Raw genomic sequence first — 60,948 nt, 5'->3', positions numbered from 1 at the left:
TGTCTAGAGGTGTGAATAAGTGTGGGGAGGTGTGTAGAGGTGTGTAGATATGTGTAGAGGTGTGTTAGGGGAAGTGCATACACCTCCCGAATTTACCTGTATCTTGACCTTGATCTTGCCTCACATTTTGGAATTGTTTACCTGTTTTAGAAATAAAACTCTTAACCTGCAAATGTCACCATCTCTGCCACCTGACAGTATAAAAACAGTAACGTGTTAGAACCAGCGCATTAATATTAACCCATCATTTATGTTACAGTTGGAACTACCTGTGCTGTTGCACAAAAATAATGCACAGCTTCTGACCAATCAGATTCGAGCATTCAACCACAGTGTAGTATAAAAAATTAATTGTTGGCAAATTGTGATATAAGAGTAAGACCAACACTCATTTATAGAGTGATATTAGCTAGCTATGAAGCTAGCTAGCTATTTAATTTTAGATATTTTTGTTTAGCTACACCAGTAATTGCTCCAATTGCTCCTAGGTATAATGCTAGCCAGCTAAATATGTGGCATGCTAATTTGACAGCTGTTTGATACCAATGTTATAACCCGGTGTTTCCAAGTTGAAATCCACTACAAGCTTTTTTACGACAGAATGGTTAGCAATCATAACAGAATGCGAACTCGAAGTAGCAAAGTAAAAAGTTAAATATATACATTAACCTAGAAAGCAACAAGCTCCTTTCCACCATTGCTGTTTAAACCAGGAGTGTTTCTACTTTCAGCTCGTCATCCAAAGCAAATCCATGTCCTTGAGTTTGTTGTGAAGATGAACTCAGTTGAGTGAGGCTTCACATCTATTACTCTGTATGCCCTTGCTTATGTGTGAATTTTACACTCTTCATTTCATTCAGCACAATTTTATTGCCACTAAATTTATGCACAAGTGCACAGTGTAATTAGCTTCTCGCTACAGTTTTGCAGCAGTAAATGAAGTAAGAAGTGATCATCAGATATCTAGCTAATGAGCTACGTGTGTGATGGTATAGCAGTGTATGAAAAATAATTGATGTTGCAAGGAATTGAAGCATTAAACTTAATATACAAGTAGGTAATGTCATGTGAAAACTTTTAGGATGTACTCTGTGGCGTACTCAGGTTTGGCAAAGAACGAAAATCGGCTAGCTACTAGCTAGCAACTTTAAAAGTTAGCTAGCTAGTTACACTACTAGCAGAGACGTAGCTGCAGAGACGTAGCTGCAGAGACATAGCTACAGGACAGGCAAGGCAGGCACTTGCTTGGGCTCTGAGTTTTTAATGTGGCTCCCTGAAGATCGACACTAAACCCAAGAAAGTGTCAAAATCTCAAAAAGCCAAACTCCTCCAAAACCTCTCATGCGTAATGTACAGCGATCAACCAGGAACCGCCCTAAAGGCTGCCTCATCTCTCTAACGTGTGGGACTTGCGCAAGTTTATTTTCAATTGTCTTTGTCTGGAAGCCAGAAAAGGAAGAGAACAAGAAGAAAAGGAGAAGAGAAAGCAGAGCGGAAGTAAGTGGTGGATTTTATCTAATAACGAAATCATTGAGAATGATAACATCACTGCAAAAAATGAACTAAAAATATCTTAAATATATGTATTTCTCTTTGTAAGATTATTTTTAAGCAAATATTCGATTATTAAGCCTAGATTTTTTTTTTCAAACTGATTTCAAGTGTGAAATGGTCTTCTATTCTTATTCTATTCTAATAAGCGTTTATTTCTAGAAAGAAGCAAAATGATCTGCCAATAGAATAAGACAATTTTAAGCTTGGCATTAGTGAATATGTTTAAAAATAGTTTTTTTTTTAAACATGGTTTTACATTTGTTATATAATAATCTCAAAATGACAAATATTACATACCCTTTCCTTTATTCAAGATATATTCACTTGCTAAGATATCAATATTTGTAGTGTGTAGGCTACGCCATAAAGCAACGTAACACTACAGCAGGAGTTAGTGCTCACTTTTTCGAAGCACGTTAATTATTTTGCTTACTTTTTTTGGTAGAATTTGCCATTTTGATCACATTTTCTTGACAGTTGGCCTTTTAAAGTATACAGTGTATATATACAGAGTCAACAAAGCGAACACTTTTAACTAGAGGTGTTCTGCTGTAGCCTAGGAGATATAACAACGGTCTGTCTAATACTTTCAGACAGTTACACTGATTCTTTATAAAGCTATCTGGGTAACATAATAGCAATAAAGAAAGGAGAAAATGCCAGGCAAAGTCCCCAGAATTGCCTCTGACTACAAGCTACATGGGATAAAAGCAGCATACATTATTCATGTCATGTCTTCTGATAATTACAAACAACAGAAAATGTTTCTCCTAAAGATTTTAATCTAATTAGCAGCCACCAACCTCGTCAAATATTTCATTAGCTACAGAACTTGGTGTGCTTAAAATATAACTTGTATGAGACATACTGTATATACATTTATCAGAACTACTATAGTCAATAGTTTAAAAAAACTATATGATTTAATGGAATTGTAGTGAAATAAATAATGCAGTTAATTAAATTAGTTAGATTCACTAGTTCTGCTTTAACCCACTAAGTTTACAGGTAGCTTGATTAAACACTGACACACAATCAGCTTTATTAGCTATTTTCATTTCACCTATATGACACAGTGATAAGGAATTTATAAAGATTTATACCTTATGTTATATACAGTATAAATATCCTTTACTAGCTTCTCAGATCTGATTGCTGGGTGTTATTAATTTTTGCTAAAACAGCAGCTCTGACAGGAGTTCCGGTTGCAAGCACATGCCAGGTAAATGCCTTGGACATGCCGTGCTGCAAATGTCTTCTATAAATATTTGGATTTTAAATGCATTTAGCTTTTTCCCCCCTAAACCTGAAAGAATCTGAGTTTACTGAGGTTGGGGTTATAGTTTAAATGTAGCATAGTGTTAATTATCTGCATTAAGAAATCAGTGGGAGGTCCTAACAAGGACAGTAAGACAAAGGTGTGTGTGTGTGTGTGTGTGTGTGTGTGCGTGCATGTAAACATCTACCTTATTCGATTATGTGATTATCTGTCAGAGTTGTGAGTGCATAAATGTTTACCCACTTCACTATGAAAATGTTTTACTGGGGTTACTAAATAATTCAGAGTCATTAATGAAAAGTTTGTTAATATTACTGTGTATTGTAAATAATCTGAATAACTGCACTGAGTATAACTGAATAAACTGAGTATTTGTTCATTTATATTCTTGCCAACCGGTCATTTTTGTACTTCACTTTTATCATTAGCAATATCTGTAAAGATACACAAGGTAAAAAAATCTCTCACTTCAGGCATTTTTAATAAACTAAGATTATCCTAAAGAGATAAACAATTCCAGTACACTGCAGGAAATGTTAATGAAACCTATGAGTCATTACACAGATAATAACACAATCCAATTTGGGAATAACTCTCTATATTATTGGAAAGTGAACTCACCATTTTTCCAGGATTTAAAAATTTATGACCTGAAGCAGATGCTTGGGTTTAAATACAGCAGAAAGTAGGTTGGAGTTACCGGCATCACACAGACTGCCAGTAAACACTCCATATCAATATGATTTGTGCCGATAATTTGTCTAACAGCAGAGTTTACTCAAGGCACAAAAATAAATATCCAATCACGCAAAGTCAAAAGTACAGTCCAAGAAATGGGGCCCAAAAAACAGAAAATCAAAAACACATCCCAAAAGGGTAGAGCAGATAATAAACCTGAGTGGACCCTTACAGAGTCACCCTTATGGAAAACCCACATAGATTTCACATGATCATATGTTTTTCCACATGTGATTAGGTGAGTAATATGTGATTACATGTGAAAAGCATGTGAAAGTGCATTGCAAACCTGTTATGCATCATTTGAATAATATGCGATCAATAAAACGTGGAAATTTAAAATGTAAAAATGAATGAATCAAGCATTGCAGCTCACAGCTCAGTTTTTGAAATCTTATAGCAAATCCAAACTATTACCTACTATTACACAAAAGCCACTGCCCGGTCTAAACTTAAAAAAAAACCTACATTCCTAACTCATAACTATACAACCATTACAGAACCTTGCATAAGTATTCACCCCCCTGAACTTTTACACATTTTGTTGTGTTACAATGTGGAAGTATAATGGATTACATGTCATGAATCTACAATAACAGCCCATAACAATGAAGTGGGTGGTAAAATAAATACATATTCCAAAATTTAAGTATACAATAGAAAACATAAAAATGCATAAATATTCATTCCTGTTGCAGTGAACAAGTTTCACTGGACTTACTAAATAATTCATAGTAGTTACTGATACATATTTTACATGATAATACTTCATAATAGTCATTGTATATTGTAAATAATAGGATTAACTGATCTCAACAAATGTTTAAAAATATTTGTCATCTATATTCTTGCCAATGGGCAGTTTTCATATTTTTAAATGATGTCTAAATAATAACTATTGGAGCAACCATTAAAAAATGTGTGCACAAAAACTGACATTCTGTATAAACCAAGATTAACAATTCTAGTTCATTTCAGGAAATGTTAATGAAACCTACAAGTCATTACACAGATAATAATACAATCCACTTTGGGAATAACTCCCTATGATACTGTTAGGTCAACTCACCATTTTTCCAAGTTCCAAGGGACACTCTAACGTTTGGAATCTATGATAAAGTGGATGCATGGGTTTAAATACAGCAGAAAGAGGGCTGGGGTTATCGGCATCACACGCACTGACAGTAAACACTCCACATCAGTGTGATATGTGCAGTTCAATTGTGTAACAGTGGAGTTAATTAAAGGTGAGGAAAAGGGTAAAGCAGAGAACAACAATGAAAAAATCAAGACTTCACAACAAGTTTGATTCACTTGAACTCCCACTGCTGAGCCAAGAGGGAAGATAGGTATATGCGAAGATAGGTATATGTGAAAAATGTAATATGTAAAAATAAATTATTCAAGCTTTGCTTGCCTGCTGCATCATACCTCTAGAGTCCTCGGTTCGATCCTGACCTAGAGTTACTGCCTGTGCAGAGTTTCCCATGTTCTTCCCATGTCTGAGTAGGTTTCCTGCCAGTTTTCCAGTTTCCTCTCACTGTCCAAAAACATGCTGGTAGTTGGACTGGCTACACTAAATTACCCCTAGGTGTGAATGAGTGTGTGAATGTGCATGTACATGGTACCCTGCAATGGACTGATATCCCATGCAGTAAGCATTCTCACCTTCCTTCCAGTGTTCCCAGGATAGGATAAATAAAATTTTAGGTTTCTGTGTAAATTTTAGATATAACCCCCCCGTTCCTGTTCAGGGTCACCACAGCGGATCAAATGTCCGCATATTTTGACTTTTTTTTTTTTGATGCAACCTTCCCCATTTCTGGCCCGAAACTGAAAGTGCACTGGCTTGTGTAACCCTCCAGTGGCTGGGGTTGGTTCCCTGACCGGGAATTAAACCCAGACCACGGCCATGAGAGCGCCACATGCTAGCCACTAGTCCACCAGGGAACCTAAATATTAAATATAAATATTAAAAATAAATGTTAAATCTAAAAGTTTAATGTAGATGTCAAATGTAATTCTAAATGTTAAATCTAAATGGTAAATGTAAATGATAATTTTAAACACAGACAGCTGCATCAAGCATTACGACATCACAAGGAACAGGCATAATGACACAGAGGAGAAACTCCAAGTGGAGAGAGAGTCTGACTGTCCACCCTGGACCTCCTAGCCTCTTAGCCTCCTAGCCTCCTAACCAGAAGTTCAAAAGTCCAAAATATATTGATCCTTTCAAAATCATTATTAAAACTAAGCCTGAAACATACCGTGTACAATTACCCAGCCAATATAGAATTTCCATGTTTCCCTACTCAGACCGGTGGTTCCTTGGTGGACATGATACTAATTTCTTCTATTATTCAGAACAGTTCAGTTTATTGACAAATCAAATCACAAGTCTCACCAGCACTAATTCTTCAGTAATGCTTTATTGTAGGTTCAGATCAAAGTAATCAGGAGCATATTATTTTATGCCTCTGGTCTCTTACTTCTGCGATAAACTTTAATTCATTTCATCTTGACAATCACTTTCCAACAGAAGAGCATGTACCACCTGGAATCTTCGTATTAATCACTTTATATGTACAAGTTTTATAATAATATTTAATGATGCAGTCTCCATACACGCGCGATGGCCATCTGTAAAATAGATAAATAAAAAGATCAGTACATAATAAATAGGGGTGAGGTTATAGGAAAATACTGAATGATGGGGTATTGTGATGCAACCCAGCGCAAAGGGGAGTTATGGTTAGAGGTCGATTATTTTCCCATAACACCATTATCCATTTTTTTGGATATGCAAAACATGTATTAAGTATGCAAACATGATGAAATTATATATATATATTTCTACATATTACTGCCAGTCTTGGAATTTGAAAATATCCTTCCAGTCTCTAACAGTGAAATGATTTGTTGTATTAATACTCTCCATGTTTTACATCTAATAGCATTTTGCTGTGTTGTGTATCTACCTATTACAGCAAGAAAGGTAACTGGTGCTGCATGAGCACTTTGTACACTCGCTGTTTGTCCAGCTGGATCCGTGCCACACTGCCAAGTGTTAGCTTGAGCTCTACTGGCATGGAAGTAGTTATTCTGCATTTAAGAGTGTATTGTTATGTTATATATTTACCCATCACAGCAACTCATGGAATCGGCGTCGCAAGAGCATTTTGTACACTTGCGGTTTGTCCAGGTGGATCCGACCGGGTGCCATGTCTTATCCACGGAATCCTGACAATGAGTCGCACCTAAAATAGAGTCAATATCCAACTTCATAGTAAAATATAAATAGATAAAGGAATAATTGCACAGACATAGGACTAAACACACTAATCCCACAAGTACACAAGAAAGTTCAGCAAAGCTGTCCTATCATGGCTACTAGGTCATGTGCCTTATTGTAACAATATCTCGATACCTCATTTCCTAGCACAAGGGTGTTCAATGAGTCAATGTTTAGCTTCAAAATGCAATATAAATAGACACAATACTGTATTTCTGCTCTGTGACAACATGGTGGCAGCAGCAAATGTGAGATATTCAACTAAAATTTATAAAGGTTCAGCTATTAAAAATTTTAAATTGATTACAAAGGCCTGGATAAGCGTTGAAGCTGACTGAATGGAGACCACAGTGACCTTTCAATGCTGAATCATTAGTGAATAATTCCTGGCTATTTAAAGTGGTTATGCTTTGTTTCTTAGTGGCACTTCATGTTACCAGAGTAGGCAAATAAAAATGAAAAATCTAAGCTAGTACTTATTTACATTGTCTGAAAGTTAATTGCTAATTACTGTATTACTATACCATGTGCACATGCCTTGGACATGCCATGCTGCAAATGTCTTCTATAAATAATTGGATTTTAAATGCATTCAGTGTTCTCTAAAAAGTAAAAGAGCCAAAAGCTTTACTTTTGGTTACTGAGGTTAAGATTAGAGTTAGATTTGGCAGTATACATAGTGTGTGTATGTGTGTATGTGTGTGTAAAATCATCTACCTTTGGTTTCTTTGAACCAGCAGGCAGCATGGCTCACAGAGACGAGCGCAAGCAGAACAAAACCCACGAACACTGACTTCTTCAGGAGCATATACATATAAAAAAAATAGGCCAAGTCATCATATACCCAGGGCTTATTAAAACTATGATTAACTGGCAAATAAAATAAAATAAACAAGTGATAATAAAATAAAATTAAAACACATGAAACCCAAGAGTTAAAAAATGCATAGTCCCACCCTCTGAGGAAACAAACAGTTGTTTTAATCACTTAAAACTTTCATTATGGTGCGTCTTCGGTGCATCCCTAACAAAAATACATAGACAACCGATGTTAAGTTTATACTTGTCTAATGTGATCTACATTGATCCCACATTTATTTCACATTGTATTTCACATGAATGAACTGGGGTGGGAGAAGGGGGAGTCTGCCATTTTTGAACACAGTTCAACTACCTCTGCTTTAATGTGTGTTTTTATTGACAGAACTATTTAATTTTATTAAGAATATTGTACCCAATCATCCAGAAGCCATTGGCAGGTCCAAACTTACAAACTTACATTCCTCACTCTAATCTCTCCATAACTATTACCATGCCTTTAAACCTTTCCGCATTTTGTAATGGACAGCATTGTGTCATGAATCTACAGATCTACACATCTACCTTAATATTGAAGTTTGGGAGAAAAGCAGTATAGATTCAAAATTATTTACCAATAAAACTGTAAACGGTAAAGTATTTACCCCCAATGCTGTGAAGAATTTCACTGGAGTTACTAAGTAATTAATGGTAGTTACTGAAAAGTTTGCGAATACTATTGTATATTATAAACAATCTGAATAACTGATAGGATTCGAGAACTGTGTAAATGCAGAGTGTACAGTATGCAACAAATGTATTTAAAAATAATTTGTTCATCCATATTTATTATTAAGCTTTATCATTAGCAATATCTGTAAAGATACACAAGGTAAAAATCATTATCCTAAAGCAGAGGTGTCCAGTCCAGCCGATATGGGTGCAGGTTATCATTCCAACCAAGCAGAAGCCACACTTGAGTCTACTGAAAGCCAAGGTCAACTGATTAAAGAGGTGGAATCAGGTGTTGCTCCTGCTTGACTGGAACGAAAACCTGCACCCACTCTGGCCCTTTGTTGATAAGATTGGACACCCCTGTCCTAAAGAGATTAACAATTTAAATGCAGGAAATGTTAATGAAACCAATAAGTAAATACACTGATAAATATATAATTCAATTTGAGAATATTCAGGTCAACTCACCATTTTAACAAGTTGGGACACTCCAGTGCTTCAAAATCTACTATCTAAAGAGGATGCTTGGTTTTAAATACAGCAGAATGAGGGATGGAGTTACCAGTATCACGTGATCAGTACATATCAGTATGATTTATGCAAGTCATTTGTGTAACGACTGGGTTTACTCAAGACATGAACACAAATATCTGATATAGCCAAAAGTTACATCGCTAAAGTGTCAACATACATAGGGACCTGGCATGACACACATTCTACTAAGGTGGAATTTCCAGCATCTTCTTTCTCATACACTATAAAGCCAAAAGTTTGTAGATACCTGACCATCACATTCATTTGTGCTTGTTGAACATCCCATTGCAGAATTTGTCCCCCTTTTCTCTTATAATAACTTCTACTCTTCTGTATTTTGGAGCATGGCTGTGAGGATGTCAGGCACTGATGTTGGGTGAGGAGGCCTGGGCTGCAGTCAGTGTTCCAGTTCATCCCAAAGGTGTTCAGTGGGGTTGAGGTCAGGGCTCTGTGCAGGACACTTGAGTTCTTCCACCTTAATCAACCCTGGCAGGAAATGTCTTCATGGAGCTTGCTTTGGACACAGGGGCATTGTCATGCTGGAACAGGTTTGGGCCTCTTAGTTCCAGTGAAGGACTACACTGTCTTTGTGTGTAGCTAAACATGCAAATGCAGAGGTATAGTCCAAGAAATGGGGACCAGACAAACATGAATAATTGGGGATTCCAAAACACTTTCCAGAAAGGAAAAGCAGAGAACAAACCTCATGACCAAACCCCAAAAGTCAAACACCATGAGAGGCTCATGTAATGGTTTTGAACTAACACAGCCACAAAGCAGCACAAAAGGGAAGGATATGTATATTTTTTATCTTACTCATCTCCCCAGCTCAAGAACGAGAAATGACTTGCTCACTCGGAGGGTGTGGAGGAGGCATGACACAACATTACATAGCCAACGAACATAAAACGTTAGAGTCACAGATCATGAAAGGAACTGACTGTGAAAACACTTCATACTGATATATGTATATGTACTTAACTGGATATACAGTAAGTACTCCATACATTCTGACCAAATGTTTGTGGACACGTGACCATCACATCCAAATGTGGTTCTTCCCCAAACTGTTGCCACAAAGTTGGACTCATACAATTGTCTAGTATGTCTTTGTGAAGGGAAATTGTAATGCTACAGCATACAAAGACATTCTTGTGCATTCTTGTGCATCTGGGACTGAGCTGCTGCTATAGAAAATTAATCAACCCCCCAAAAACAGGAATAAGTTGATTGGCTACTTGAAATTAGGTGTAAATGAAACTGTGTGTGTGTGTGTTTGTGTGTGTGTGTGCGCATAGTGTCCTATGATAGACTGGCGTGAATAATGACTGTGCTGGTAGTTGGACTGGCTACACCAAATTACCCCTAGGTGTGAATGAGTGTGTGAATGTGCATGTTCATGGTACCCTGCAATGGACTGATATCCCATGCAGTATGCATTCTCACCTTCCTTCCAGTGTTCCCAGGATAGGATAAATAAAATGTTAGGTTTCTGTGTAAATTTTAGATATAACCCCCCCCCCGTTCCTGTTCAGGGTCACCACAGCGGATCAAATGTCCGCATATTTTGACTTTTTTTTTTTTGATGCAACCTTCCCCATTTCTGGCCCGAAACTGAAAGCGCACTGGCTTGTGTAACCCTCCAGTGGCTGGGGTTGGTTCCCTGACCGGGAATTAAACCCAGACCACGGCCATGAGAGCGCCACATGCTAGCCACTAGTCCACCAGGGAACCTAAATATTAAATATAAATATTAAAAATAAATGTTAAATCTAAAAGTTTAATGTAGATGTCAAATGTAATTCTAAATGTTAAATCTAGATGGTAAATGTAAATGATAATTTTAAACACAGACAGCTGCATCAAGCATTACGACATCACAAGGAACAGGCATAATGACACAGAGGAGAAACTCCAAGTGGAGAGAGAGTCTGACTGTCCACCCTGGACCTCCTAGCCTCTTAGCCTCCTAGCCTCCTAACCAGAAGTTCAAAAGTCCAAAATATATTGATCCTTTCAAAATCATTATTAAAACTAAGCCTGAAACATACCGTGTACAATTACCCAGCCAATATAGAATTTCCATGTTTCCCTACTCAGACCGGTGGTTCCTTGGTGGACATGATACTAATTTCTTCTATTATTCAGAAGAGTTCAGTTTATTGACAAATCAAATCACAAGTCTCACCAGCACTAATGCTTCAGTAATGCTTTATTGTAGGTTCAGATCAAAGTAATCAGGAGCATATTATTTTATGCCTCTGGTCTCTTACTTCTGCGATAAACTTTAATTCATTTCATCTTGACAGTCACTTTCCAACACCAGAGCACGGACCACCTGGAATCTTCGTATTAATCACTTTATATGTACAAGTTTTATAATAATATTTAATGATGCAGTCTTTAGACACGCGCGTTGGCCATCTGTAAAATAGATAAATAAAAAGATCAGTACATAATAAATAGGGGTGAGGTTATAGGAAAATACTGAATGATGGGGTAGTGTGATGCAACCCAGCGCAAAGGGGAGTTATGGTTAGAGGTCGATTATTTTCCCATAACACCATTATCCATTTTTTTGGATATGCAAAACATGTATTAAGTATGCAAACATGATGAAATTATGTATATATATATTTCTACATATTACTGCCAGTCTTGGAATTTGAAAATATCCTTCCAGTCTCTAACAGTGAAATGATTTGTTGTGTTAATAGTCTCCATGTTTTACATCTAATAGCATTTTGCTGTGTTGTGTATCTACCTATTACAGCAAGAAAGGTAACTGGTGCTGCATGAGCACTTTGTACACTCGCTGTTTGTCCAGCTGGATCCGTGCCACACTGCCAAGTGTTAGCTTGAGCACTACTGGCATGGAAGTAGTTATTCTGCATTTAAGAGTGTATTGTTATGTTATATATTTACCCATCACAGCAACCCATGGAATCGGCGTCGCAAGAGCATTTTGTACACTTGCGGTTTGTCCAGGTGGATCCGACCGGGTGCCATGTCTTATCCACGGAATCCTGACAATGAGTCGCACCTAAAATAGAGTCAATATCCAACTTCATAGTAAAACATAAATAGATAAAGGAATAATTGCACAGACATAGGACTAAACACACTAATCCCACAAGTACACAAGAAAGTTCAGCAAAGCTGTCCTATCATGGCTACTAGGTCATGTGCCTTATTGTAACAATATCTCGATACCTCATTTCCTAGCACAAGGGTGTTCAATGAGTCAATGTTTAGCTTCAAAATGCAATATAAATAGACACAATACTGTATTTCTGCTCTGTGACAACATGGTGGCAGCAGCAAATGTGAGATATTCAACTAAAATTTATAAAGGTTCAGCTATTAAAAATTTTAAATTGATTACAAAGGCCTGGATAAGCGTTGAAGCTGACTGAATGGAGACCACAGTGACCTTTCAATGCTGAATCATTAGTGAATAATTCCTGGCTATTTAAAGTGGTTATGCTTTGTTTCTTAGTGGCACTTCATGTTACCAGAGTAGGCAAATAAAAATGAAAAATCTAAGCTAGTACTTATTTACATTGTCTGAAAGTTAATTGCTAATTACTGTATTACTATACCATGTGCACATGCCTTGGACATGCCATGCTGCAAATGTCTTCTATAAATAATTGGATTTTAAATGCATTCAGTGTTCTCTAAAAAGTAAAAGAGCCAAAAGCTTTACTTTTGGTTACTGAGGTTAAGATTAGAGTTAGATTTGGCAGTATACATAGTGTGTGTATGTGTGTATGTGTGTGTAAAATCATCTACCTTTGGTTTCTTTGAACCAGCAGGCCGCATGGCTCACAGAGACGAGCGCAAGCAGAACAAAACCCACGAACACTGACTTCTTCAGGAGCATATACATATAAAAAAAATAGGCCAAGTCATCATATACCCAGGGCTTATTAAAACTATGATTAACTGGCAAATAAAATAAAATAAACAAGTGATAATAAAATAAAATTAAAACACATGAAACCCAAGAGTTAAAAAATGCATAGTCCCACCCTCTGAGGAAACAAACAGTTGTTTTAATCACTTAAAACTTTCATTATGGTGCGTCTTCGGTGCATCCCTAACAAAAATACATAGACAACCGATGTTAAGTTTATACTTGTCTAATGTGATCTACATTGATCCCACATTTATTTCACATTGTATTTCACATGAATGAACTGGGGTGGGAGAAGGGGGAGTCTGCCATTTTTGAACACAGTTCAACTACCTCTGCTTTAATGTGTGTTTTTATTGACAGAACTATTTAATTTTATTAAGAATATTGTACCCAATCATCCAGAAGCCATTGGCAGGTCCAAACTTACAAACTTACATTCCTCACTCTAATCTCTCCATAACTATTACCATGCCTTTAAACCTTTCCGCATTTTGTAATGGACAGCATTGTGTCATGAATCTACAGATCTACACATCTACCTTAATATTGAAGTTTGGGAGAAAAGCAGTATAGATTCAAAATTATTTACCAATAAAACTGTAAACGGTAAAGTATTTACCCCCAATGCTGTGAAGAATTTCACTGGAGTTACTAAGTAATTAATGGTAGTTACTGAAAAGTTTGCGAATACTATTGTATATTATAAACAATCTGAATAACTGATAGGATTCGAGAACTGTGTAAATGCAGAGTGTACAGTATGCAACAAATGTATTTAAAAATAATTTGTTCATCCATATTTATTATTAAGCTTTATCATTAGCAATATCTGTAAAGATACACAAGGTAAAAATCATTATCCTAAAGCAGAGGTGTCCAGTCCAGCCGATATGGGTGCAGGTTATCATTCCAACCAAGCAGAAGCCACACTTGAGTCTACTGAAAGCCAAGGTCAACTGATTAAAGAGGTGGAATCAGGTGTTGCTCCTGCTTGACTGGAACGAAAACCTGCACCCACTCTGGCCCTTTGTTGATAAGATTGGACACCCCTGTCCTAAAGAGATTAACAATTTAAATGCAGGAAATGTTAATGAAACCAATAAGTAAATACACTGATAAATATATAATTCAATTTGAGAATATTCAGGTCAACTCACCATTTTAACAAGTTGGGACACTCCAGTGCTTCAAAATCTACTATCTAAAGAGGATGCTTGGTTTTAAATACAGCAGAATGAGGGATGGAGTTACCAGTATCACGTGATCAGTACATATCAGTATGATTTATGCAAGTCATTTGTGTAACGACTGGGTTTACTCAAGACATGAACACAAATATCTGATATAGCCAAAAGTTACATCGCTAAAGTGTCAACATACATAGGGACCTGGCATGACACACATTCTACTAAGGTGGAATTTCCAGCATCTTCTTTCTCATACACTATAAAGCCAAAAGTTTGTAGATACCTGACCATCACATTCATTTGTGCTTGTTGAACATCCCATTGCAGAATTTGTCCCCCTTTTCTCTTATAATAACTTCTACTCTTCTGTATTTTGGAGCATGGCTGTGAGGATGTCAGGCACTGATGTTGGGTGAGGAGGCCTGGGCTGCAGTCAGTGTTCCAGTTCATCCCAAAGGTGTTCAGTGGGGTTGAGGTCAGGGCTCTGTGCAGGACACTTGAGTTCTTCCACCTTAATCAACCCTGGCAGGAAATGTCTTCATGGAGCTTGCTTTGGACACAGGGGCATTGTCATGCTGGAACAGGTTTGGGCCTCTTAGTTCCAGTGAAGGACTACACTGTCTTTGTGTGTAGCTAAACATGCAAATGCAGAGGTATAGTCCAAGAAATGGGGACCAGACAAACATGAATAATTGGGGATTCCAAAACACTTTCCAGAAAGGAAAAGCAGAGAACAAACCTCATGACCAAACCCCAAAAGTCAAACACCATGAGAGGCTCATGTAATGGTTTTGAACTAACACAGCCACAAAGCAGCACAAAAGGGAAGGATATGTATATTTTTTATCTTACTCATCTCCCCAGCTCAAGAACGAGAAATGACTTGCTCACTCGGAGGGTGTGGAGGAGGCATGACACAACATTACATAGCCAACGAACATAAAACGTTAGAGTCACAGATCATGAAAGGAACTGACTGTGAAAACACTTCATACTGATATATGTATATGTACTTAACTGGATATACAGTAAGTACTCCATACATTCTGACCAAATGTTTGTGGACACGTGACCATCACATCCAAATGTGGTTCTTCCCCAAACTGTTGCCACAAAGTTGGACTCATACAATTGTCTAGTATGTCTTTGTGAAGGGAAATTGTAATGCTACAGCATACAAAGACATTCTTGTGCATTCTTGTGCATCTGGGACTGAGCTGCTGCTATAGAAAATTAATCAACCCCCCAAAAACAGGAATAAGTTGATTGGCTACTTGAAATTAGGTGTAAATGAAACTGTGTGTGTGTGTGTTTGTGTGTGTGTGTGCGCATAGTGTCCTATGATAGACTGGCGTGAATAATGACTGTGCTGGTAGTTGGACTGGCTACACCAAATTACCCCTAGGTGTGAATGAGTGTGTGAATGTGCATGTTCATGGTACCCTGCAATGGACTGATATCCCATGCAGTATGCATTCTCACCTTCCTTCCAGTGTTCCCAGGATAGGATAAATAAAATGTTAGGTTTCTGTGTAAATTTTAGATATAACCCCCCCCCCGTTCCTGTTCAGGGTCACCACAGCGGATCAAATGTCCGCATATTTTGACTTTTTTTTTTTTGATGCAACCTTCCCCATTTCTGGCCCGAAACTGAAAGCGCACTGGCTTGTGTAACCCTCCAGTGGCTGGGGTTGGTTCCCTGACCGGGAATTAAACCCAGACCACGGCCATGAGAGCGCCACATGCTAGCCACTAGTCCACCAGGGAACCTAAATATTAAATATAAATATTAAAAATAAATGTTAAATCTAAAAGTTTAATGTAGATGTCAAATGTAATTCTAAATGTTAAATCTAGATGGTAAATGTAAATGATAATTTTAAACACAGACAGCTGCATCAAGCATTACGACATCACAAGGAACAGGCATAATGACACAGAGGAGAAACTCCAAGTGGAGAGAGAGTCTGACTGTCCACCCTGGACCTCCTAGCCTCTTAGCCTCCTAGCCTCCTAACCAGAAGTTCAAAAGTCCAAAATATATTGATCCTTTCAAAATCATTATTAAAACTAAGCCTGAAACATACCGTGTACAATTACCCAGCCAATATAGAATTTCCATGTTTCCCTACTCAGACCGGTGGTTCCTTGGTGGACATGATACTAATTTCTTCTATTATTCAGAAGAGTTCAGTTTATTGACAAATCAAATCACAAGTCTCACCAGCACTAATGCTTCAGTAATGCTTTATTGTAGGTTCAGATCAAAGTAATCAGGAGCATATTATTTTATGCCTCTGGTCTCTTACTTCTGCGATAAACTTTAATTCATTTCATCTTGACAGTCACTTTCCAACACCAGAGCACGGACCACCTGGAATCTTCGTATTAATCACTTTATATGTACAAGTTTTATAATAATATTTAATGATGCAGTCTTTAGACACGCGCGTTGGCCATCTGTAAAATAGATAAATAAAAAGATCAGTACATAATAAATAGGGGTGAGGTTATAGGAAAATACTGAATGATGGGGTAGTGTGATGCAACCCAGCGCAAAGGGGAGTTATGGTTAGAGGTCGATTATTTTCCCATAACACCATTATCCATTTTTTTGGATATGCAAAACATGTATTAAGTATGCAAACATGATGAAATTATGTATATATATATTTCTACATATTACTGCCAGTCTTGGAATTTGAAAATATCCTTCCAGTCTCTAACAGTGAAATGATTTGTTGTGTTAATAGTCTCCATGTTTTACATCTAATAGCATTTTGCTGTGTTGTGTATCTACCTATTACAGCAAGAAAGGTAACTGGTGCTGCATGAGCACTTTGTACACTCGCTGTTTGTCCAGCTGGATCCGTGCCACACTGCCAAGTGTTAGCTTGAGCACTACTGGCATGGAAGTAGTTATTCTGCATTTAAGAGTGTATTGTTATGTTATATATTTACCCATCACAGCAACCCATGGAATCGGCGTCGCAAGAGCATTTTGTACACTTGCGGTTTGTCCAGGTGGATCCGACCGGGTGCCATGTCTTATCCACGGAATCCTGACAATGAGTCGCACCTAAAATAGAGTCAATATCCAACTTCATAGTAAAACATAAATAGATAAAGGAATAATTGCACAGACATAGGACTAAACACACTAATCCCACAAGTACACAAGAAAGTTCAGCAAAGCTGTCCTATCATGGCTACTAGGTCATGTGCCTTATTGTAACAATATCTCGATACCTCATTTCCTAGCACAAGGGTGTTCAATGAGTCAATGTTTAGCTTCAAAATGCAATATAAATAGACACAATACTGTATTTCTGCTCTGTGACAACATGGTGGCAGCAGCAAATGTGAGATATTCAACTAAAATTTATAAAGGTTCAGCTATTAAAAATTTTAAATTGATTACAAAGGCCTGGATAAGCGTTGAAGCTGACTGAATGGAGACCACAGTGACCTTTCAATGCTGAATCATTAGTGAATAATTCCTGGCTATTTAAAGTGGTTATGCTTTGTTTCTTAGTGGCACTTCATGTTACCAGAGTAGGCAAATAAAAATGAAAAATCTAAGCTAGTACTTATTTACATTGTCTGAAAGTTAATTGCTAATTACTGTATTACTATACCATGTGCACATGCCTTGGACATGCCATGCTGCAAATGTCTTCTATAAATAATTGGATTTTAAATGCATTCAGTGTTCTCTAAAAAGTAAAAGAGCCAAAAGCTTTACTTTTGGTTACTGAGGTTAAGATTAGAGTTAGATTTGGCAGTATACATAGTGTGTGTATGTGTGTATGTGTGTGTAAAATCATCTACCTTTGGTTTCTTTGAACCAGCAGGCAGCATGGCTCACAGAGACGAGCGCAAGCAGAACAAAACCCACGAACACTGACTTCTTCAGGAGCATATACATATAAAAAAAATAGGCCAAGTCATCATATACCCAGGGCTTATTAAAACTATGATTAACTGGCAAATAAAATAAAATAAACAAGTGATAATAAAATAAAATTAAAACACATGAAACCCAAGAGTTAAAAAATGCATAGTCCCACCCTCTGAGGAAACAAACAGTTGTTTTAATCACTTAAAACTTTCATTATGGTGCGTCTTCGGTGCATCCCTAACAAAAATACATAGACAACCGATGTTAAGTTTATACTTGTCTAATGTGATCTACATTGATCCCACATTTATTTCACATTGTATTTCACATGAATGAACTGGGGTGGGAGAAGGGGGAGTCTGCCATTTTTGAACACAGTTCAACTACCTCTGCTTTAATGTGTGTTTTTATTGACAGAACTATTTAATTTTATTAAGAATATTGTACCCAATCATCCAGAAGCCATTGGCAGGTCCAAACTTACAAACTTACATTCCTCACTCTAATCTCTCCATAACTATTACCATGCCTTTAAACCTTTCCGCATTTTGTAATGGACAGCATTGTGTCATGAATCTACAGATCTACACATCTACCTTAATATTGAAGTTTGGGAGAAAAGCAGTATAGATTCAAAATTATTTACCAATAAAACTGTAAACGGTAAAGTATTTACCCCCAATGCTGTGAAGAATTTCACTGGAGTTACTAAGTAATTAATGGTAGTTACTGAAAAGTTTGCGAATACTATTGTATATTATAAACAATCTGAATAACTGATAGGATTCGAGAACTGTGTAAATGCAGAGTGTACAGTATGCAACAAATGTATTTAAAAATAATTTGTTCATCCATATTTATTATTAAGCTTTATCATTAGCAATATCTGTAAAGATACACAAGGTAAAAATCATTATCCTAAAGCAGAGGTGTCCAGTCCAGCCGATATGGGTGCAGGTTATCATTCCAACCAAGCAGAAGCCACACTTGAGTCTACTGAAAGCCAAGGTCAACTGATTAAAGAGGTGGAATCAGGTGTTGCTCCTGCTTGACTGGAACGAAAACCTGCACCCACTCTGGCCCTTTGTTGATAAGATTGGACACCCCTGTCCTAAAGAGATTAACAATTTAAATGCAGGAAATGTTAATGAAACCAATAAGTAAATACACTGATAAATATATAATTCAATTTGAGAATATTCAGGTCAACTCACCATTTTAACAAGTTGGGACACTCCAGTGCTTCAAAATCTACTATCTAAAGAGGATGCTTGGTTTTAAATACAGCAGAATGAGGGATGGAGTTACCAGCATCACGTGATCAGTACATATCAGTATGATTTATGCAAGTCATTTGTGTAACGACTGGGTTTACTCAAGACATGAACACAAATATCTGATATAGCCAAAAGTTACATCGTTAAAGTGTCAACATACATAGGGACCTGGCATGACACACATTCTACTAAGGTGGAATTTCCAGCATCTTCTTTCTCATACACTATAAAGCCAAAAGTTTGTAGATACCTGACCATCACATTCATTTGTGCTTGTTGAACATCCCATTGCAGAATTTGTCCCCCTTTTCTCTTATAATAACTTCTACTCTTCTGTATTTTGGAGCATGGCTGTGAGGATGTCAGGCACTGATGTTGAGTGAGGAGGCCTGGGCTGCAGTCAGTGTTCCAGTTCATACCAAAGGTGTTCAGTGGGGTTGAGGTCAGGGCTCTGTGCAGGACACTTGAGTTCTTCCACCTTAATCAACCCTGGCAAGAAATGTCTTCATGGAGCTTGCTTTGGACACAGGGGCATTGTCATGCTGGAACAGGTTTGGGCCTCTTAGTTCCAGTGAAGGACTACACTGTCTTTGTGTGTAGCTAAACATGCAAAGGCAGAGGTATAGTCCAAGAAATGGGGACCAGACACACATGAATAATTGGGGATTCCAAAACACTTTCCAGAAAGGAAAAGCAGAGAACAAACCTCATGACCAAACCCCAAAAGTCAAACACCATGAGAGGCTCATGTAATGGTTTTGAACTAACACAGCCACAAAGCAGCACAAAAGGGAAGGATATGTATATTTTTTATCTTACTCATCTCCCCAGCTCAAGAACGAGAAATGACTTGCTCACTCGGAGGGTGTGGAGGAGGCATGACACTACATTACATAGCCAACGAACATAAAACGTTAGAGTCACAGATCATGAAAGGAACTGACTGTGAAAACACTTCATACTGATATATGTATATGTACTTAACTGGATATACAGTAAGTACTCCATACATTCTGAACAAATGTTTGTGGACACGTGACCATCACATCCAAATGTGGTTCTTCCCCAAACTGTTGCCACAAAGTTGGACTCATACAATTGTCTAGTATGTCTTTGTGAAGGGAAATTGTAATGCTACAGCATACAAAGACATTCTTGTGCATTAATATAAACATCTGGGACTGAGCTGCTGCTATAGAAAATTAATCAACCCCCCAAAAACAGGAATAAGTTGATTGGCTACTTGAAATTAGCTGTAAATGAATCTGCGTGTGTGTGTGTGTGTGTGTGTGTGTGTGTGTGTGTGTGTGTGTGCATAGTGTCCTATGATAGATTGGCGTGAATAATGACTGTGAACCTGAGCAGGTTAAAGTTGTCACAAAAGACAGAAACCATACCAAACACAGCAAATGAAAGCCAAAGTGACCATATTAAAGAAGGCTAAATATGTGTAATTAAACCACACTGAATCATAAACCAACTCAAAAAGCAAGGACCAAGCTAAATCTGCTCAAATGAGCTCAAACTAAACTGAGCCGAACTAACCTGAAAATCAAGAACCAGGCTTCACTCAAATCTGATTACATGACACCAAACCAACCAAACAAACAAACAAACAGAAAAATTGGCCCTACAATGCTAACCATTGAGTCAAAATGAACCATGATAAATTGGGTCCAAAACATAATGAGTCAAGGCATTCCAGCCCAAACCAAAAGTGAACCAAACCAATCCAAACCAGGCCAGATGGAGCCAAATGAATAAAAAACAAAATCCAAACTAGGGTCAAGTCATTAAAAAATTGTCATCTCACACACACACACACACACACACACACACACTTAATCACGTGAAAAATAAAAACACATGCACTAGTGTGAAGTGTGAAAAGTGAAATTTTCCCATGACCTTTCTGTCAGGACAAACACTGGTAAGTGTTTTCAGAGCAGGTGTGACAATATGATCTTGTTTGAATAATGGATGTGGTAAAAACTAGGTGTTCACAATGTTTCCAGAGAAAATCGTCCTCTGAGGTGTGACACCAGCTGTTAAAAAAAGAAGAAGAAATTGATTGTATGCTAATAAACTCCACACTTTGTTCTGTAAGTGTTAGCTTGAGCATTACTGGCATGGAAGTACATATTACATATTTTACATTTAAGGGTGTTTTGTTATGTTATATATTTACCCATCACATCATGAAGCGTAATCGGATCTGCAGTGGCACTGTGCACACTCGCTGTTTGTCCAGCTGGATCCAACCGGGTGCCACGTCTTATCCACGCGGTCCTGACAATGAGTCGCACTTAAAATAGTGTTAATATCCAACTTCATAGTAAAATATAAATAGATAAAGGAATAATTGCACAGACATAGGACTAAATACACTAATCCCACAAGTACACAAGAAAGTTCAGCAAAGCTGTCGTATTATGGCTACTAGGTCATGTGCCTTATTGTAACAATATCTCGATACCTCATTTCCTAGCACAAGGGTGTTCAATGAAAATTTTTAAAGGTCCAGCTATTTAAAATTCCTTGATTACAAAGGCCTGGATAAGTGAAGTCATGACTGAATTGAGACAAATGTGACCTTTTAATGCTCAATCATTAATGATTATTCATTGCTACTGAAGTGGTTATGTTTTGTTCTGTAGTAGTGCTTCACATTACCATTTTTCACTATCGCCATGGACTCTAAACAGATGAGACATCAGATCTGAATTGGACATGGACCTTTTGAATAAACTCAAGCTTCTCTGTTCACTTGTGTTTAAATATTCAATTTTCATTGTCAGATTTTATTTAGTTTTTTTAATGAGCCCAGTTGTCACTTTTCTAATCAGACCAGAGAGGGCTAATGAAAATGAGAAATCTAAAAAAATCTGTGAAAATTCTTCCTTTTGTTAGCTAATATCTCTAGTCCTGTCGCTGTAGCTAGTCTCTGGTCTGATGCTGCAAATGTCTTTTAAAAATATTTGGATTTCTTTAGCTTCTTTAGCTAATATTTTTAGCTTTTTCTCTTCCCTTTTGGATATTGAGGTTAAGGTTAGGGTTAGCATAGCATTAATTAGCTGAATTATGTCAATCAAAACCTACCAAGTTTAGTGTGTGTGCATGTGTGTGTGTGTAAACATCTACCTGCTTTGATTTTCCCACAGGCTGCATGGCTCACAGCGATGAGAGCAAGCAGGAAAAAACCCACAAACACTGACCTCTTCAGCACAGACTTTGGAAGCAAAAAGCAAATAAACAATTTGAGCAGACAAACATCGCTCTTTTAATTTTCATGGAACAAACTATTAAATTTCACACAGAAATTAGATCGTACTAAACACCCACAATCCACCTACAGGTCAAAACCTACAAACCTACATTTCTCGCTCTCATTACAGCACCTTGCAAGTACTCACCTCACTGACCCTTTCCACAATTTGTTGTGTTACAACTGGAAATGACATGGATTTAAACAGGATTATATGTCATGAATTTACCACAAAGTATCCCATAATATTGAAGCAGAGGGTACAATCTATATATTTTCCCAAATTATTTAAAAATAAACATGTGAAATTTTTTCAGTTAAAACTTAAGTGCATAAGTATTCATCCTCACTGGATGTAAAACTTTTCACTGCTCTTACTAAACAATTCATTATAATCGCTGAAATGTTTCCTAATATTATTGTGTATTGTAGATAATATACATGCATATAATCTATATACATACTTACAGTACATACATAAATATATCAATTATGAAGTGGCCTTGAGGAGAATAAACATATACACTGATCAGCCGTGACATTAAACCACTGATAGGTGATGTGAATAACTCTGATTATTTCATTACAGTGACACTTGTCAAGGGGTGGGATATATTAGGTAGCAAGTGGACAATCATTTCTTGAAGTTGATGTGTTGGAAGCAGGAAAAATGGGCAAGTGTAAGGATCTGAGTGACTTTGACAAGGCATAAATTGAGACGGCTAGATGATTGGGTCAGAGCATCACCAAAACGGCAGGTCTTGTGAGGTCTTCCTGGTATGCAGTGGTTAGTAGCTACCAAAATTGGTCCACGGAAGGACAACTGGTGAACTGGGGACAGGGTCATGGGCGTCCAAGGCTCACTGATGCACATGGAGAGCGAAGGCTAGCCTGTCTGGTCCGATCCCACAGGAGAGCTACTGTAGCTACTGCTGAAAAGGTTAATGCTGGCTGGCTATGGCGTAGCCGCAGACCGGTCAGAGTGCCCATGCTGACCTCTGTCCACCGCCAAAAGCACCTACATGTGAGCAACAGAACTGGACCATGGAGCAGTGGAAGAAGGTGGTGTGGTCTGATGAATCATGTTTTCTTTTACATCATGTGGATGGCTGGGTGTGTGTGCATCACTTACCTGGGGAAGAGATGGCACCAAGATGCACTATGGGAAGAAGGCAAGCTGGCAGAGGCAGTGTGATGCTCTGGGCAATGTTCTGCTGGGAAACCTTGGCATCCTGGCGTTCATGTACTTTGACATGTACTACCTACCTAAACATTGTTGCAGACCAAGTACACCCCTTCATGGCAACAGTATTCCCTAATAGCAGTGTCCTCTTTCAGCAGGATAATGCGCCCTGCTACACTGCAAAAATTTTCAGGAATGGTTTGAGGAACATGATAAAGAGTTCAAGGATGTGCTGGACAAACAAATCTGATCCATGGAGGCCCCACCTCGCAACTTACAGAACTTAAAGGTTCTGCTGCTAACATCATGGTGCCAGATACCACAGCACACCTTCCATGCCTCGACAGGTCAGAGCTGTTTTGGCGGCACAAGGGAGACCTACACAATATTAGGCAAGTGGTTTTAATGTTAGGGCTGATCGATGTACTTCTCTGTCCAAACCTCTTTAAATATTCTATTTTCATTGTCAACTTTTTTTTAAACAAGCCAGGTTGTTACATTTTTCAGCTAATGTCTTTAGTCTTACAGCTGTAGAATCACATCTTCAGGGGAGGGGGTGTGTCTAGCTGCTGGTATAGAAAATTAATCAACATCTTATGATTCGAGAAATCATCAAGCTGTATTATATGTGATAAAACACATGAAAAATTAATATGTGAAAATAAATGATTTGAGTATTGCTGCCTCGCAGCTGCATTGTCTCTGGTCCAATCTTGAGTGCAGGTTACTGTCTGTGTGGAGTTTCACGTGTCTGTGTCCATCAGGGTTTTGTCCTGGTTTCCTCCCACCTCCCAAAAACAAGAATAGGTGGACTGGCTACTCGAAATTAACCCTAGGTGTAAATGAATGTGTGTGTGTGTGTGTGTGTGTGTGCAAAGTCTGCTATGATGGACTTGGATCCCTTCTGGATCCACTGCGACCCTGAGCAAGTTAAATTTGTTCTGGAAGAAGAATGAATGAATGATGAATGAATCATGTGAAAAATAAAAACACATGCACTACATGTGAAAAACAAATGGGAGAGATGTAATATGCCAAGTCTGTAATTTTCCTGTGAAGGGCAAACACTGGTAGTTTTCATAGCAGGTGTGGCAATGTGATCTTGTTTGAATAGTGCATGTAGTAAAAACTAGGTGTAGCTCTAGTTTCCAGAGAAAAAACTTTGCTGTCAGATGACACTGATAACCTTGGTGGTAGGTAGTAATTTGCCCTGAAAGGCACACGCTTGAGGATGTGCATGGCCCGGCTCTGCCACCCGATTAAAAACTATGCTGGCCTATTTTATTAAAAGAACATCAAAATCCCATTTACTCTGATTTCCATGGCTTTTGTAGCAAATCTCTAGGAATTCAAACTCACTGCAAATTTTAAAAAAGGAATCAATTTCAAATGATTTAACAAATGTATATTTAAGACTTTTGAGGCCATATGCTTTGTTTTTTTTTTACATGAATGTACTGTATGTGAATGTATTTAGTAACTCTATAGTGTTACTGTCTCTATTCATATTAGTGTAATCCGAACAAAAATCACACTCATTTATCATCATCCTCATCATAACAACAACAACAAAAAAAGCGCAAACCACTACAGACCATATATTAACATGTTAGCTGAGTGTTCATTAAGTGATTTATTTATTTGTCTTTGCAAATCATCTTCCAAATGGCTTCATGGAACAAAAGGTGAGAAGAAGAATTTAGTGCTAGTCAAAATGAATGTATGCACAGATTCTGATTGTGAAAGTAATTGGATTTAAAATTCATATGATTTGATCACTGATCAATTTCATACTTAAACAGTTTATACATTTCGCTGGCCTCGGATGGTATTCAAATTTTATTCCACAAGGTCATCTCCAGTCTCACTAAACCTGTTATTTTTTTGTGCTTCAGGTCTCCTGATTCTATGATAAACTGTAATTCAGTTCATCTTCACAATCACTTTCCAGCAGCGCCACATGAAAGACTTGGATGTTCAAGATTAATTATTTCATATTTACAGGTTTTATAATCATATTCAATGATGCATCCTCCAGACACGGACGTTGGCCATCTGTAAAACAAATAAAACATTAGCACATACTAAATAGGTGAGGTCATATATGTATTAGGAACATCACTCTTGCATCTTAGAGACATTTTGGAAAAAGGATGGAATAGTATAATAAATTTGTCTTAATTATAATATACATTGTCAAGAGGATCGTTCTTATCAGAAAAATGTAGTAACACTACTTTCTTCAGGTTCGTTTGTTTCAACCTGATAAGTAAGGAATACAACACTCGCTGTTATAGGAATGTAATAAACGATGTGGTAGTGTGATGCATCCTAACCCAAAGCGGTGTTACTGTAACCACCCCAAAGTTAATTGTTTTCCTATAAGAACATGTTCAGAAGTAGTTCTATTCTTCTTATACGACAGCAATTTGCCAAAAATATTTTTTTTATTCATTAAAGAATGACACGTTGTACGTTTTACCCATTTGTGGTTACGTGTAAGGTACAACCTCCATGAAAAAAGGCATGTATGTTTTGTCTTGTTGCAGGATACACTCATGTCTCATTTTTAACATTTTTTATTATATGAAGATATATTACAAAATAGAGGTACATTTTTCTTTACACTATTCAAACTATGGGGGTGTATACTTTTGCCTCAGCTACTGTATGTATGCAGTATATAGTATATGTAATATAGTGACACATATTCCTGTACACTATGAATATTTTTGCTTAGAAGAGTGAGCATGATTGACACCAGCTGTAAAAAAAAAAAAAAAAAAAAAAAAAAATTTATTGCTTGCTAATAAACTCCACACTTTGTTCTGTAAGTGTTAGCTTGAGCATTACCGGCATGGAAGTACATATTACATATTTTGCATTTAAGAGTGTTTTGTTATGTTGTATATTTACCCATGACAGCATGAAGCGTAATCGGATCTGCAGTAGCACTGTGCACACTCGCTGTTTGTCCAGCTGGATCCAACCGGGTGCCACGTCTTATCCACGCGGTCCTGACAATGAGTCGCACCTAAAATAGTGTTAATATCCAACTTCATAGTAAAATATAAACAGATAAAGGAATAATTGTGTTGTATGACAACATGGCAGTGGCTGTTACTGTGAAACACAGACACAGGCCTAATCCCGCAAATACACAAGAAAGGGCTGCTACTAGGTCATGTGCATTATTATAACACTGCCTTTATAACTATCAATTTCCTAGCACAGGAGTATTTGGCATAATTCTAAAGGTCCAGCTATTTGAAAATTCCTTGATTACAAAGGCCTGGATAAGTGAAGTCATGACTGAATTGAGACAACAGTGACCTGGAAAATGTTCAATCATGACTGAAGAGTTCATTTCTACTCGAAGTGGCTATGCTTCTTTCCTACTAGCACTTCACATTACCATTTTTCACTATCGCCATGGACTCTAAACAGATGAGACATCAGATCTGAATTGGACATGGACCTTTTGAATAAACTCATGCTTCTCTGTTCACTTGTGTTTAAATATTCAATTTTCATTGTCAGATTTTATTTAGTTTTTTAATGAGCCCAGTTGTCACTTTTCTAATCAGACCAGAGAGGGCTAATGAAAATGAGAAATCTAAAAAAATCTGTGAAAATTCTTCCTTTTGTTAGCTAATATCTCTAGTCCTGTCGCTGTAGCTAGTCTCTGGTCTGATGCTACAAATGTCTTGTAAAAATATTTGGATTTTAAAAGCCTTTAACCTTTTCTCCAAAAACTAGGCGTGAAAAAGTTTCTGTCAATCAAAAGTCCTCCCAAGTATAGTGTGTGTGTGTGTGTGTGTGTGTGTGTGTGTGAACATCTACCTTCTTTGATTTTCCATTGCCAGCAGGCTGCATGGCTCACAGCGACGAGAGCAAGCAGGAAAAAACCCACGAACACTGACCTCTTCAGCACAGACTTTGGAAGCAAAAAGCAAATAAACAATTTGAGCAGACAAACATCGCTCTATCACTCTACTCCTTTAGGAGAACTTGAACACATTTCTGATTTCTTTGCCTTTTAATTTTCATGGAACAAACTATTAAATTTCACACAGAAATTAGATCGTACTAAACACCCACAATCCACCTACAGGTCAAAACCTACAAACCTACATTTCTCGCTCTCATTACAGCACATTGCAAGTACTCACCTCACTGACCCTTTCCACAATTTGTTGTGTTACAACTGGAAATGACATAGACTTAAACAGGATTATATGTTGTTAGTATATATTGAAGCAGAGGGTACAATCTATATATTTTCCCAAATTATTTAAAAATAAAAATGTGAACTTATTTTTTTTTTAATTAAAACTTAAGTGCATAAGTATTCATCCTCGCTGGCTGTAAAACTTTTCACTGCTCTTACTAAATAATTCATTATAATTGCTGAAATGTTTCCTAATATTATTGTGTATACATACACATATATGTACATACAGTACACACACACAGACACACACATATATACATACATACATACATACATATATACATACATATAATGTATATACAGTATAATATATAATATGAAGCTGATTCATATTTCAACCTTAAAATTGTGACATAAATTTGTAGTTGCAAAAGTAAAAAAGCCCCTTTTGTGACACCTATTTGCAATAAGCAATGAAAAAAAAAAAAAAGTTGTCATTTGACTCACCCTTGTACATAAAATAATGTCTGTGAATAAATGAACTGAGTATAACTGAGTAAATGGGAGTGCATGCAACACGGTATCTGGTCCCCTATAATTATGCCAATGGGTAATTTCTTTACCTGACATTTATCATTAGTAATGTCTGTAAAAATCCACAGGATATTCTATATAAACCATGGTTATTCTGAAAAGATAAACAGTTCCAGTGCATTGCAGGTAATCTTAATGAAACCTATGCGAAATAACACAGATAATAACATCATTTTGGGAATAATATTAGACAATGAACTCACCATTTTTCAAGGTGGGACGCTCTGATGTGTTGAAATCAATGACCTAAAGCAGATGATTGGCTTTAAATAGGAAAGAAAGTGGGTTAGAGTTATGATCATCACACCCACTGACAGTAAACACTCTAATGCAAAGGTACACTTCAAGAAAAGGCACCTAAAAACAGAGAGTCCAAAACACGTCCCAGAAAATTAACCCAGAGAACAAATCTGAGCCAAATCCAGAAAAGCAGGACTTCACAACATGCGCTTGATAACGTCCCCTTACACTCTGACTGGCGAATTCTCCATTCTGGTCAAAAGGTGCTGATTCATTTTCTATATCAGCAGCTCTGACAGTAGTTGCAGCTGCAAGACAAATAACAGGCTGATATTAACGTGCTTGTTCTAATATATTATAGATTGCTTAGTAACAACTTACCCGTGGACACTCCAGACACATGCAGACACTCCAACGGATTTAAAATACACGTGTAATTGTTGCTATTGTTGTTGCTCTGTAAGATGATGTTTATTTAACATTGGCATGGAAGGAGAGTCCAGTGTCAGTAAGTTTTCTGGACAGAGAATGTTATACATTGCAGTAGGACTGTGGAATATGAGAATATAATATTGATTAAAAATTTTTTTTTATTTTTTTATTTATTACAAACTGAATAGAAGCAACTAATGTGATGTTAAAATTTTATACTTAATCTTTAAAATTTTGACCATCTTTGTACTTTTTTTCTTTAAAAAAGTTTATACACACACACACACACACATACTGTATATATATATATATATATATCTCTGCAGGTTTTTTTTTTTGCTTATAACCTTTAAGAGAGAGAAAAACAGAGGCTTGCAAAGGAACACTAACTTACCATAAGTAACTACAATCAGTTTAATTAGCAGTGGAGTCTTTTTCTTTTTTGAAACTTTCTTGTACTTAAAGTAAAATACTTTCATACTTTTACCAGAGCACTTATTAAAATAAGATATTAAGTAGTTGTACTTTTACTTGAGTAAAGAATTCAGGTGCTTTTACCCTCTCTGGAGTTGAATGACATATCGAGTGTTATATCTGAACAGCTGGAATTTCCTTACTCAAGGTCAGTGAACTCTGAGTGGGTGGATTAATTATGAAAATAACAACAATTCTATAGAGTTATGTTTCTGAAACACTAAGACCGAACATATTTTACAGGGAAAAAAGTCAAACGGCAGCATCAGCAAGTGAATGTGTGTTTAAAAAGTTGCAGAAGAGCAATTATACTCAACATTGACCAGATATTTAAGGCCTAAGTTTCAACGGTATGATTGTAATATACACTTTTAACCACTTAAACTCTCAGGAGCTGTTCCTCATTGTTGTAAAAACATGCCTTTCCTACTGGTTTCACTGTTGTAACTGAATAATGTTCTGATAATGTGAGCTGTGTGTGCCACATCAGCCATCAGTTGGACTGTGATCAGTTACGCAACTGAAATTCGATCATGTCAACAGTCTGCTTGTTTTCTTTCTTTTATCTTTTTTCATTTTATTTTCCAAAATTGTGAAGTGACCTTGTATATGAGAAATGTGCTATATAAATTAAACTTAATTAAACTTAATTAATTAAAAACATAATAAAATAACTATCTATCTATCTGTCTATCTATCTATCTATCTATCTACAGTATCTATCTATTCATATTTTATTTTATTTTATTAAACTGTGTAACTAATATCCACCCAGGACACAGCTGAATGGGTATGAAAACCTAATCTAATAATCTTGGTCGTAAATGATTTACAACAACAAGAAATGTGTTTGAGTTTGGAAAAATGTTCCTAATCCTACAAGTGCTCCTGTGTAAATTTACATATAAAGAGACTCTACAATGTTACCTTAATTTGATCAGCTTCAAATTGTACAATTGTTTAGTTACTGGAAATTTATATAGAGATTACATCATCAAGATTAAATAGTTTATTTATTTCAATTGCACGTCAAATTTAATTGAAAAAAAAAATCTTATTAATGACTTGAAAGGATGCAATCCAAAATAAGTCAACAGATTAAGACAAAAAAAGACTATGCATTTAGTTAAGACAAAAGTAATAGCACCCTATAAAAAGAGTACTGAAAGATGTAGCACACCCCAAATTTCACAGTAGTTGTCATTTTGTCTCTTTTACAGAAGTTGTCATTTATTTTTTGTCATTTTTGTCATTTTGTCATTTTCAGCTGTGAGCTTTGCCTTTTATGGAGTTTTGTAGGCATCCTTAAATGTAAATCGACTGTGATGTGAACATGCTTAGTTATAGGTGATTTATCAATACACACACATGTGAGCATGAAGAAAGTCAGCATGAGATACATTTTTGTACATCTTACAGGAATTTTTATTTCAGTTTAAGCTGTAACAAAATACTGAAATATTGATAATTGAGGCCCAGTGTCTGGAACTCTGGACTTTACCTATTGCATCAACCTGGCTGCCCTGGTGTTACACATAAAGTATAAGAAATTATAATGACATTTTTATGGTCAGTGCCCCAGCCCCCTTTCTGATACACTTATAATGAGGTATTTGTTGCTCACTGTAGATTTTGAAACATCTGAATATCTGTACTTGTTGGGAACAATGGTGAGTTTTCCTTCCTAAACACCTTCCAAGAAATTATTCCTAAATTTATTTTCTTGCTATTTGTCCTCCTAATGCTTCTAAACATACATTTCATTTGCATTTCTTGTATTGGTTCTTCACTGGTTCAGAATAAATTTAAACATCCTAAAATGTCTTTTTTTGGCCTTATAGTGTATGTTTTATAATTCCAGATTGTGATATTTTCTCCTCTACTAATTGGTAATTTGAAGAATATAGATGAACAGACTTTGAAAGTTTTTTAAAGTTCAAAACACTTTAACATGTATTATTTTACATCTACTATCCAGAATGGCATGGTCTTTTCTAAAACATTAAATAGTGAATTAAGTTGAAATAATAAAGAGTAAATAGCACTGAAGTTACTTTCAAAAGAACCAGAGAGTTATTTATCTAATACATTTGCACATTTGCTTTTTTGTTTTGAAGTCCATGCTGAAGAGGTCAGGGTTTGGGGGTTTTGTCCTGTTTGCACTTGTTCCTCTGATCCATGCTGCCTGCTGGACAGAGAGATTGAGATTAGGTACACACACACACACACACACACAATATACACACAGATATACCCATGTCTATTGATTATTGTGTTGTTGTCTATTGATATATGATTCTCTCTGCACTAGGTGTGAATTACTGTATTGATAAAACGGATAAAACATGGCACAGGGTCGGATCCACCTGGAGGAATAGCGTATGCGAAAAGTGCCAATGCAACAGCTTCTCCATGGACTGCTGTGATGGGTAACAAACACAGCAGCAAACATAATACAGGCATAATATATGAATGCATGAACCTCCATCATTAGAGTGACAGGAGGAGACGCAGTTTTGTTTTTGTGTTATTTAGTAAGGTCGTGTACAAATCCCTGAGCTTCCGCTCTGAGAGCCACTCTAATGCTCGGACTCAGAGCTACAAACACAAGCTTGGCATTTATTAGCAAACAATTCAAAATCACAAATCCGCTCGACGTAGTCAAGAACAATCCACCAACCTCTAACATGAGCAAACAGGATCATGCGGGAAATCCAGTACGCAAACACAGACGGGCAGACAGGGGTCAGCTGCAGAAACCAGTCTAAATAAAACCAGTGGAACTCAAAGGAAACATGAAACATGGATGCCTAAGGCAGGGGATATTAAATATTTTGCATCTAGGGACCCCTTAACCAATAACAATCAAAATAATAACTGGATATAATCCAAATATTCAGATATTAGGCTCATAATTTAAATATGTGCAGTAATATTGTAGCAACAGTCATGGAAAAAAGAAAGTGCACCCTCCTTCAGTTCCGTTCAGTTTCGTGTGGTCCTCAGCAACTTCTATACACAAACAAATGACTTCAGGGGACAAAAAAAAAAAACACAATAGATTTCAATATATAGTCATTTTTCAAGTAAACTAACATTCAGAAAGCAGGTGGGAAAAAATAAGTACACCCTATAATTCAGTAACGTGTAGAAGCACCTTTAGCAACAATAACTTAAGTAAAAAATAAATAAATGTTTTCTAATGTTTCTAACGTTGGCTATTTAGGCCCTGATAAATAAAAAACATAAAATTGAAGGAGGGTGTACTTTCTTTTTCCCATGACTGTATTTATTGAAGACGTTGAGCTTTTTATTCCTGAAATTTCCGTATAAAATATAAGTTAAAATGACTTACTCACTTTGACAACCTCTGGACTAAGAACCAGGGAAAACTTATACAACTTTTATAATAAGTTATTATAAACATATTTGATATAACCCGGTCTGTCCTATCATCATAAATATGGCTATAATTAATAATATTATTAAATATATTATATGTTAAATATTTATGATGTCAGGTCGATTAACTAAGTTTCATGCATGAAGGCCACACAACCATCTTACGAATGTGCTAGATTGAAAATAATCCAAAATTTGAAAATGTTCAAATGTTCAAAAACTAGCTATGCATTATCTTGCTATTGAAATAGGCCTGGTTATGCTACACCAAGGAGCTGTCAGTGGTAAAGAAAGATTAATTATTACTCTGCCTTAAACGTGGCTTTTTTCTGCAGTTGTGGTTGTGGAGCATCCTGCATTTTAGTTACCTAAGCACAGCTCTCAGGCCATTTCATGAGCACTTTGAATGATCATACTGTACTTTGATTATATGGTTTCACAGTGTGTTAAACACTCTCTGAAACACAATAGTGATATAGTGTATAGTCATATGGGACCTGTTTATTTAATCTAATGATTGATGGTTTGTTAGTTTGTTTATTTATGTTCATACATAATCTATTTATTTTACAGATTTCCAACGCACGTGACTAACGGATGCATCATTGCATATAATTTCCGAACGTGTACATATACATTAACCAGTATGGACCCAAGTGTTACATGTTACGTTATTGGAAAATAATTATCAAGGATTAAAACTCATCACAACATACACAAACCTGTGCAGTGCTGCTTAAACAGGATAAACTGACCCTACAATAAAGCATTACTGATTTAAAGAAAAATCAGTCGCTGAGTCATTTGTGCTGTTGGAAAAAGGTTTGGTGAGATGGGAGATGATTTGTGGGGGGACATACACTTTAATATCCAGTGGTCTCCTGCTTGTAATGAATTCCCTTCCATGCACGGAGCATGTGTTTTTGTAATTTGGTCTCTCTCCGTGTTCTTTTGTTTACTTTCAATCTTGTCTCTGCCTCTGCCTTGTCATTGGTTTATTTACCAACTGTGTCTCAATCATGTTCAAGTCTTTTTTTGTTTCACTCTTGATTGGTTTGTCATGATATACCCACTTGTGTCTCTGTGTTTTTGTGAAACGTTGCCTCAGACTTCTAGATCTTCTTGATCGCTATCCTGTCTAGTGCCTAGACCAAGTTTGTCTGGTGTATAGTCTGAAATGTTACACTACAGATTTTACCTAGATCCCTGAACAGTAACGGTGGCTCTGAAAGTTCAGATAATGCCACAAATATGCCAAATATAAAATGTGCTAATAAGTAAAGGAACATTTTCATCTTTTAGCATGTCCATGATTTTTGTGACTTATTTTAATTACACGTGTGGATAGTACTGTAAAGTGTAACAAGAAAGAGGAAACAAAATGTAGAGACAAAGATGAAGTATGAGAGTGGTAAGTGGTAAATATACTGAGGAACAAATTAAGGATGACAACTGTAAGCCAAGAAGTCATTTATCGTTAGCTCCTCATTATTGATAAGCATATAAACAGAAGAATTAACACTCAGATTTAGATTACATTACATTACGTTCTTGGTAAAAATTCACTATTAGGTGCCAACAGTCACCCAAATTGTTTCGTTAGCTGTGTTTTTATAGAAACATTATCCACAGTGTGATAGTAAAACTTGAAAAGATGCTGCTTTTAAGCCTACATAAAGCAATGATGGTTTAACAAGTAACAAGAGGTAGCTGACCTTTGCAGAATCAGACTAACAAGCTGACAGGAAATAACATCTTTTGCACAGCAAGTTCTTATTTTTGGTTAATTAGCTTGTTTTGGAGGCACATGTCTACAGTTTGCATTAAGGAATTGTATTTGGCAATTATTATTGTTATTAACTATGGTATACATATCTATAATTATACTATAAAATAAAATAAAAAATTACTTCTGAGTAACATCATGGTATAGCATACTGTAGCTTAGATACAATACATGAAATGGCATCAGGTCCCAAATTCAGGCAAATAAGAAGTCTGACTACATGGTGATGGAAGGAGCCACAGCCAATCAGGAGAGAGAGAGAACTCATTAACTCGCAGTTGATGACTAACACAACTAATGACTAACAGTGACTAGTGGCTGTTTTTGTATTTTAAACTCAGTTCTCTCCAGCAAAAAGTGAGTCCATTCAGGCCATCTGTGTATTTTTAACCTCAAGCAAAAGAAAGAAAAGGGAATACATACACATCAGAAACTGTATAATATCATACTTAACAGTAAGTCACTACACTATTGGTGTCATTATTATGTAAATATACTACTTAGTGCACATTATGCAGTTTGGGACATCATTAAATTCCATCCAAATTTCTTGGCCATGAGATTAATTTACACCAGGGGTCTTCAATCTTATTCACAAAGGGCCGGTGTGGCTGCAGGCTTTCATTCTAACCAACGAGGAGCCACACCTGATTTCACTCATGTAATCAGTCCACCTTAGTCTTCCATCAACTATCAAGTGTGGCTCCAATTTGGCTGTAATGAAAGCCTGCAGTCACACAGGTTCTTTGAGGATAAGATTGAAGACCCCTGAGTTACATGGTTACGAGCAGTGCAAGCACAATAAATGTTATAAAATGTTCTTCCACAAGTAGCTTCCAACTGCATTCTTTTTTTTTTTTTTTTTACCAGACATGGTGAAATTCCAAAATCTTACATTCATTAGGTTCAAATAGCCAATTTTCAGAACCCAGAACCAACCCAGAACCCACTACGGCTCCACATCACACCCCACCCATGCTGGACGTTACAACGTTCACTCTCATCCGATTACTGAGTACTTGTTTCCTGTTTCTATCTCATTATCTCAGTGTATTTATATGGTTCTTCTATTTGATATCTCTGCAATGCTTTGCCATTTTTCTGTGCAACTCTGAGTGTTTTCTTTGTGTAAGTATACTCTGGTTTTGACTCCCGCATTACTACCGGGTTTAGTTTTACATAATGCATCAAGGTCCATCCAACCATCCAACCATCCGTTCATCACTCTCATCAGCAATGTTCAATTTTCTGCCCAGTCAAAAATCTCTCTCTCTCTCTTTCTTTCTCTCTCTCTGGGTATGTGTGTGTTTCCACTTCTCTCTCTCTCTCCATCATTCTCATGAATGTGCATGGGTTTCTTTTTTCTCCCCATAACAATCACAATAATAAACAGAGTTGTTTTTGGCTAGAGAGGGATTCTGACACATCTCACAAAAGCTGTGATGCAGTTCGAAGTAGTGTGTTGACAGGTGATGATGAATAGATTAGAACAGTTGCATATATAATGACACATTACAGGCTTGTTAGGCTCTTGCTGATGCAGCTCTGTAGTTTTGGAGGTGACTGTGTTTGTCGGTGTCAATAACAGCTACGGCGCTTGATAAATCTATTGATGATACAACTGTAAAATTTACCCAACACCTTCTGTCCAATTGAGAATTCATATTCAGCGCTGTTATATAAATTGTGATCAAGATAATCAGTTACTAGACTCTAATATGGAACAGATGAGAGGCAGACTGTAGGGTCTTCATCTTTATTTCAAATCATCTGTGCATACATAACAAATAAAGCATGCAACTTAACAATGCTGGGTCAACAAGGGCGGAGATTATGTTAAAGTTGTTCAGCCAATCGCAAACGTGCATCACCACCTTTCTTTTCACTTCTTTATTTCAATGTACTGCTTGCCATGAAGCAATTATTTGAATTATACACTTTAATATATTAGCAGGTTTAGCTAAGCTAGCCATCTACCAAAATATACCACTGTGCTAGTAGTAAGCTTAGCTAGGATTCATTTTACCAATCTTGCAGTAGCTTTTAGACATTAGCTAGCTAGCCAAGCTAGTCAATTCACTAAAATGAGGACATCCAGCCTGGAAGTATCGTGTAATATCTAAGGAAGGGAACAAGGATGTAGCATTGAGTTGACATGCTAGCTTTGATACCAGATGATATAATAGTTCTTGCTAGTGGACTTCGACTCTTTGACCTGACTTTGTGTTATCCTCTGTGGCACTCTGTATTCCCCTCTAACACTGTAAAGTTAATCTCTGTCCGCTCATAAATGTCCATGGGTAATGAAACTCGAGTAATTTCTTTCATTAGCTCATCTCCATGTTAATATGGTATTGTAATTTAGTGCTATGGCTGGAGTGAATACATTTTACAACGACTCCCAAGGAACATGGCTCAAGATAAGCTCAGGGTGTTACAGAGTAGCCATTTCATTTAGACCTACTGTGTCTGTGTGTGTGTGTGTTTTAGAAAATATAATGTACAATATTAAAAATGTTTGTATGATCTTGTGCTTTATTAAACCTCCAGTAATTATTGAATGAATAAAAGAAGACAGGAACGTGATAGAATGCCGCTCCAACATGAGCTGAGCTTGCTGAACTAAATGAGAACGGTTATAATGGGCGTGGCCTAGTATTTTAATATTAGCATCCCTGTGACTAGTCTACTATGTCACTTAAAGGAAAAAATCCTATAAATACTCTAACCAGCCCATGTGATACCAACAACCATACCACGATCAAAAATAAACAGAGATTACACTTTTTCTTCAACCTGATGTTTGATGTGAACATTAACTGAAGCTCTTGACCTGTATCTGCATGATGTTTTTGCATTGCTCTGCTGCCACATGATTGGCTGATTGGCTGAATGTGGGGGTTCCTAATAAAGTGGATGGTGAGTGTATGTAATGTGTTTCAGGGTGGAGTTTACCTTTAAGCAGAGCTGGAATGGCCAGATTAATGGCCAGAAGATGTTCAGAATTTTTTTCCCTCCAAATTTCTCCCTAATTTTAGTCATGGCCAATTCCCACCCACCAGGCAGCTCTTCCCTATCAAACGACAGCTACCAACCAGGGAGGGTGAAGGACATCACTTGCTCCCTCCAAGGCACATGAAGCCAGGTGACTGCACCTTTTCGAACCGCTGCTCATGCAACATCAGCGGGCGGCTTTCCATATGCATGAGCTCACAGACGCCCATGATTGGTTAGTGTCGTTGTGATTGATAGGGGAGAGGGAGTATGACACCCCTCCCTCACAGCATCAGTACTTGGGAGCCAAAATGTTCATAATTTTCACATTCTAGCAATTATGTTACAATTTCAGCACTGTTTTCCAACCAGATGTCATACAAACTTGGCAGCATCCTGCTTCACTTCAGTTGATAAACTAAGGGAACAGCCCTCGACGTGATGATGATGATGATGATGATGATAACTATTGGAAAGTGGAGTAGTGAGGTCGAGAAAGGTGTGATAGAGTGCAGACACTAATTGTTCAGGCAGTAAGACAGGGACATGTCTAACCTCACAGAAACAGGGAGAAAAAAATCTTAGTTTGGGCAGAATGAGTGTGTGAGATGAAGGTGGATTTAAAGACGGAGTATTTAAACACATTGCTTAAGGTAATTTTTCTGCCCCAGTTACTGCAGACCATCCATCTGTGTAACACTCTGCATGGAAAACAGGTGTAAGTGGGAGTACATCTTCGAAAAACACACAAATTTGGAAATCTCACACTATACACTGCTCTAAACTAGCAATTAGAAGGATGTCTTGTTCAGGTCGCTGCTCAGGGCATTTTGTTTCTGGCTGCAAATGGAATCATTTTTGTGAGTGTGTTTAATTTGTGCTTCATTTCACAGCTTACACTCGGGCAATTAAAGGAAAAAAAGATGACGCAACTGATCCGTCTTGAGAATGAATCGATGAGGAGTGAATGTGTGTGGAGTTGTGATTTCAGTAACATTCGAATGGAGATGTGTGTATGACGCAGTAAAGCAACAAATCGAAATGCTTGGCTTGATTCCTTCCACCAATCCTATGACGTGTGCGTTCCAACGTTTTTTTTTTTTTCAGTCTCCCACAAACAACGTTACTGTCTACATTCCTATCATACTTCCAACTTTAGTTCCCATTTACTGTTTGGAAGAAAAACTTATAACCATGGTTTCATCTTATCCAGTCATTTATTTACTTGCATTAAAATCTGTGTAGTGGCATTACAAAGAAAAAAATAAAGTTTGAAAGGAAATAGCAGAGATTGTTGGTGCCTCTGGTGAGTTTATGTAGCTATTATAGTTAACTTGCTTTGCTAATCTGCCAAAAAAGCTGGTATGAAGCGAGGGAAAAAACAGAGAGGCAGACAGTAAAGAAAGCAGCTAATGCACTTTATTAGCCTGAAAATATTTCAGACTTGATGAAGCCAATTCTACAGTCACCTTCACATTTTTTAATTTTCTTTTGTTTTAATGGAATGTTATCACTTTATCACTTTGAAGGTGGAAAGGTGTGCCTGAGGTGTTTTTCTCCTGTCTGTATCTGAATAAATTCCTCTCACAGTTATTTTTGTTGTCCTTTAAAACAAAATAAAATTGAAATAAAATCATCTTGGCATAGTAAATTCTCAATACTATCCAATTCTATTCAGCTAGTTTATAGCCTTCAGCGTTGCATGCAAAGTTAGTTTAGAGTCTGATCTAGACTTGCTTTTTGGGATAGGCCAGAGTTGAAAATGGTCATTATCAGCCTGGAAAAACCTCCCGGACACTGCTGTATACACAGCATCCTCCATCTAGGAAGACTTCTCATTGAGCTATAAAGAGGACATGAGCTTCTTTGCTGCGCGCTCTCAGTTCCAGAGTCAACGATTTCAGCTAAGCCATCAGCACATCCACACAAGTGCATTATCTTAAATAATGTAATATGACACACAGATTAATTATTTTGCACATTTATTGTACTGATGATTTCTTTAAATTTTTGTTATCTACAACCTTAAAAAGCATTGATGCAGGAAATGTCATTTATAGCCCTATAAATTGCGGTTTGTCGCAATCCTTGCTGTTGTTCATCATTTAACTGCATTAATAAAATTGTGATTGTAGACCCGGCGTGTTTGAAGGTGGGTGGGAAGGAGACATTTTTTTCAACTAGCACTTTTCAGTGCACTTTCAACATTCATCAGAAAAACCGACAAAAAAAAAAAAAAAACACCTTCTCAGTATTTCGGGACTTTCACCTCACTCAAGTTCATCAACAACAATTCATGCTCTGGTATGTATGTATGTGTGTGTGTGTGTATGTATGTATGTATGTATGTATATGTGTGTGTGTGTGTGCGTGTGCAACCTTCGCTAGCTCTGTCCCCCCCTCTCTCTGGTTCACGATGTTCTCTCTTTTCTGAAAGGACAAACAAAGCACACATAAGTAAACTCGATGTCATCAATACTGCCACAGTGATGTCAGTTTTTGCTTTGGAACTACTGGTCAACTCATAAAAATGAATAATCATGCAACTCCTAGGTCACAGTGCATTATGGGTAATAGATAGAGTCCTTTTTCAACCGAGAATAACACTCTGTGAACACTCAAACATAAAAATAAGGACTATCATTCTGTGTTAAAGCTTCTTGGGATGTTTCATAGAATGGCTGAACACAAACAAGACTAGTGTTTGAGATAAAGCCACATTTTTGAATGAGCAGTGTACTGTTCAATAATTAGAGTTCCTCGGCTGTAATATCAGTATGCTGGAATGTTTCACCAATACAGCGTGGATGTCTGTTTTTTTTCCTCATAATTTCTCTCTGCTAGATGAGATAAAAAGTTAGTGAAACCCCTATGATGTTTGATTTCATTTTCCAGCATTCCAATTTTCTTAAGTGCCTGGAAATATCTGCTAGTTTTCAAGCAAACATCAGAAGAGTTTGAGGCTTAATTATTGCTCAGGCTTAATGAAATTCGAGCTCTGTGCAAATGACGGCTCTGGCTCTCCACGGGGGATTGATGCAAAACCTGACAGCACTTTACTTTTCTAATTGCAACATGTGCCTTCACTTTCACTCTGTGCAGTTTATGTTGCTCAGAGTGACAGCAATAATGGGAAAAAAAGTCAGAAGTATAAGCATGTTCTGTATACGGGTTCTAAATGGAAATATTTAGCCACACACCTTTGTAAGTGTGATTTTACACCTATTGGTCTGTTTTCCAAATCCAGATCAGACTAAAATTAAAACTTTTGGTTTGTTTGGTATTTGGGTTGGCTTGATTTCTGACTGCAGATAAAAAAAAACCAAGAAGGAAAAAATATTAGCAGAGGGGCATGTAGGACTGAAAATATACTTACAAAACTATTTCATTCATTGGTCAGAAATAGAGTGATGGAAAAAGGTCATTTTATCAAACAGACATTTGCCAGTTGTGCAGGGAAATCATAAAAATCACCATTTAATGCAGTGTTTGTTGGATCCTATTTCCCACTTGTGAATTTATAAATTCTTTGTATGTAAGGACACTATTAAATTTCGCACTTAATGCATACTGTATGTACATAATGTATATAGAAAATAAAGCCTAATGATATTGTCCATTCTTCGGCCATTTTGAAAGGGTAAAGTTCAGTAACAGGTCCATCCCTTGGGTATTTCATATGCTCATAAAGTGCACCTATGCAGGCTCTTATCAATATGGTAATAAAATATGGTACAATATGGAATTAACAGTATCCATACACTAGATAGCCCTATAATGGGACTAATATGAAGGTGTTTAATCTGATAACAGATTTAATCCGATATCAGATCATATCTGCTGTTTACACTACCATATATACAGTATATGAATAGTCTGGTTGGCACACTGCAACACACACAATAAATAAAACATATATAGGATCCTCTCATATCCCCTATCACGTCTATGACATAATTAGGCATCTTCACTCGATAATGATACGCATTAAGCTCTGAAACAGTTCATTTCACTGAAGCTTCACTATTAGAGCATTAATGAGTGCAATCATTTTCATTTTGCTCTCGAATCTGAAGGCTTGATCTTCCCCAATAGCACTCATTTAGTGCGTTTTTGTATCTCTGTCTCTCCATTTAACATGTTGCCAAGATTGTTGATTGCTACCTTGAGCCATGAGTTCTGTGCAGCTGATTACAGAGGAAGCACTCAATGCTCACGCACATGAGTTCATCTGAGCTGTGTTTACACACTGACAATAACTCACACTGGAGCTTTATGCTCATTTTATAGTGTTTTTGTTTTTCTGTTTTAGAGGAGCTGTTCTGATAATAATTCTCATATTATATTCAATTCTATCCAAACATCCTGTTCATTTTCATTGTGACATAAGATATTTTGGTCAAATGGTAACGTATATATATATAGGGGTATTTATTATAGGGGTCAAACACAGGCAGGCAGAGTAACCCAGGGAAAATCCTTATGAAATGAAGAAAAATGTGAAAAACAAGGCAACAATACACTGCCACCACAGAGTATAAGTAGACAAAAACAAACATGAAACAGGTGAACACGATCGGGCAACAAACCAATGAAAGGACAGAGCAAAGATAGGGCTAGAACAGAAACCAAAACAAGCATGAGCACAAATATTGTTGGTTGTCATGTTAAAGGAATATGAAAAGGAATCTAAGCTACAATTTTAATCCCGCTGCAAATCTTTTTAAACACTGCTCAGCCATTTTGTTGCAAAACCACACCAACCACACATGAACAAAACCCAAAAAATGGGATACTCAGTTAGAACCCCCAAAGCCATAACTCTCAGAGGAAAGTAGCTAATGTGTGGTCAAGAAGTCTCTAGAAGTTATCAGATGATGTCATAGACTCATTTGCATACTAATTGAATCATGATCATTTGCATATCAAAATGTGTTAAATGGAGGAGGATTTTCTAAATATACTTATCAGAATAGAAAATAATAGATTGTAATTGCAGGATGGTCACTAATATGGGCTCAAAAAGGTGCCAGATTTGCTGCGAAGGTTCTTTTTTGAAATAAAGTTGCTAAAGGGATCTTAAACGTTGCTAAGATGGGTCGACCATAGACTGTTTTCTCCCCAGTTTGTTCATTTGTGAGTTCCCACCCACTAGCTTGCTCTCAGCTACCAATGTGGGAGGGTGAAGGCTAGCAGGTCTCAGGGACACATGTTAGCCAACTACGGCATGTTTTCTAACTGCTGCTCATGCTGTGTCACAGGACAGCGTCACACACTCAGAGGAAAGCAATATCTACTGTCTTCCATGATAATGAGCTCACAGGCTCCCACAATTGGCAAATGTCTCTCTGATTGAGAGACAGTAGGACAGAGAGCATAGCCAGTTTTGCTCTCTATCTCCAGATGATAGGCCAAACAATAGAGTTCCCCTTCAGGAACTCGAGCTGCGTCACGAAACGCTATGGGAACGCCCCCGCGTGACTGTGCTCTGAATCACGTGTCTAATCCGTCCAATGGATGGGCGAGACGTCACGGGCGGGGTGACGTAGCGACCCGGAAGCATAAAAGCCCGAGCGGCGAGCCCCGCGTTAGCTTCCTGTTTTCAGCAAGCGCTCTATGTCTATCGTTTCTCTATTGTCTGTCTATTTTGTGTTTTGTCGGCGGCATGCCAAAAGCCAAAGACAAGTCTAAGGGCGAGAGCGGGCAGCGCTTCAGGCTGTGTGTTCCTCCCTGTCCGCGATATATTATGGGCGGGGATACACACAGTCTGTGCATTGCCTGTTTGGGAGCGGAGCACGCTCAGTCGGCTCTCGAGGGAGGCGGCTGCGCATATTGTGAGCGTTTACCACTGCGTACTCTCGACTCCCGTTGGGCTCTCTTTGAGGAGGGAGCGCTCACTAGCGTGCCTCGCGGTGCCGGCCGCGCTTCTGCCGAGGCAGAGCGGTGGTTGCGCTCATGGGGCTCGCAGATGGACCTGGCGGAGGGAATGGAGACGGGCCCGTCCCTTTCTCCTTCCTCACCCTCCAGGTCCACTGTCCCCTCCCTGGGTTCGGAAGCACGCTCTGCGGTTTCTTCCCCCCGGGGAGCGGGCTCGGCGCTCCGCCTATCGTCCTCCGAGGAGGTCAATGTGGAGAGCGTCAACCCAGAGCCGCAGTCTCCTCAATACGAGGAGCTGCTCGAGGTGGTTACGCGGGCAGTCGCTAAGCTGAGCATTGACTGGCCCGCTGAGACACGGCCTGAGCCTCAGTGCTCCAAGCTAGATGAGCGCTTTTTGCGCAGTAGGCCGCCACCTCTGCCCCGGAGCCTGCCCTTTTTTCCAGACCTCCACACTGAGGTGTCGAGGTCCTGGAATAGGCCCTTTTCAGCCTGGTTGTTCAGTCCCTCTTCCTCCCATTATGCTAATGTGGCAGGGCTGGACTACTCCGGTTACAGGGCGATGCCCAGGGTTGAACAGACGCTAGCTAGCTATCTGTCCCCTGCTGCTGCATCGTCCCTGAAGGCTCCCGCGTTGCCTACCAAGCCGCTGCGGACCACCTCAGCGCTGGTAGGCAAGGCGTACACGGCAGCAGGTCAGGCTGGTGCGTGTCTGCACACCATGGCGGTGTTACAGGCGTACCAGGCCGACCTGCTTAAAGAGCTGGATGAGCACGGGGAGATGACGTCTGAGCAGGTAGCGGAGCTCAGGCGGCCCGCTGATCTGTCCCTCCGCGCCACCAAGGAGACCGCCCGTGCTATCGGTCAGTCTATGGCAGTCCTGGTGGCGGCGGAGAGGCATCTCTGGCTGACCCTGTCCGATATGAAAGAGAAGGACAGGGTCGTGCTCATGGACGCCCCGCTTACTCCTTCGGGCCTGTTTGGCGACGCTGTAGATTCCGTCGTTCGAGAGATACCAGCAGGCCCGTGGTCAGGCGGCGGTGTTCCAGCGGTTCCTCCCCCGTCCCTCTCTAGCTCGTGGGGCTCCTATGCGACTCCAGGGCATCCACACACTGAATTACATCGACGACTGGTTGATTTTAGCTCATTCAGAGCAGATGGCGGCTCGGCATCGAGATGTCGTTCTCGCCCATATGAAGGAACTGGGGTTAAGACTAAACGCCGAGATGGGGAGCGGTCATGAGTGGCCGTCCTGCCCGTGGTCTGTGGAGCGGCCGCCATCTCACTTGGCACATCAACTGCCTGGAGATGCTCGCCGTGTTTCTGGCTCTGAAACACTTTCTCCCAGACCTAAGAGGCCGCCACGTGTTGGTGCGCACCGACAACACGACGGTGGTCTCTTACATCAACCGCCAGGGAGGTCTGCGTTCGCGCCCCCTTTACAGGCTGGCACGCCAGATCCTTGTGTGGTCCCAAGGGAAGCTCCTCTCATTGAGAGCAGCCTACATCCCTGGTTATCTCAACGTGGGAGCGGACGCCCTGTCGAGGCAGGGGCCGGTGCCTGGAGAATGGAGACTCCACCCCGAGGTGGTGGAGCTCATATGGCGTATGTTCGGCAGGGCCCAGGCAGGAGACGTCGCACTGTCCCCTTTGGTTCTCTCTGACTCATCCAGCTCTTCTTGGACTGGATGCCACGGTACAGCGGTGGCTGAGGCTGCGTCTGTACGCCTTTCCTCCGGTCGCTCTGCACCCGGGAGTTCTGGAGAGAGTGCGCCGGGACGGAATTCGCCTACTGTTAGTAGCCCCGTTCTGGCCGGGCCGAGTATGGTTCTCGGACATGATTTCCCTCCTAGACGGCTCCCCATGGGAGATTCCGATCAGGAGGGATCAGTGGGCAGACACCCCTGGGTGACACGTTTCCTCCGCGGTGCGTTGAGGATCAGACCTCCAGCTCGATCTCGGGTCCCCTCGTGGGACCTGGCCGTGGTTTTAGAGGCTCTCTGCAAACCCCCCTTTGAGCCCATTGAGGAGATTTCGGACCATCATCTGACGTTAAAAACTGCCTTTCTCTTGGCAATTTCCTCTCTTAGGAGAGTGGGGGATCTTCAGGCCCTCTCTGTGGCCCCTTCCTATTTAGACTTTGCGCCTGGGTTGGCCAAAGCGTTCTTGTACCCCCGAGCGGGGTACGTACCGAAAGTCCCCTCCTCGGCACCATGGCTGGTCGTGCTGCAGGCTTTCTGTCCTCCTCCCTTCAGGGAGCCCGACCATCGGAAGCTCAATTGTACGTGTCCAGTGCGAGCATTGGACGCGTACGTCCACAGAACTGCCCTGTGGAGAAAGGCGGACCAATTGCTTGTGTGCTTTGGTCCCCCTAAGAGGGGTTTTCCTGCTTCTAAGCAGACCCTCAGCCGGTGGATTGTAGAATCCATTTCTCTGGCTTTCGAGTCCTCTGGTCTCCCCAGTCCCCTGGGGGTCAAGGCTCACTCTACCCGAGCGGTGGCAGCCTCTAAGGCCTTTCTGGCAGGTGTGTCCTTACAGGACATCTGCAATGCGGCAGGATGGTCCACGCCCCTTACCTTTGCCAAGTTTTGTGACTGGGATACACGAGCAACTCCCGGCTCCTCTGTCCTTGTGCCTTAGGCTTGCCTCCTCTTGGAGGCAGGGACTTGTAAGTCTGGCGGCGTGGGTATACTCGTTCCCATAGCGTTTCGTGACGCAGCTCGAGTTCCTGAAGGGGAACGTCTCCAGGTTACGTATGTAACCATGGTTCCCCGAGGGAACGAGACGCTGCGTCACTTCCAGCGTCCCTGTGGCGCTTGCTTCATTTTCCAGTAAGCTAACGCGGGGCTCGCCGCTCGGGCTTTTATGGTTCCGGTTCGCTACGTCACCCCGCCCGTGACATCTAGCCCATCCATTGGACGGATTAGACACGTGATTCAGAGTGCGGTCACGCGGTGGCGTTCGCATAGCGTTTCGTGACGCAGCGTCTCGTTCCCTCGGGGAACCATGGTTACATACGTAACCTGGAGACGTTTCCTGTTGTACCACTCAGGACCCCAAGTTAAGACTTTTTGTAATATTAAATAGAGGTTCTGCTCAGATTGCTGCAGCTTTAATACAATTTTTCTCAGGGCAGAAACTCAGGTTTCTGCAGCACATCAGGCTATGTACTCAGGGGAAAATACAATGATGAGGATATACAACCAATCACGACAAGGAATGGCGATAATCCAAGATGGTGCCAATCTGTCCGGACGCCATCCTGGTTGCTCCACTTTGACTGTGTTCTTAGTTATTTAAATGCACAGTCGAAAGACGAGTAACCCAGGTTTTCATTTCACTGCAAGTTTTATATACTGTATATAACTGTGTATGTGACGAATAAATATTGAATCTTGAAGCCTGTCAATCACGTTGCCTGTCAATTCAGAAAGCTACGTCTCCTGCACTAGAGTTCAGGTGCCTTTGCTATGGAGGGCTGTATTTCTTTGGATGTTAGGTTTTACAGCAACTAGTTGCTGCTAACTTCTGCCAAAGCTGCTGATTTGACTTCTAACAAATAACACCTCACTCTGTTAGTATGCTCGTCCACACTGCAATAAAAACATACGTTTTTGTACTTGCAGAACTGTAATTGACAAATATTGCATTGCCTTTTAATATCTGATGATATCAGCTCTTGCTAGAACTATTTGTCCCCAAGATGACAGGTTGATGATTCAGTAGGCCAGAGGGATGAACAGAACATTTCTCTGCTGATTCCACATGAATGATTCACAGAAGAGAGTGAGGTATTTTCTTCCTCTGCTGCAGAACTATAGGGTTTTTCTCCTTTAGACGATAAGAGAAATTGCATTGCGACTCCCGAGACTCTGATGTACAGCTACTTATGTTTTTTTTTTTCTTCCAATAAGAGCGACAGTTAAACTTCAGCTTTACGCTTTATCTATAAGTCCTTATGATGTATAGAAATGAATGCAAATATGGATGCATTCTGTAATTCCCTGAGGAGAAAAAGTCGATTTGTGCTTGTGCTTCTTGGAGTAAAAGGAGTTTGTGAAGAATTCAGACTTTCAGAGAATCGACTAGAGGCATATCTTGGCATGTATGGCATGCTTGAATGAATAACCAACATTTTCTGAAGGTTAAATTAACGCCTAATGACTTGATCAGCTATCTGTATGACAGAGACCTTGAAAAAAAGCCAGAAAATTAACTACAATTTAAAGATTCACATTTAAAAATGCTTTGAAAATGGACACAGAGGCCATAGATTGCAAAGTAGTGATTTTCCTATGAAATATAATGTGTGAAACTTAAAAGTATTGGGTGAAAGAAACTCAAATAAAGTACAGATACTCAAAAACCAGCCCTAAGTCGACATATGTAAGTGGATATAATAAAATGGCCACTGAATTTAGTTATGGGACCAAAATGAACTGGGTGCTTCCACAGTTGGGTACCACTTAGCTCTTGTAGCTCTTAAAATGAAATTTAAACCAGTTAAAAAATGTGTTAAACCTATATCTTCTTTTTTTGTCTAACAGGATTGAAAATAACAATGCTGAATTTTTTTTTTTTTTTTTTTTTTTTAGCATATTATTAGCAAATAATCACGGCATAAGGACATTAGGGACATTCAAATGATTTTACTTGAATATTTTTTAAATTAATAATTTATTTTCAGTCTATAAATTGGGTAATAGGGTTGTACTTTGAGAGTGCCCTCATCAGTCAACATCACAATGTCATTCATATTAATGAAAAGATATGAGAGGACTTACTTTTCTTCTTCCTGTGTTCTTTAGGAAACTTGCATGATACAGCTTCCTGTTGAACAGGTGACTTTTCTTATTTTGAGAATATTCCAAGTAACTCATAGGGGTGAATGTTTTCAGGTAACAGAATTGAGTGAATGAACTAAAATTAACATTTTTCATGAACTATAATTGATGACTAAAAGATGATTCACGCATTAATGCAAAAAATATTAAGATTTTTGAAGCAGTTAAATGATTATATTTGAAGGTAAATTGCAGCTATAGTGGACTAGGACAGGTAAAATGTTGTTTTCTAAAAATATGTTTTTCACTTTACATACGTATTTGTAAATGTAATACCAGTGGGACAAAATTGCACCCCGGTCATGGAATCAATGACGATTTCTTACCTCTTACCTCGCAAGTACTACATGAGGAAGGACTGAAATTCTAATTTTTATTTCCTCTCTCTCTCTTTTTTTTAAACTGTTGTTAATACCATTAGTTTACTATTTACTCCACTCATGGGTAAAGAATTAAAGACATCATCTCTGCAAGCTTTTATATTTTAATTTTGCAATTAGACCTTGGATTTCATTTTAAGACGTTTTATTTTTAATGAACAGTTTTACATTATTGCTGCATCTTCATTCCTCGGTGCCCGTCTTCCCACTTACATCATTAGTGTAATCATATGCTTACATGTAATTTTAATAATGCAAAAATGTTGAGCAAAATTTACGCAAAATGTTGCGTATAGAGTCGTCTGCTTGCGTAATAAGGAAAGAACAGGCTTATTGTGAACCTGCTTTAATTAGAATCACACAATACATACATTAGCATTTCGATGAGAGCTGTTGGTTGTGCAGGCCGAGAGGAGTGACGGGTTGCTGCAGAGAATCGCGTGTGAAGTGAGAAGCACATTAATCATCACAACCGGGCCTTTTTGCGCAGGAAAGCACCGTTCTGCTTCATTATTTCAGGTAAACGAGAAGCATGAAAAGAGAGAAGGGAAATGAATACAGCTGCTTTTCTCACAGTGGTGACTCTCCGTGATGGAGACACACATCACAGGCTGCTTCATTTACCTTCACTTGATTATTGATTTGATCTAAATGTCACACTGGGGTTGACTTTTTTTCCCCCCTGCTGTGTACCTTTGCAGCATATTACTTTATGTATATTTTATATTCATAATACATCCATTCTTTTCATGAGAGGAAAAAACATTCAGCCTGTATTTCACAATGTTTAGCTGCGTAACTTTGGGTTAGTAAAAGTCATGACTGATGTATTATTCTGTTTGCAGACTTCAAATCATTGTGAAATGGACTCTTCTGGTTCGTTTTCTGTTTGGTCTGATATTCTGTTTGGTCAAAAAAATTTCTAAGCAGAAAAAAAACACATTGCTGAGTATGTATGGAAATGTATTTTATCCATTTATTAGATGCGTCTTTCAGTATCAGGGATAAATCCGGTTCTCATTGTAATTGAACTGCACTAGGGTTCACCAATTGACCCTTGATGTTAGTTCAGATATATCCTTCATGTTTTATTCTGCTTTTACTAAAAGCTAAAGTTATGTTAAATGTCGTGGAATGTCTGCAAAATACGTTCCTGATATCACTCGCTCACCAGCCTCCTTTTTTTTTCCCTCCTTAAGTTACTGAACCCAAAAATAGAAACCATGTTACCAAGAAACTGCAAAGTCCTGTCCTGAAGACGTTCCCATGGAAAGCATAAAATTACAGCTTTACCTCTGACAGCTACAAAGCACTGACACTGGAGACTCCTTCCAAAAAATAAATGTTAAATAAACATCTCCTCAGAAGAAACTTCTCCATACCAACAACTACACACATTTTTTAATCTGTTTATGTGGATCATCCGCCATACAAGTCCCTGTGTAATTCATCGCTATAGAAACAATAAGGTATTAGAATGAGTGCATATAAAATATAATATAAATCTTGTGATTTGTCTTGAAGCTTTGACTATTGATAGAGCTGCTGTTATAGAAAATTAATCAACACATTCTGGACTATTCAGAATGGAGAATTTAACAGCACTGTTCTAGAAATGTTATTAAAATCTTAATATAACTATAAATCATTTCTTTGTACATAATTGTAGTGAAGAATAAATAGGTGGCTTAGCTTAAAGCAGTTTTATCATTACTCAGTGGTGACATTCCAGCATGCTTACAAAATGAAGAGGACAGAGTGTTGTTGCTGTTGTTGTTGTTTTTAATGCACTAGTTACGAAAATGGTCTCTAAGAGGTCACAAAGGTCTCTCTCATTATCAGCAGGTCTGAAATGTTAGAAATGAATGAAAAAAAACCCCTGTAAAGTCAATGATGAGAGCATGGTCACAGACGAGGAGGCCATTTTTATGGCCCGGGTCCCAGATGGTCCACACTACACACAGAAGCCGACGTTAAATCATACTCATGATTACTCTGTGGAAATTTGATTTATTATGAGGAAGCGTCCCTTTGTTGTTCCCAAACAATCAATAGTTTATGTAGAAAAGAATAGAGCATTTTATCCGTACTACACTGTGTATCGTTTTTACTCATTTACTTGCAGAACAGAGAGACTTTCATGAGCTCAGGGAGAAACTGACTGCCTCCCAAATGCTTTGCTAGTCCTGATATAAGTGCACTATATAAAAATAAAAATGCCCCATAGAGAGCTATTTGTGCTTCAGCAAATAGCTCTAAATGCGCTACATGCATCTTAGAAAAAAAAGGTTGCTCAAGCCTTCTTTGGACAGTAAAATGTTGTGGCTTTTTAAAGGGCTTATACATTTTCTGAAATCTGTTGTAAGGTTCTGGATAGAATTTTTAATGGTTCTCTCAGAGGAATAAACCTAAAGATCATAAGAGTGTAGGATATGTATTAGAGGTATGACACAGTGACGTCATCTATCTATATCTGTTTGGTGCTCCACATATCTGTGTCATTTTTATCTGTGTTGAGATTTAAACCAGAAGTGGGCACAGCTTAAACTGGAAGGTTTTTTTTAAAAAATTAAATAAAAACTCTACCACTTAGTCCCCCTAGAGACACTAGAAAACACAAGGAAAGAAGCCTAGATGTAGAAATGCCAGCACTGTCAACGCAGTGTGTGAATTCTGGCTCTGGCAGTTCCTCAACCTCAGCTACATCACTCAAGTTCATAATTGCTCTCAACTAGTGACTTGTGTGAGACAGTATTTTAAAGTCCTGCTCACTGAGTTTTTTAAATACCTGCTCATGATATTTTTAAAAGAATTTAGTTCTATTGCCTGAAATATAAACAAAAGTTGTAGCCTAAGTTTAAACCACCATGACACTGACCAGGCAGCTGCTAAGGATGCTGTAAATGCATGACACAGTGCTGCATGTTCATGTTAATGAACTCTTATTTTAATGTCTTCGTTGGTCCTGTGCGCTTTATATCTGGCTCCTCACTCACATCCATATGAAAACCATCTACTTTTTTGTTGCGCTCTGCAGCGCCTGATGCACATCTCTAGTTTCAACTAGATGCCCTGTGAATGGCAAGCTTTCTAAAAAAAGCTATAGCACGCCTCCTATTCGTATCTGTATTTGCATTTGTTTAAACATTATCTGTTCATTACAAATAATAAGTCGTATTTGGTTACATCCCTAATGTGTATATGTGTTATACATATCTATGTAAAACAGGACACAGTGTAATGATGAGCTATGTGATGACCTAATGTCCAAAAAGCATTTGCAACACAACCCTGTACTGTTAATACAAATGCACTACTACTGGGCCTAGATAGGGAATAGGGATGGAATATTTAGATAATTGGCTTTTACACCATATGTAGTGCTCAAACATCCAATTAGGAGCCATTTGGGACACAGCCCTTCACTCTGTACATTATAGTATGACATAGTAGGTAAACCTTATGTAATGATCAAAAATCCAATTAAGAGATATTTGAGACACAGACCTCTACTTTATACAGTATATATAGTACTGAAGTGCTCTACATAGCGTATGACATAGTGGCACTACCTCGTATAGTGGTTAAATGTCCACTTGGGATCTATATGAGAGACAGCCCTTTACTCTGTATAATATATAAAGTGCCCTATATGGCATATGACATGACTATATGGCATATGACATAATGGCAAAACCTTGTGTAGTGCTCAAGCATCCAGTTGGGAGCCATTTGGGACACAGCCCTCTACTCTGTACAGTATATAAAGTGCACTATATACAGTATAGTAGGGTATGACATAACCTTATGTAATGTTCAAACATCCAAATGAGAGATATTTAGGACTCGACCCTGTACTCTTTATTTCTTTAACTACTATACAGTTTATTATTTGCACTTTATTACTTTATCTACTATACAGTAGATAAAGTAATAAAGTGCACTACATAGGGTACAACATAAAAGCACCACCTCATATTGTTGTTAAATGTCCAAATGGGAGCCATTTGAGACACAGCCCTCTAGTGTGTACAGTATATAAAGTGCATAATGGCACCACCAGTGGTCAAAAGTCCAATATAAAGTCATTTGAGATTCTGATTCTCTAAATAAAGGCAATATATATAGTGTATAAAATTGTTTCCTATGGTCTGTGTAATGTTCAAATGTCTAACAGGGAATTAATTGCACTTCATCTTCCTATTCCCTATATAAGTACACTACATAGGGTATGGAATAATGGCATTTGCACCCTGTAGTGCCCTAGTGCCCAATTTAGGATACCTGTTCTCTATATACAGTACATGCACTATACACTATGTGGTGCCCAAATACCCAACTGGAATCGTTTGAGATACAGCCTGCTACTCTGTATAAGTGCCCTATATGTCCAGGCAGGACCCATTTTTCCTCCAGCTGCCTGTGCAGAATCAACAGCCATGTTAAGGGGTTTTACTGTGCATTATACACAAAGAATGTATTGATTGTTTTTTTTTAGAAATTTAATTTACTTCCTGAAAACTGCTGCCCACTGGGCATCTTCAAAACATGCCCACATTCCCACACTGTTCATAATATGCAGTAATTTATTTTAAGAAAAGAGGATTTCTTTTAATCTGCACTGCACAACAAATCATTGTCAAACACTATACATGCCTGAGTCGAGCCTCCCCATAATTATAACTTTGTCTAATTTGCAAAACGATAACTTTTCAAAGCATGTTGTCATAGCAACAGAGTGAGGCAGCGAGCATGCCTCTGTAAGGTCACGGTTTTATGAGCAGGGAAAAAAGAAAACGTTTATATGCATAACTCCTCTTGAATGGCTGATTCCATAGCTTTGTATTTGGGTCCAATTTGTTAATAAAACACTAAACCCATATTTTTCTCAGGGTGTACATATGAGCTCGGTTAGTGATGTCACCAACCACCAGCAGGCTCCTGATAAATGTTTGTTAACCTTGCAGTCTCTTTTCTCTTCACTCATGAATAAGATCCGAATAAACTCCTCTACTAGGCAAGGTCTCTACCCCCACTTGAAGGGAGCATCCTACTCTTTTCTGGATGAGAACCATGGCCTCAGACTTAAATGTGCCCGTGTTCATTCCAGCTGCATCACACTCAGACTCAAAACGTTCAGGTGCTACCTGAGGTACCAAAAGAACAACGAATAACGGGTACGTATATAACCACCAGCCCTCCATACTGTAAACCTCTCCAACTTTGGTGTAATATACAGAACTCAGGATATACGTGTGAATCCATGTGTGGGAGGTTTAGTACAAATCCAAAACAGAATCTAATGTCAAACTTGAAAAGCAGGCAATGGCCAAACACAGAGATAAACAAATCATCCAGAAAAATACAAGCAAGACTTCGCGTTGTGTGAACGTTTTGACTGTGAATTGACTGTAAATTTTACAGTAATTTATTGGTCATCAATAAATAGAGTTTCCAATAAAGTACTTAAAAAAAATACAATAAACAACTGTAAACATATTTATAGTAAAGTACTATAATCGCTTACATAGTATAAGATTACACATAATCCAGTACATTTGCTCTTTCAGCTGATGCTTTTTTTTTTCTAATAAAAGCAACTTATAGTTGATGCAGGATACAGCTGATTTAAAGGTTAAGGGTCATGTGGTGCTGAGACTTGAACACATGAGCTTCTGATCTTTAACTCAAAACCTAAACTACCACAAGTAGCACTTGTGCTGATTCAATGCAATCTTTTAGTGCGAGTAAGCTCAATGGTAGAAGTGGATGAATCATCACAAGCAGGTCGAGTTGTTGTGGTGGCTCAGTTGTTAAGGCTTTGAGTTAAAAGAGTTAAAAGCAAGATCTTTAGCTCAGTTGGATCCTGCATCAATTGTGAGTTGTTTTTTTTAAGTGTCAGCCAAATGAGCAAATGTACTGGATTGTGTTATCTTATACTATGTAAGATATTACAGTACTTTACTGTAAATATGTTTTCAGTTGTTATACAGTACTTTAGTGGCAGCCCTGTTGCCAGTAAATTACTGCAAAATTTATGCTTTTTTTTTTTATAGTGTAGTATTCAAGACAGGGGGCCCTCTGCAGGCGTGGAGGTGGATTGTCCCTGGTGGATGTGACACTTGGCTGCACAAACAGGGCTGTAGACAAAATAATCAACAGCTCTTTATTGAGGGTAGGAAAGCAAGGTAGACAATCTGAAAAATGAGAAGAAAAAACAGTGTAAAATACACTAGGCAAAGTTTGAGAGCAAAGGCAAGGATCATGGAACCTCGAAGATCAATAAACACTACAGATGACAAATAAAAAGTGTCGTGGAAAAAATAAAGCTTCATTTTACACACTGAAAGATCCCCTGGATGAACCCTTAAAGGATTTATGTAGAGCTCTACAACAGTTTTTAGCTTTAACTGTAGTTACAAAATAATTGATGGTTGTAACTGAACAATACACTTTATGATGAATAACTGAACCTAGAGGTAAGATGGGACTTCAATGGATTAAAAGTGTTCCCAGTAGAACCCCCTTTTCTATGCGTGTGTAATCCCAGCAGAATTGGTATGAAATCTGTTACTAATCCCAGTCTTTTACTAAACAACAACCTAACAACAGCCGTCACAACACAGCGCAGTAGAAGACACCTGCTCTGGGTTCTGTACATGTTTATTAGAAATATGTCCATAAACAGACTCTTGTGTCTGGTTCCTACCTGTTACACAATCTTATGGTCCTTAGCAGAAAAGTAAGATCAACTTCACGTGAATAATCACGAGTCATATGTCACTTTTACACATGGAGGTTTTAGAGGCTTCACATGTTATGTTTCACAAATGTAGTACATGTTTTTCACTTGATTAATTTATTATCACATCACAATTTTTTTTTTCATAAGATTTTTACACGATTCATTCTTCTTTTTTTTTGCTGGTAATTAATTTATTTTCATGCTTTTTTTTAGATGATTAATTTATTTTCCACAGGATTTTTACATGATTCATTTTTCACATCTGATTTTTGCTGATCATTCATTTATTTTCACGTGTGATTTTTTTTACACAATTCATACAGTATTTTTAATTTCATTTAATTTAATTTAATTATGTATTTGATTTTTTTTCACTCATGATTCATTTATTTGTACATGTGATTTGTTTCTTACGCATGATTCATTTTTCACGTTTTTTTCTTTTTTTTCACGTGATTTCTTTCATATGATTTTTTTTTTCACATTTTTTACATGATTCGTTTAGTTTCACATTAATTTTTACATTTACATTTACGGCATTTGGCAGATGCCCTTCTCCAGAGCGACTTACAAAAGTGCTTTGAAGTCTATCAAAAATACATTTTGATACTGGCTCGCTAGGTCACAAACTAAGAATACCATCAGTTCAAAAACTCTGTTGGGGAGGTAATAGACAATATTTTTTTTTTAAAGTGCTAATTTAAGTACTTTAGGAAGAGGAAAGTCTTTAGACATAGTCTGAAGACGGCCAGTGACTCAGCTGTTCGGACATCTAGCGGAAGCTCATTCCACCACCTTGGTGCCAGAGCAGAGGGCACCAAGACACCAAGGGCATTATTTATTATGGATTTAGTCATCACTTTATTCACATGGCATGACGTGTTGAAATACACTTTCACATGTAATCTCACATTGCTCCTAATCACAGGTTACAAACATATGATCACGTGAAATGTAAGTGATTTATCTGTAACTACTGCAAAGTAAATTCATCAGTGCAGCGCAGGTTTGCGAATAGCCATGTAGAGTGGGAATTAAAAAAAAAACAAAACTATAAATCTGTTGGTAGATTAATGTGTTTCCTCTGACCTTTGGCTATTGCCTCGGAGTTTAATCTGATTGAAGCGTATCTATTGGAGCGCTTGTGTTTGGAAAAAGCTTACAAACTCATCAATCTTGCAAGTGTGTCCACATGCCAGTATCAGGTTTCTGCAAAAATGAAGGATGGTTTTTCTGGATTATACTGTCTGGAAGATGAATTTGAAGAACAAGAACCAAGTTCAAATTTTGAAATTCGGGGAACAAACGTCAGGTCGGGGTATCTTTGGATGAGCTTCTGGAAGAAAAATGTCTTGTTTTTCGTGAACAGTCTGCAACATTATTCTTTTCCTTAATCAGTACGATGTTATTCAAAAATAAAGCCTAGTGATTTTCTGTAACTGCTGTAGCTGCGTCTCAAATTGAGGACTGCTACGATTATGCATACGCACTTATTATTATCATTTTAAGAAACATATTAGCGTTTATCTGTCTCTTTCATTAAGTGCACATAGTATCAGATATATTTAACCAACCTGTGCATAAGCTAATATCCAAGCCGTGAGCAGTGGGCTCTAGCTAATTCACTAATTACGGGCTATTACTTGGATTATTATGCGTTGTTACAGCTTTGGCCGTTATTGAGGGATGTTAATTAAGTTAATCGACTGTGTTCTAATCAGTTTTGCATGTTATAGGCTTGTGTTTTGTTAAAAATATATCTTACTGAAGAATTTTAATTGAAAGTTTCCCAATCCAGTCCTCAGTCTTCCGTAAACAGTCTATTTATTTTTGTCCTGTCTGTTTTAGCTTGGTTGAATCTGTGCCTCAATGTAGAGATGGACAAATCATACATGTATTGTCTAGAAATCATAATTTTATTGTCTAGCCCACTGGACAATTGAATTCTCCAGTGTGCTCAGTCCCATGGTTTGGTTGCATGGAACCACTACAGAATATGATACTCTCAAATATAGAAGACTTGGCAGTACATTTGGCCGATGTATGAATGAATGAATGTTTTTTGCCTTTTTGCTTCCTGTAACAAAAGCCAGATATCCTCCTGAAGCCATGCTGTATCTTAAGGGTGAGGGGATTTTGCAAGCTATGTTGGAGTTTTGATTTCTGAAGATTTTTCAAAATTCTGTGATTAAAAAAACGGCCAGTGGCGTCCTCAGACAGTGACGCTATCTGACATAAGCCGAGTGGAGGTTGTCACGCTAATGAGAGATGACATGAAATGACAAGTGATTTCAATCGATCACTTCACTTCTGCGAGCACTGAACACTGAGCCACGCACCCTTCCTTACACCATGGCCTACACTCTGCTCGCTGAGACCACTCTGATGGCTCAGGTCAGCTGACCTGCTGCTCTCTATACCACAACACCTTAAACACAAAACTCAGCACGAGGAGTTCATTGCTTCATGATGCCCCTGAATGAGTAATACTAAGTGGATTCTCTTTTCTGTATCAGTATCAATATCCATGAGTACATGTACACATGTACTCGTATTTGGTCTGAAAAAAAAAAAAAACTGCAATCCTTACTAGCAACCACTAAGTCAGACTTAGCAGGTTGTATTTTTGTCACAGACAAATAAAAATACTTGTTCAAGTAAATTTGAAATCCTGAAAGAGCAACATAAAAATTCACATTTGAAGTTTAATTTTATTGCATTTTAAAAAAAGGTACAGAATTAAATGATTTAGTTTGGGTAGCAAGGTAGCCATAACAAACTGTTTGTGGGGCAACACCCACAAATGCTGAGATCCACAAAGCCTAAACCATCAGGAGACTTCAGTGAAATGTTAGCTAATCATGACACTTAGATTTTTATTTATTTATTTTTTCCATTTTGGTTCCTTCATGCTTGCGAATCGATTTACCCAACTCGTAGATTTATTCACGAATCGCAGCATCACTACTGCTGTGGCTTTAATGAGGGAATGCATCCGTTCAAAACACTCCCTGTAAACTATTCTACCTTGATCTAACATTAGTTAGTTGTCAAAGGAAGAAGTGATTGTTTTCCAGGTATCACACAGAGATCCCTTGGCTCTGTTTTGACCTCTCTGAATGTCGCTTGCTATTTTAAAGACGAGACGAGAGTTTTTGAATCCGCCGATAAAGACTTTGGTGGCAGATTGACTTTTCAGAAATGGTTTTTTAAAAGCTTTTTGATGACAGCTAAATAGCAGCAAATTGCTTTTTGAATGACTGCCTTTGTTTTGAATCCTGCCACAATCATGGGTGTCTCGACGCATGGCAAGAAAATTGCCTTAAAATATGCGTGTGTACGCCTGTCAGGATAAAAAAAAAAAAAACTGTTCAATATTTATCACAATTTTTCATCAAGGGGCATTCATCTAAATGCCTAAATTTTCTCAAATATTTAGTCGGAAATACCAACTGGCTTTAGAAGGGAGAATATGTACATTGTGGCCATCTGCAGTATTTCATCATCATCATCACCATTGTAATCATTATCGTGCATTTAATTCAGGAACTGTAATGAGAAGTTTAGCTCTATAAGTAGCAAGGACATGTGGGTGTTTACAACACAAAATCTGTACTTGAAGCTATGTTAGCACAGTGGTTAAGCATGCTTTGTGCTACAGGATTAAAAACGCTGACGCTGCCAGCAGGAAAAATCACAATATCTGCCCACGGTTGGAAAAGAGCGAGCAAACAAGCCGAGGCCTAAAGACACCCACGGGAATCATCTCCATCTCATATGAAGCTTTTACGTGACTGCTTTTATCCTAACACTTATCAGAAAGATTGATTATGAAACCAAAGCATTAGTCACATATGCAAAACCTAATGTGTTTTTACAGGTACGTAGGCTAATGCTTGAGCTATGTGGAGCTATGACTGTTTTTAGTTCTGCAGTGTTATAGATAACAGTGTGTCATACAGGGTCAGAAACCACAAAAACAAGTCTATTTCAACTGTTTAAAGTACCAATGAAATGGTATTACAACCTCGATTTGATTCTGCAAGTATGATGCAGTTCCTGTTGAAACAGGAAGTCAGCGAGGGAGCTTGTCGAAGGACAGAGAGCTTGAGATACTTCGTACCTGGACTGGATGGATGGTTGCTCTGCGACTGGTTTGAATTCAGACTCCAGGTGCAGATACATTAAAAACATGTGTTACTCCTACTTCTGTACAGGCACTCATAGTCCTCGTACACTCCCTCATCGTCTGGGACTGTGTGGATTTGGAAGGCAGCTCGGTATTTTAAGGAAGGAATAACATGTTGTGGGCCATGCTGGTATACACAAATAATCCATGGAGCAGTGGGTGGTTACCACCACAACGGGGATTATTTAAGCAGTATCACACAAACAAGAGCACGGTTATACTGAATATTGCAAGGCAGAGTGCCGTAGCTAATCACAGCCGAGCTGATATTCAGTATAACTGCACAAATGTGAGTGCGATATTGCTTTTACACAACAGTTCAAGAAATTACAATTACAATTGGATAACTGACATTTCTGACACAATATGGCCAAATATTTTTAGGAGAAATTGTTCCCAAAGAAGCCACACTCACTCTGTAGCCCCTCGGCTAGCTGGCTAGCTAGCTTACATTGATTTGTACATTCCCGTTAAAGGTGCTTCTGGTAAAATTGGCTTCCCTTCTTCCTTTTTATCTTCATCTGATAAGCTTTCATATTTTAAGTCAAAAGTTATTTTCTTGAACAATGTATCATTTGCCATGTCTGTGCTGATGTTCATGATGAACTCTAACGTAGTAACCATTTTGAACTAGGACGTGGAATTTTATGTGGCGAACACAGACGAGTGGCGTGATAACACACAGTGAAACGTCCCAGTGTGGTTATACTAAATATACATACTATTGGATATACTATTATTTATACTAAATAAAATACTATTGTCGCCGCTCGACCAATCAAATTAGCGGATTGCAACTAACTGTTGTATAATTTTGTATTACAGCATGGCACACAGTGTGTTATCCTGCTTATACCACAGTGATTTGCTAACAATTACAATTTTTTATTTATTAATGAATGACGCATTGTACTTTTTCATTGTCTATAGTAACATTTAATGATTTAAAGTTAATTCCTGTTATTTATTATTTTATAGCAGCTATAAACAGTCGTTCCCTCAGCAGCCTCTCCTGTACTCTCCTCTTGAAGTTAATAAGCCACAAAAAAGCAGCTTGTCATGTTACAGAGAAAACAGATAACACAAAATCCTAAAGACTATCCCATAACATGAATGTTACCGACTATTAGAAAGTGCTAAAACTGGAGACTC

At 38.2% G+C, this 60,948-nt stretch overlaps 3 protein-coding genes across 3 annotated transcripts; 1 reads left to right on the top strand and 2 right to left on the bottom strand.

Moving 5' to 3' along the window:
- Positions 1 to 11,127: 11,127 nt before the first annotated feature.
- Positions 11,128 to 25,131, bottom strand: LOC117595711 (beta-microseminoprotein). The gene is made up of 7 exons (XM_053241501.1): positions 19,158 to 25,131; positions 17,874 to 17,952; positions 17,004 to 17,121; positions 14,013 to 16,502; positions 12,729 to 12,807; positions 11,859 to 11,976; positions 11,128 to 11,357 (listed from the first exon to the last, which is right to left on the bottom strand). Exons 1-4 carry the CDS (start codon positions 19,158 to 19,160, stop codon positions 16,388 to 16,390), a joined length of 315 nt encoding a protein of 104 aa, XP_053097476.1. The 5' UTR covers positions 19,161 to 25,131; the 3' UTR covers positions 11,128 to 11,357; positions 11,859 to 11,976; positions 12,729 to 12,807; positions 14,013 to 16,387.
- Positions 25,132 to 25,282: 151 nt separating this feature from the next.
- LOC113543969 (small serum protein 2) lies at positions 25,283 to 28,787 on the bottom strand. Its single transcript, XM_026942526.3, has 4 exons — positions 28,640 to 28,787; positions 27,512 to 27,605; positions 26,585 to 26,702; positions 25,283 to 25,723 (listed from the first exon to the last, which is right to left on the bottom strand). Exons 1-4 carry the CDS (start codon positions 28,640 to 28,642, stop codon positions 25,609 to 25,611), a joined length of 330 nt encoding a protein of 109 aa, XP_026798327.1. The 5' UTR covers positions 28,643 to 28,787; the 3' UTR covers positions 25,283 to 25,608.
- Positions 28,788 to 31,123: 2,336 nt separating this feature from the next.
- Positions 31,124 to 33,767, top strand: LOC113544179 (beta-microseminoprotein). Its single transcript, XM_026942852.3, has 4 exons — positions 31,124 to 31,252; positions 31,700 to 31,793; positions 31,894 to 32,011; positions 33,558 to 33,767. Exons 1-4 carry the CDS (start codon positions 31,187 to 31,189, stop codon positions 33,667 to 33,669), a joined length of 390 nt encoding a protein of 129 aa, XP_026798653.3. The 5' UTR covers positions 31,124 to 31,186; the 3' UTR covers positions 33,670 to 33,767.
- Positions 33,768 to 60,948: the final 27,181 nt, after the last annotated feature.

Source organism: Pangasianodon hypophthalmus, chromosome 17 (assembly GCF_027358585.1).
Source record: "Pangasianodon hypophthalmus isolate fPanHyp1 chromosome 17, fPanHyp1.pri, whole genome shotgun sequence".
In the NCBI taxonomy this organism is placed as follows: Eukaryota; Metazoa; Chordata; class Actinopteri; order Siluriformes; family Pangasiidae; genus Pangasianodon; species Pangasianodon hypophthalmus.
This window is presented reverse-complemented; position numbering and strand designations above follow the sequence as displayed.

What these genes read in the sequence shown, in the direction of transcription:
- LOC113543969 (XM_026942526.3), bottom strand. An exon ending in GCAATGGAAAATCAAAGAAG is followed by an intron (nt 26,703 to 27,511) that starts GTAGATGTTCAC and finishes ACACTATTTTAG; the next exon opens with GTGCGACTCATTGTCAGGAC. An exon ending in TACGCTTCATGCTGTCATGG is followed by an intron (nt 25,724 to 26,584) that starts GTAAATATACAA and finishes TTTGTTTTACAG; the next exon opens with ATGGCCAACGTCCGTGTCTG.
- LOC113544179 (XM_026942852.3), top strand. Translation starts at nt 31,187, where the DNA reads ATGAGGTATTTGTTGCTCACTGTAGATTTTGAAACATCTGAATATCTG. An exon ending in GACAGAGAGATTGAGATTAG is followed by an intron (nt 31,794 to 31,893) that starts GTACACACACAC and finishes TCTCTGCACTAG; the next exon opens with GTGTGAATTACTGTATTGAT. An exon ending in TCCATGGACTGCTGTGATGG is followed by an intron (nt 32,012 to 33,557) that starts GTAACAAACACA and finishes TTTATTTTACAG; the next exon opens with ATTTCCAACGCACGTGACTA.
- LOC117595711 (XM_053241501.1), bottom strand. An exon ending in CTGGTTCAAAGAAACCAAAG is followed by an intron (nt 17,122 to 17,873) that starts GTAGATGATTTT and finishes ACTCTATTTTAG; the next exon opens with GTGCGACTCATTGTCAGGAT. An exon ending in TCCATGGGTTGCTGTGATGG is followed by an intron (nt 16,503 to 17,003) that starts GTAAATATATAA and finishes TCTATTTTACAG; the next exon opens with ATGGCCAACGCGCGTGTCTA.